Source organism: Pinus tabuliformis, chromosome 4_2, assembly GCF_031772625.1.
Source record: "Pinus tabuliformis cultivar Carrire ecotype Pingquan chromosome 4_2, CPIR1, whole genome shotgun sequence".
Taxonomy (NCBI): domain Eukaryota; kingdom Viridiplantae; phylum Streptophyta; class Pinopsida; order Pinales; family Pinaceae; genus Pinus; species Pinus tabuliformis.
Genome location: NC_142304.1, coordinates 354,793,779 through 354,865,867, shown reverse-complemented (window position 1 = coordinate 354,865,867; position 72,089 = coordinate 354,793,779). Strand labels below are relative to the sequence as shown.

At 36.3% G+C, this 72,089-nt stretch overlaps 2 protein-coding genes and 1 pseudogene across 2 annotated transcripts; 2 read left to right on the top strand and 1 right to left on the bottom strand.

Moving 5' to 3' along the window:
* Positions 1-25,785: 25,785 nt before the first annotated feature.
* On the top strand, positions 25,786-27,013 carry LOC149169379 (protein DMR6-LIKE OXYGENASE 2-like; annotated as a pseudogene).
* An 11,782-nt stretch (positions 27,014-38,795) lies between these two features.
* Positions 38,796-41,505, bottom strand: LOC149169378 (uncharacterized). The gene is made up of 5 exons (XM_089428694.1): positions 41,181-41,505; positions 40,892-40,984; positions 40,627-40,752; positions 39,268-39,399; positions 38,796-39,161 (listed from the first exon to the last, which is right to left on the bottom strand). The coding sequence occupies exons 1-5, from the start codon at positions 41,407-41,409 to the stop codon at positions 39,076-39,078; spliced, it is 666 nt and encodes a 221-aa protein (XP_089284820.1). The 5' UTR covers positions 41,410-41,505; the 3' UTR covers positions 38,796-39,075.
* A 24,432-nt stretch (positions 41,506-65,937) lies between these two features.
* Positions 65,938-69,924, top strand: LOC149169377 (uncharacterized). The gene is made up of 5 exons (XM_089425171.1): positions 65,938-67,203; positions 67,309-67,840; positions 67,965-68,020; positions 68,140-68,538; positions 68,686-69,924. The coding sequence occupies exons 1-5, from the start codon at positions 65,938-65,940 to the stop codon at positions 69,922-69,924; spliced, it is 3,492 nt and encodes a 1,163-aa protein (XP_089281297.1).
* The last annotated feature ends 2,165 nt before the right edge of the window (positions 69,925-72,089 follow it).

Sequence of the window (72,089 nt, the reverse complement as noted above, 5' to 3'; positions counted from 1 at the left end):
TTTTAATTGGAAAAGACCTATATTTTTAAAATTTCGATTTTTTTTTTTTTTTTTTTTTTTTTGAGCTTATTTTTGTCTTTTTAGTTTTTTTCTAAATGTTTTTAATATTAATTTTACTAGTTTTTAATTTTATTTTGTTTGTTAACTTTCTATTTTTGTTTAATCTAGTTTGTTTTTAATTTTTTAATATTTTTTTTGGCTAGTTTTTGTTAATGATTTTTTTAATCTTTCTATTTTTACTTAATTTTATATATATAAATTTTTTAATTTTTTTTTTCCAAATTCTTTTATAGTTTCTAAAACAATTTTTTTAAAACATTTTTTATTTATTTTTTGTCTCATATATATGTATTTTTACATTTTTTTTTTAAGTAATCATCATTTTAATCTTTATTTCACTAATTTTTAATTTTTTTTGTTAATTTTCCATTTTTTTTTAAATCCAGTTTGTTTTTAATTTTCATTTTTTTTTAGTTTTTTGTTAACGTTTTTTTAATTTTTCTATTTTTACCTACTTGATTTTATAGTTCTTTCTAATGTGTTTTTCTTTTCTTTTCACAAATATTTTTATGGTTTACATATTTGTTTTTTTTTAAATATGTTTGTTTTACTATTTATTTGTTTATAATTTGTAATTTTTTTCTAGTTTTTTAATTCTTATTTTTTATAGGTTAATTTTGTTTTTTTTTTTGTTTTTTACATTTTACATTTTTATGATTAATTTTTTTTTGATGTTTGATTTTTTTTGTTTTTTATTTTTATTTTTATTTTATGTTTTGTTTTTAGTATATATTTTTATTTATGTTTTGCTATTTTTATTTTTTTGTTTTGTGTTTTTTCATTGTTTTAATTTTAATTTTAATTTTTGAAATTTTAATGTTTTTCAGGGTCATGATAAAATATTTTATGCTATTATTTTGAAATGCTGAAATTTCACCCTTGAAAAAAAATTTGTTATCCCGAGATCAACACTTTTCGTTTTGAAGGTGTTTTTTTGCACAAAATTTAACATTGAGAAAAAAATATTGTTATTCGAACATCAACACTTCATTTTGAGGGTGTTTTTTGGACAATTTTTGCACAAAAAATTGGTTTTCACCACCATTTTTAAAACATGTTGAAAATTTACCCTGGAAAAAAAAAAGGTGTTATTCCAGCATCAACACTTTTCGTTTTTAGCACGGTTTTTGATGTTTTTTGGGGTTTTTTTGCCAGAGTTCCCGTTTTGAGTTTATAGTTCCCGTTTCAAAGTTTACATTGTTAATTATAAAAGAAACTCGATTTCCCATGTACATGGATGTCATATAGAAAATCATTGTTACTCTGCTCTTGTAACTCTGAATTATTTTTAATATTAAAATCACTACAGTGATGTTGTTACTTCTCTTCATCTAATTCGTTAAATAATATTGTGTTATTCTCGTGCCCCTGCTAGAGAGGAAGGGCCCTCCTCTTTAGGAGGGATTGCAGCGGTAGAAGCAGTTTACATTATTGTTTCTTTTATTGTCATATGGTTTCTATTGTTGCTGTATAAATTGTGAAATACATCCGCTTTTGTTCCAGATTATATTATGTTGTTACACTGATTTGATTAAACAGAATGATAGTGACCAGCTGGTGTAGTCATTAGTTTACTGTGTGGCGCACCCTTACTCTAGTAATTATGAAGTGTGATTTCAATTTTTTGGAGTGTTTTAATTTATACCTGAATGATTTATTTTTGCAATTGATTCATCGACATCTTTTACTATTCTTTCTATTTTTCCTTATTAGCTATAGTGTATCAGCACAGATAATGCGAACTCCTTTGAAACAACAAAACCTACCCTGATTTGACAATTAAATGTTGTAGTATCAACCAATTAGGCTTGATTAAAACAACTCTACATTTTGGTACCGTTGTCAGGGATGATAGTTGACTATACAGTCAACCAAGTTGTTTGTTTGCTGATAGAGTGTTCCTAGTCCAGAATCGATGGGTGGTAAGATGAGAGGTAAGAACCTGCACATCGCTCTAACACACCTGGGTGGGCTCACTATTGTGATCACTAGGGAACTTAGGGTGTGGAATTTTGGTGTTTTTTTAGCCTGTCTTCAACTCTTCAGTTGTTGGGCGGTAGGACGAGAAGTAAGAACCTGCACATCACTCTAACATACCTGAGCAGGCTCACCACTGTCGAAGACTAAGACACTTAGAGTGTGAATCAGTACACATAGGGTCCATGTGTGCAACTGTAGGAACTATAGAAATACCAAAAATACCCCCACTCTAATTAGTCACAAGAAAAACGGGTTGTAAAAAGGAAAGGAAGAGTTTAGATTTGGGAAGGAAAACATTTATGTAGGAACTAATCTCTAAGGTAGAAAAAGAATAATCAGTCTCTCAAAGGGATGCAAGGAGAACAAGGCCATAAAAAGCTGTTACTCCCATAAAAAGTACAAAAACCTCTGATTCCTCTATCTCGGGGTGATACCATTCTAAAGCTAGAAACTACACTTTCAAGATTAAGCATCGAATTCAAAACAATAAGGGGAAGCTAGTAGCCAGAACTTTAGGACCGAGGGACAAGGGTAAATTGAGGTGGGAGATCAAAAACCTGAGACAAGAGAGCACCTATTGGTTTATCAATATCTGAATTTGGCTAGTGTGGTGAAACAACTAGCCTTAGAGTTACCTGAACCATAAAATCCACTTGCAAGACAATCACAAGAGCAGTTTCAAGAATGTCTATTACAACAAGAGTTAGAAGGATTAGAAATGGGTGACAACAATGACAACAATGCTAAAACAGATGCTACTATCACCACCTTTGAGTTCCCAATCGAGGATATCAAAGGCAAAGCTACCATGAAAAATATTCACGTATCATCCTTACCATACTTTCAAGGGATGACAGTGGAAGACCCAAACACCTTCTTATTTGAATTTGATGTTTTATGTAGGAGTTATGACTATATATCAGATGCTCAGAAACTGAAATTATTTTCGGCTACATTAAAAGGAGCAATGTTGAGATGGTTCATGGGGTTAGGCTTCGCTTCTATTCAAACATGGAGCGATATGAAGGAGACATTCTTATCAAAGTACTTAGACTATTGTAGAACCAGGGACTTAAGGGAGGAAGTATTCAGACTGACACAGAAGGAGGATGAGAGCATGGAGGACTATGTAGAGAGGTTCCACTATAATTTGCAAAGGTCTAAAAACATTGATTTAGACCATGATATCTTTAATACCATATTTATTAGAGGAATGAGGGACGATTTCCTTGATACCCTGAAACCTATTGGGAAAAGGGGACATAATGCAGGAACCATTCGCTGAAATTGTAAAGCTTTGTCTAAGATGCCTTAGAGGATCGTCTAAGGGGAGAAGCACAATTCGAGATGCCTTTACTCGATTACAAAAATCTGCAGGCAGAGGAGTAACTAGAGAAGAGATCAGGAATTTGTTCAAAAATTTCAAGACTGATATCCTCAGTACTCTATCTGCCTAGATAATGACAACGTGATCAAGAAAAAACAAGCAATAGCTAATACGCCTCTCATTGTGTTCTTCCTGAATTTCTGAAAGAAAAATCCCTTTAGGGAATGTGAATTGAAAAACATCAGCTTGTGTAATATTTTCGAGCTAGAACAATTCATAGGTCAATATTTAGAGATTCCTAGACTAAAGGCAGTACTTAGAGAGTCAAGCGAAGAAGTGTAGTCCTCTTATTTCATCGCACCAAGGAGACCATGGTAGCCATGACCTCCAGGTATGCCCCAAGATTTTTATTCTTTCAATTCGTAGAACAATGCATATAATACTTAACAATATCCATGGAAATATCTTGCTCCTTCTTTAGCATAGTTTCCTTCACCCTGGAACCAATGGTCCCCATATCCCTCTATCTAATATCCTCGATCCCAACTATTCCCTTGGAACCAGATCTAAAGAGGAAATGCCCAGAATACAACTTTATCTGGATTACCAATGCAACAACAACTACAATCACCTCCTTTCCAAACTCCTACTCCTACACCGCATGTGCGACCCCAACTACCTATGCAACCTAAACCTAACCCAAACAATAAAGCAGCTCATGGCATAAAGGCTTTGACTACCTTCCAGACCTACCTTATTATCCCCGTGGGGTTTAATGAAATTCAATTGCGATTAGGTAAGGTAATTAAACAAAATCATTCCCCTGTCATTACTGAGGAAGAATGCGAAACTTCCAGAGGAGATACCATAGGTCCTGAGGTGGCTGTTGCACCTATAACAACCGACATAAAGCAAATTGTTATGTTTGTAATAGCCAACCCATGAAGGAATGTTACCCCTGTAACAACCAAATCAGATAAGGTTGATACACCTGTAACAACCGACTTGACTGCTATAACTCAGAATTCTCCATATCTTGAGAGATTAACTGAGCCTAGAATGGCCTCACAGCCCGAATTTGATTTTCTTAGGGAGTTGCAAAATTTTCATGTACAAATTCCTCTGTTGCAAGCTCTTAAAGAGGCTATTTATGCTAAAACAGTACGAGACTCGTGCATGAAGAAACCTGGGAGGAAGCCTAAAGGCCCTGCTACCATACATGTGATGGGGAAATTATCTGAATTTATGTCTACTCAGCCTCTTCTAACTAAGTATAATGATCCAGGAAACCCTACGGTTACAATATACATTAATGATCAGCCCATAATGAACACATTGATAAATCTTGGGGCTGTCATTAATGTGATGATAAAGGACCTCCTTGCCACCTTGGGGCGACATGGGCTTAGACATACTCCTACTGTACTTGAATTAGCAGACAATAATGTGTTAAACTTGAGGGGGTGTTGGAGGACATAGTAATTAAAATAGCTTCCTGGAGGTATCTGAATGACTTTTTTAGCTTACAGCCCAAATCCTACTTGGGGGACATCCTTTGATCTTAGGGAGACCTTGGCTGGCCACAACAGATGCATTTATAGGATGCAGATCTGGATCTATGGTGATTTCGAATGGCCAGGCTACAAAGAATCTTAATATTTACCCCCCAAAACCAAATGTGGATCTATATAAGCCTTGATGGGATGAGTTTGAGCCCGAACCGGATCTTTCCCTACCACTCCTCACTCTAGGGAAAGCCCAATACTGCAAGGATGAGATAGAAGATGACATCATTAATGGTTTCATTAGTAACTTTCTTTCTGTCACTTCCATTATAAAATTGAATGAGAAAGAGGAGGTGGAAGATATAGGTTTTAGACAAATGAGAACCACTCTGAATAATGACAATAGTCCAATTGAAATAGAACCAGGAAAGTTTTTTAACATTAACCCCAACTTGACTACTGAGAAAAACCAACTACTGTTACAACTGTTACAAATATAAAAAAAAGGACTTTTCATGGGACTATATGGATATGAAAGGGATCCAACCTAGCTTGTTCACTCACCATATTTGTTTGAAGGATGGCTGCAAACCAGTCAGACAACCACGACATGAACCCTACACAGAAGGAGGTAGTGAAGGAGGAATTACAAAAAATCCTGAGTGCTAACTTTATTTATCGGATATCCGACAATCAGTGGGTGTCTCTGCTTTTCATCATTCCTAAGAAGAATGATAAGTGGAGAGTTTGTGTGGATTACAAAGAACTCAATAAGGCCACTCAAAAGGACCATTTTTCTTTACTATCTATAGATCGATTCCTTGACACCCTTTCTGGAAAAGATTTTTTTTCATTTCTAGATGGGTTTAGTGGCTACAACTAGATACAAATTGCCCTAGAGGATCAAGATAACACAACCTTTACTTTCCCTTAGGTAACTTTCGCATACAGAGTACTCCCTTTTGGACTCTTCAATGCACCAACAACCTTTCAGAGGGAAATACTGGCAATTTTTTCTGATTTGTTGAATGAATGCCTTGAAATCTTCATGGATAATTTTACACCTTATGGAGATGCTTTTGAAACAACATTAGCTAATTTAGAAAAAGTGTTGGAATGTTGTGTACAGACTAATGTTTCTCTGAGCACTAAAAATTGTCACATGATGATGACTGAATGGATCATGCTAGGACACTACATTTCTACTCATGGGATCAAGGTAGACCCTGCTAAAATAGAGGTAATTCTAAGAATTCCAACTCCAAAGACACAAAAAGAGGTACGTAGTTTCTTGGGGCATGCAGGGTATTACAAGAGATTTATAGAATTTTTTTCAAAAATTGCATCGCCATTATTTTCTTTGCTCATGAAGGATGTTGTCTTTTTGTGGAAAAGAAAGTGTGAGCATGCCTTTTTGAATCTGAAATGTTGTGTATTAGCAGCTTCGGTTTTACGAGGACCTAATTGAGAATTTCCATCTCACTTAGCTATAGATGCATCTGATATTGTTGTAGGTGTTATTTTGGGCCAACTGGAGAACAGGAAACCTTATGTTATTTAATACATAAGCAAAAATCTAACTCTGGCTGAGCTCAATTACACAGTGACCGAGAAGGAATTCTTAGCGTTTGTGCACGCCATCAATAAATTATGAAACTATATCATTGGGTATCAAGTATTTGTACACACTGACCACTCTTCCATTTGTTTCTTAATGAATAGTCCAATTACCAATGGTAGAATTACATGCTGGTTATTGTTATTATAGGAATTTGATATCACAATTGTCGATAAACCTGGAAAAGATAATGTAGCAGTTGATTTCCTTTCTAGGTTGACTATTGATGACAATTGCATTCCTACTGAGGATTCTTTCCCTGATGAATATCTGTTTGATATTTCTACTTACCTTGATATGTAGATATAGCCAATTATCTTGATGTAAGGAAGTTTCCATAGTATTTGTCCTCAAAGGAGAAGAGAAAGATCATACAGCGAAGTGCTACTTATACCTGGATAGATGGGAATCTCTATCACATTGGACCAGATTTCTAGATCAGACATTGTGTTAAAGAAGATGAGGTCTTTGACATCCTTAAGGCCTATCACGAGGAAACTTGTGGAGGGAACTTCACAGACAAGCGGACAGGGTACAAAGTCCTTTCAACAGGGTATTATTGGCCAACAATATTTTAGGATGCCAAGAAGTTCGTGAAAGGATGTGATAGTTGCCAAAGAATGGGCCAACCATTGCAATTAGATGAGATGTTGTTACAGCCCCAAATCGTCTTAGAACCTTTTGAGAAATGGGACCTAGATTCTGTGGGAAAAATTAATCCTTCATCCAGACAGAAATCTTACATCTTGGTCTGCACTGACTATGTCACAAATTGGGTTGAGGAAAAGGCACTAACTAGAGCCTCGGAGCAGGTTATTTCAGACTTTCTGTTTGAAGACATCTTTGTTTGTTTTGGTATATCCAGGGAGATAGTCACAGATGGAGGGCCCCAATTTACATCCTATATGATCCAGAAGTTGGTTGAAAAATATAAAATCCATCATAGAATCACAACATCTTATCATCCACAAGAAAATGGCCTAGTGGAAAGTAGTAACAAAGTCATTAAGGGGATTATTACCAAGACCATGGCTATTCACCGAAGGAATTGGGCCAACAAACTTCCAAAAGTGTTGTGGGAATACAGGACTACATGGAGGAATACCACATGATTCTCACCATATGAACTTGTGTATGGTAAAAATCCCTTATTCACTATTGAGTTCGAAATCAAAACACTGAGAATAGCATTGCAGGTAAATTTGGATCTGGCTATAGCACAAAAGAAGAGATTGAACCAGCTCAATGAGTTGGAGGAGAAACAACTAGCTACTATCGAATAAACAAAGATTATCCAACATCAGAGAGATAAGTGGCATGATAGATTCTTCAAGAAGAAGAAGTTACAAGAAGGAGATTGGGCTCTCTTATACGACTCAATATTCAAAGACTTCAAGGGAAAGCTCTGCACCAGTTGGCTAGGCCCCTATGAGGTAGATGCAATATTTGACAATGGAACTGTAAATTTGGTTACCAATTGATAGTGCGAGGACACCATTTCTTTTAATGGGCACTGTATTCGATTATATCACAAACCTGATTCAAGGGATTAATTTGTCAACATTGTCACAAATTTGAATCTTCATATTACAGGAACAGGGGAAACACCCCCTGTGTTGCCAAAATTCAAATTTTTCAATACGTGTAACAACTAAAAACCAACCGTTGTTGGTGGCTGTTACACCTTCAAACTCTTAAAAAAAAAACATAATAAAACAATCTGGCTATGAAAACCATTTTCGGGCGTAGACAAACAATTTTTGTAGCAGTTGAAAACCACTTTGTGGTGGCTGTTACACACTCCGTAACAACATTTTTTATTTCAAGCATACTCTCTAATAATGTTGTTACAAAACCTTTTTCTTTGTTTTTATCCTTTTTGAAAATTAATAGTACATAATAGTTGTCTTCGCTGTTACATCTGTAACAGCTGAAGACTTCTAGAGATAATCCATGTAAATCATTTATTGCAACATACAACATGCATCATCGTCATTCGAAAAATAGTTGCCTTGACCTCCGTAGTTAAGTTTGCGCGCCTCGCCACCAACATATTGTCCCCATGTCACCCAGGTATGCCATACAAAGGTAATATCTTTATCTGCTTTTATTCAGTAATTACAGCAATTTAACACAATATCCCTTTTGACAGCCAAGGTCGGTTGTCACATTTAATCCCGGGGGCTATTATATCGTGACATGACCTTTGCATGAACTATGAATATTTAAAAGTAGCAATTAAATCATGGTGATGTGGTAATAATTGTCACTTAATGATCGATCATACCAAAAAAATGGGGAATTGTACCTCCGACTTGACCTCCCATAACGTAGCATTAATAAGGTAACATTACTGTGCATTACGAACCATCATTGAAAATCTCAATTTGAAATTCTCACTTGCGCCACCCTATCATTTACCCCATGCTGGAGCATTACATCCCTATTTAGAGTGCTCAGGGAAGTGGAAAAGAACAATTGCAGTCTGAAACAATTGAGTAGTGTTCTGATTTCCCCCGAACTTCTAAAGCAGGGAAAAAGGAAGGAGAACAACATTGAATTTGTGTAGTGATGGGTGGAGCAACAATTTGGCATGAACCAGGGTCAACAAAGGCTTTGGAGAATTGCCCCGAAGCATGTCAAATTTTTAAGGATGTAGGCTAGTTTGAGTTCTTCTAGAGGATGGAGGGATCAGATGGGGGAGTTGCCATGGAATTCGCGAATAATTTAGAGAGAAATTAGACGGAGGTTAGGGGATTCAATATAGAGGTTATAGAAGAGGTGATTGTCCTAGTGATGGAATTACTAGTAGAAGGAAAAATGTGGTTTAACAAGAAAGTTAATGACCCCTCCTTGAATGAGAATTTCCTCCACAAGGAGGAACAACTTGTGAAGAAAGGGAGGTGGATTGACAGGTTATCACTTCCCCAGCCATGGGATGATGTTTCCCTTTACCTCATCAAGTAAGTAACCTGTGAGGGAAGGGAAACAATCATATTGAATTAACACTTTCTGTTTCTAAACCACCTTTGGCATCAAAACTGTTAAATATTACCTAATTTTTGTTGGGAAACATCATGTATATGGCCGTGATCGTAAAAATAGCTACGCATCCAGAAACATGCATCACCAACCATGGCCTCATCAAGATTATTGTGTTGGACACCTTAAGTCGCTAGGGTAGGATTTGGGAGGAATACATGAGAAAGAAGGCAAAAACTACCCACGGGAAACAAACTGGGACATCTAAGGAAGATCTGACGGCAATGAAGGAGCAGCTCCAACCTTCGAAGGTAAGGGTTGGAAAGAGGCCAGTTGACAAGCCAATTGGTGATAGACGACCAACGCAGAGAACAACGGTTAGCGGGCACCTGGGGTCCCCATCCATGTCTATGAAGAACGAGGAGGCAGTAGAGTAGAAGGATGAGGAGCAAGCTCAGTCAAAGGAACCTTCCTCACCTGGTAAGAGAGAAACTCAATCCTTGCTATTAAAAATTGAAAATTTAGAAAAAGAGAATAGAGAGCTAAGGAAACAACTAGTAGAAGAGAAGGTAGAGGCAAGAGCGTTGTGATTAGAAACCTTGGCCAAGGCCATAGACAAGGCGGGGAAGGGAGATGTCCCAGGTGCTGTGTGCACGACCTGTGCTGAGAAGCTAGTGGGAGTGAGGTATAGAGTCTCTATAGATGACACCTACTCAAGGGAAACACAAACTGAATCCTGGTAATATAACACACAAAAACCCATTGAAGATGTTGCTATTACATAAGAACCAACAGTTGAGACACCGCAGTCCACAGAAAGTAATTTGGTAGCGAATACACAGGAGCCATTGGTTGACATTGCTGTTACTCAAGAAACAACAGTGGAAACAGAAGTCAGCCAAGGAAAGGAAGAAGAAGTTGATATCAATGAACCTATGATTAACACTGCTGTTACACAAGAACTAGCAGTGGAGACATAAGCCTACCAAGGGAAAAATGATACACAAAAACCTGTGGATGGCACTGTTGTTACATAAGAACCAGCAGTGGAAATGGAAGATGATTAGGAGGAGAAAGAAATTGTTACAAAAAAATCCATTGATGATGCTACTGTTAAACAAGAACCAGCAGCCGAAATGGAGTAGTTTAACCCTCAAGAAGCTGTTACACCCTTGATTGTTAGTGCATGTGGGAGAACACCGGATCCTAACGAAAGATGGTGTTATAAAAATATATTGTTGTTACCAGAGCTACATAAATGGAAGAAATAGGTGCTCTCTCTACGAGAGTGGGTGATCTCACTCAAGGCACATAAAAGGATGATGGATTCCCTCGGGGAAAAAATGGTTAAAGGAAGAATGGGAGAGAGAATGGGAAGCACGAAGACATAAGGAAGCCATGAAGAAAAGGGACGAATAATTGTAGCTTTTATAATGGCAAGTCTTGGATCTAACAATGAAAAGACAAAGCTTCGTGATATTTCCTTGAACCTACTAGCATGCAAGCAACCGTCCCCATCGTATCTAGTGTTCCTTTGGGAATGATATTATTTTTTTAAGTTAAAATCATTTTTGGAGAATATGTCTTATTTGGGTTCTTCTACCCAAACTTTTCTTGATATTTTTCGCACTTGCGATTTTGATGAAAAGAGCTTTCTTTGCAAGCTATTTTGTCATAACATCATGTGTGAGTATGTCAGCACAAAAATGGTAGCAATTGTCTTCTCCTATATGGGATATTTGCAATTGTGGGACTTTCTTTTTTTATGAGAAACCAAATCGAATGGAATCTGGCCATGAAATCAGCCTAAACTAATGAAGAAATGATAGCGTTATGGGTCAGAGTAGATCTAGGGATGGTTTATGAGATCAGGCATGGTTTTAATCTATTCATGAGCACAACAAAGATGAGTGAACAATCAACCATCTATAGGAAGAATATTGTGAGGATTTGCCTCAATTTGCATGCACAAATGAAAAGTCAAGAGCTAGCAGGATGCCTTAAACAAACCGAAGTCTGTAGCGCTGAGTTGCAAGAAAGGGATCCTTTTGAATATATGAATTTCGTGGTTGTTGTTACTCGGGTGCATGAATATGCTTAGATCGTGTAGACATTGGCGGCATTCTAGATCAGTCTCAGGTTTAAATTTCTTTGATTTGGTTACCAGTAGAAGAATATCAACCGAACTACCACCTATGTGATTATGAAGAAGAATCATGGCTGGGATAGTTGATGGCCACTCAGGGGTACAAAGCTCTGGGTGAAGACACTATTGGTGCTTAAATTTTTACAGACTTGCATCGGGGTATAGCAAGAGAAGCTAAGGTTTTGCATATGGGGACATGAAATTGCTTCAGTTGGGGGGAGATGTTGGGTGTGAATTTTTACCTGTTTTCTACACTTTCTTTCCCCAGTTTTGATCCTCTTATCCTCCATGCCCATGAAAATTCACATGATTATTCACGTCGAAGTGAAGACAGATGAAAAAACAGAGCAGTCAAAGTAAAGAGTAAAGAGTAAACAGTAAAAGTAAACATGGAGGCATTAAGGGTTAAACAGAGATGAAAACACTTTCATCAGCAACAGTGAAGTTTATCCAAAGTAAAAGTGAAAAACAATTAAAATAAATTTAAGGTTAAAAGATGAAATCAGAGCAGAAATGGTACATTCTTCAGAAATTTCCTATTTAAGTCATAGTTTTGCAAAAACTATTGTGGCCAATCCAAGAAGTATTTTGAGAAACGGGAGGAGGTTTTTGTTGCTAAAGAGCCAAGCTACAAAATCCTATCTCACTTTTTATAAATTTATTACCAAAAGGGAGATAACTGCATGTCTTGTAGCCTATTTTTCAGTTTGTGAAAAGTCCTATCTTTGATATCGTTTTGCAGAGAATATTGTGAAAAACGGGAGCTAACTTTTTGGAAACAGAGGTTTATCTCAAAATCATTCTTATCTACAATAACCTCTTTCACTTTTTACATATCTAGCTCGGATTGAGATATACAAGCATATTGTTGGACCCTAAGTTTGCAGAATTTCTGGGGCAAAATGCACAGAGGAAGGATGCAGTTAGTGACCTGGAAGCCTCATCATCACTTAAGAGTTGCTATCAAATTCGAATTTCTCTTATTTGTCAACATAAATACATAAAAATAGTGCCAAGTAGATTCATTAGTTTTGAGTGTCCTTTATTTAAGTTCTATTAATGTGAAACAATTTGAGATATTTGTAAAACCAATCTTGACATTTCTTCAAGATATTTCAGTTGAGAATTAGTATAAATAATTATTCATTTGAAGTATTTTGGGTGGATTAAAATACATTTTTGTAGAATTTTATATTGAGCCAAGGAGCTATTGTACTCAAGACTAGATTGGTTTTTCTAGATATGAAATAAAGCGAAGGACATTTCACTGGATTCTTATGCACAGTTGGAACGAATAAGTATTATTTCTTCATGTTTAAATATTGTTTTCTCTTCATGTTATAAATATTCATATGTGTCGAAGGCGATGGCGGTGACGGAAAGCTTCTAGGGTTTGAACACCTACAGCAATGGCAGGCTCTGCAACTCTGATACCTCCTATAATCCCTGGCAAGCTCAGAGTCTTCACTCTCACGAACTGAAAGTACACACTTCCATGGAACCCCAGTCAGGGGGGGGGTGATAAACCTCCCCCACAAATCAATAATGATAAGACTAAGAACACGGCAGAGAAGGAAACCACAGATCAGAATGGGGCTAATGATGGTCCGGAAAACCAGCGAGTAAAACAAGGAGAAAAGTCACCAGAAGCTCATTCTGCTACATGCAAACCAGTAGCCAAGGTTCGCCCAAGGGTTGAACTGCCAGGACATCGAATCGATGCGAGGATTCAGTTTATGAAAGATCATGCCTTAATAGGGAAGTTCATTGGTCTGTGGCCAACTGAAAAGGCGTTAAGAAGCTGGATAAACGCAAAATGGCAACCTAAGGGGCATATCACACTGCAGCTGGGGCCGAAAGGTTTTTTCACAGCTATCTTCAATTGCTTGGAAGACAGAAACAAGGTTCTGGATGGCGGACCTTACTTCTTCAATGCGGCCGGTTTGTTTCTCAAAGGATGGGTGGAGCGATTTAACCCAGATACGGTGGACCTCAGCTGCGCACCGGTGTGGATTCGCTTGTATTCACTCCCTGTGGAATATTGGGAGGAAGACTCCCTGAAAGAGATCGGGAACTCCCTGGGTGAGTTCATCAAAATGGCAGAGGAAACGAAAATATGCAAATATACTTCTTACGCTAGAATCTGCATATACATGAATCTCAATCAGGCTCTTCCAGATGCGGTAAGCATTTCTCACTTTGATATTGAATGGTTACAAACCATTGACTATGAACATGTGCCCTTTCGATGTCGAAGATGTCATGCCCTCGGGCATTTATTCAGAGACTGCCCTCTAACTCAGAAACCCTCCCCTGCATCGGATCCGGAAGCCCCTAAAGCAGATGGATTCATCAAGGTTTCGAACCGCCGAAGAGAACACAAAAAGCAGGCTCCTAAACCAAAAGTAGCACAAACCAACCAGCCAAGGCCATCCACAAGCAATAGTTTTGGCGCCCTTGCTGACAAGTCGGAAATTCCAGAGAATTTGCCGGAACCAGAACCCATGAATGAAGACCAATCAAAAGGAGGAAAACCCATAATGTCACCAGCAGGTACTCAAGGTAAGGAGGCATCGACCTCAGACAAACAGAAAGAAATTTTATGGGGTGCACAAGACATGCAACTGGAGAACTCAAATCCAGAAACTCGTTCACAAGAGGAACCAATGGAAGAACAAGAGTACTCTCCCTTTATGGAGGAAGAAACATAAATAATAGACATTGGAGATCTGGACCTTCCCGGTCTCGAAAAAGCCTGTACCACAAATAACTTTGACAACATTCCAGCAGGACAGCTCAAGAATCTGGAAGAAGTATTATCTCGGGCACAAAGGCATAAATCTTTGGGTATACAGACAGGTGGTCCATGGGATGGTCGATTCATTGCCAAAGATATAAAAAAGCGAGGAAGGAAAACCATTCTTCAGAGAACAATCAAGGTTGGGCAAATCTTAGTAGACTCCGGCAGGTATGCCAAGCTAACTAAGTATTACAGTCCTGAACACACTCTTTCTAAATGAAGCTAATCTCTTGGAATATAAGAGGGCTCAATGGCCCCAGGAAAACCCGAATCCTCAAAAACATGTTAAAGCAAGAAAACCCTCAGGTTCTATTCTTGCAAGAGACAAAGTGTGATTCCAATGCACTTGATAGACTTGCTGCTAAATTCTGGCCTGGAAGTCATAATATAGCAGTTGATGCAGATGGTGCCTCAGGAGGAATAGCCATTATATGGGACTCCAGAGCCATTGTGCTCAACAACTTTCATGCACACAGGAACTTTCTTCAAGCAACTTTTCATATTATAGGTACAAACCAACATGGACTTCTAACCAATGTTTATTTCCCACAGGAAACACATCGAAAAGAGGAGATCCTAAACTCCATCTCAGCTCTTAACCAAAATAGACCTCACCCATTATGGATTGCAGGAGGTGATTTCAACATGATCACAAGAATGGATGAAAGAAGAGGAGGCAGATGCAGAAGTTCACAAGAAGGATCTCTATTGAAGGATTTCATCCAGAACAATTGGCTCTTTGACCTCCCCTCTAATAATGGAGTTTTCACCTGGAACAACCGACAAGCTGGCAGCCAGCAAATCGCCTCTCGATTGGATAGGTTTCTTCTCTCTGACAATGCCATTCATATGGGGGGTGATTTTGCGGCCTCCATCCTACCCTTCATAGGTTCTGATCACTGGCCCATTTCTCTTCACTGGTCTCGACCGGGGAACAACATCCGCAGGCCTTTCCGCTTTGAAGTCTTCTGGCTGACTCATCCAGACTTTCATAAACTTATCAACACTGAATGGAAAAACTTCCATCCTCCGCCAGGCTCCAAAATGTTCCAATTCCAACAAAAACTCAAGCACCTAAAAGGTAAGATCAAGGAATGGAATCATACTTCATTTGGCAACATCTTTCAGGGGAAAGCCAACATAGAACTGGAAATGAAGCAGATACAACAGAAGATCATCACTCTCGGCAGATCAGAGGACCTGGTAGAACAGGAGAAATCCCTGGAAATGCAACTCACCGAAAAAGAAAAGCAGGAAGAAATGTTGTGGAGGCAAAAATCAAGAATCAAGTGGCTCAAAGATGGTGAAAAGAATACCAACTTCTTTCACAGCACCATAATTCAGCGCAAGATGCACAACAATATTATGCATATTCAAAATGAGCAAGGTGTCAGAATGGAAAAGCATGAAGAGATTGAGGCTGAACTCTTAAATCACTTCAAGCACGTGCACAAAGAACCAAATATAGACCGCTCTCAGGCCATTAAAAAAATTACAAGCACCATCCCCAAACTTATTTCAGAAGAGCATAATCAAATGCTCCTCAAGCCTGTTGATCTTCAAGAAGTGGAAACAACAGTTCGACAATTAAAAGCAGGCAAAGCACCAGGACCAGATGGATTCACCTCCAACTTTTTCCATAGCTTCTGGGATCTAATCAAGAATGAAGTATGGCAGGTGGTAGAAGAGTCTCGCTCTCTCCGATGGATGTTTCCAGGGATAAATGCTACATTCATAGCTTTGATACCCAAAGTAGAAAAGCCTTGCAGGCCGGACAAGTACAGGCCGATAGCCCTCTGTAACATTATTTACAAGATTATCTCCAAAATTATAGCCTCTAGACTCAAGCTTCTGCTTCCGCTTATTATCTCGCCTGAACAGTCCGGCTATGTTGAAGGCAGGCAAATCACGGACGAGATCATACTTACTCATGAAATAATTCATTCCTTGAAGATCTCCAAAAGGCCAGGTATGCTACTCAAACTTGATCTCTCCAAAGCTTTTGATAGCCTAAGTTGGAAGTACATTGAAAAGACTCTTCTAGCATTTGGTTTTGATGCTGCCTGGGTCCGATGGATTATGAGCCTCATCTCATCCACCTTCTTCTCTGTCCTAATCAATGGTATTCCTTCAGAGACTTTTCACCCTACCCGTGGTATCAGGCAAGGTGATCCCCTCTCCCCTTTCCTGTTTATCATTATGGCGGAAGGATTAGGGCGCAGTATAAAACATGCTCAGCAAGCTGCCCGTCTTAAAGGTCTCTCCTTTCACAACTCCCCTGTTTTTACCCATCAACAATTTGTTGACGATAATATGCTTTATGGGTATCCCTCAGTCCAAGAGGCCAGACATCTTAAATTCCTTCTATCATTTTTCTTAGAAGCCTCTGGAGCCTCTATAAATCACTCCAAATCTCAAATCTTCTTCTTTCATACTCCCTCAGTTATCCAATTAGCCATCTTATGTATTCTTTGTTTCTCCTTTGCAAAACTCCCCTCATCATATCTAGGAGCACCTCTCATAGCCTCTGGCTTAAAGCACTCTTCTTGGAGAACTATTTTAGATAATCTGGAAGCGCGACTCTCCTCTTGGACTCACAGATCTCTTAATATGGCTAGTCGTCTTGTTCTGATTAAAGCAGTTCTTCAAGCCATGCCCTTATACCTTTTTTCCATCCTTGCGGCTCCCAAGTGGGTCCTCAATGAACTCAAAACTCTACAAAGAGCGTTTCTCTGGGGTAGCAGCGGACTTCAATGCAAATGGGCTCTAGTCAAATGGGAAACTGCTTGCCTTCCAAAGAAAGGAGGTGGTATTGGATTAAGAGACCCCTCTCACAGTAATGTTGTCATGGGGGCTCGAATCTGGTGGAAATGGCTGTCGGGCCCTTCCACTCCTTAGGCCAACTTATGGTCGGCCAAATATGTGGGAAATTGTCCAAGGGAGGAACTCATCAGAATTTCAGAGACTAGTCATGGTTCAATCATATGGAACTCAGCAAAACAGCACAAGAACCTCATACAACAACATAGTTTCTAGGAAGTGAAGAATGGTGATCACGCCAGATTCTGGGATGATTCTTGGCAACAGATGACTAAACTCAGGGACCTTCTCCCACCGAATGCTCCCCTGGAACAGGATTTGCATTCCCAACACACGGTGAGGAACTTTTGGTGTGATACCTCTCAGCAAGAATACAGAGAATGGCTCAAAGCAGCTCAGTTCATGGCACAAGGGCCGAGGCAAGACCAGCAAACTTTGGATACAGAATTAACAAAATGGAAAATACAGCACTCTGAGGAGAAAGACATTCTCAGATGGGGATATGAAGAAAGAGGAATTTATTCCACTAGAGAAGCATATAATATACTTGTCAAAGATCAAATTCGGCTCGATCCGCTATGGAGCAAAATATGGGATCCTCTTATCTGGCCGAAAGTTTCTACCTTTCTTTGGCTCCTCTGTCATAAAAGAATTCTTACTTGGGAAAATCTGAGAAAAAGAAATTTCAATGGACCCTCCATATGCCTCAACTGCAAAAAAGAAGAGGAAACCATTGAACACCTCATGTACCACTGTCCGCTGGCCCACAAACTCTGGCAAAAAATAAACTTTCGTTGTCAAAAAGATGGAGGTGCTAATGGAGATATAATGGCCACTATCCGCAACTGGGACCCCCACCCCTTTCAAAGTAAAATCTTGAATGTTCTCTGGAAGCTCATCCCAGGCTTTGTAACATGGGCCATATGGAAGGAGAGAAATGGTAGAATCTTCAAAAACCAATCCAGACCATTGGAGGAGATATGGAAAGTCATCAATCAAAACATGGAAGAAACCTTAGCTCTAAAAACTTGGTACCAAGAGGACTTCCCAACTCTCCCTCAGGAACAAGCAATATGGAATAACTAGAATTTCAAAAGAAAGCAAGAACAGATGATCAAAGGAACAAAACCTTCAAGAGATCCCTCAACAGTGAAATGGTTACCTCCACCCAGGAACATATATAAACTCAATTTTGATGGTGCCTCAAAGGGTAACCCAGGCTTTTCTGGGTTTGGAGGAATCTTTAGAGATTATAAAGGAAATATTATATTAACCTTCTTGGGATCCCAGGGGTGGGACACCAATAACTCAGCTGAGTTAGAAGGGCTTTGGCAGGGGCTTCTTCTATCGCATGATAGGAATCTCTTCCTGCTCCTAATAGAGGGAGACTCACAAATTCTCATCCAAATGGTCTCCAAAATTCTACAGGGATCCCCCTCATCCAAGATCAGTAACAGTTGGAGATTGGCTCAACGGCTTCACCACATTGAGCGCTGGTTTTCTTCCCACAGAGCAATCTCTTTAAATCACATTCGAAGAGACGGGAACAAAGCTGCAGACCTCTTAGCTAATATGGGAGTGGACTGTGTGCAACGTCTACAGGTCGGTTTACCAACAAATTTAATCCCTGAATCTCAGCTTCTTGACTTCAACAACCTTGTGGAGAAGGAAATGCCTGCGATTGAAAATATTCTCCCGGATCCGGGTGGCAATACGCTGTATACAGCTTCCCATGAATGAATTTATTACCCAGTACTGCCAGTTGTAGAGCAACGTGGCCTCCCAGGATAATACCTCATGCGAGAAGCTACTGTGCATTAATACAACCTCGGGTGAAGGTTTGGCAATTAATGTCTGCATTGATCAACGCAATATATCTCTGGTTATAATCATGTCGATTCAGGGTTTATTCTCCACGCCTGGTGCATTGCATTACGGTGACAGAACTTGGTCTGCGGGAGCTGCGGTTGATGGTGTAGATCGGGCGCATTGCGGCAAGTTTGAACCATTCCATCCCAAGGGTAATCTCTTCCCAGTTATGAATTCGCATTCATTGTCTTTGTTGGATATTTCTGTTGCTGGGTATACGCTCTATCATTCTGTTGTCTCGGTCGATAGCTCTGGTGGGCAACCCTCTTGCTTCTCCCAATTCGGTCCTGCTGATCTCTCTGCCCATAACCCCTTTGATTTCTTCTTCCACTCTCTCATCATGGTGCGTTCCGGAAAGCGACATCACTCTGGGGAGCGTCGTGATACCAGTCTGCACCCTCCTGTTGCTCTGGCTGTGGAAACTGCACCCTCCCCTGTCCATGAAGCTGGTCCCTCGGTTGACTCTGGCAAGAAGCCTAAACCAAATAGTGTGTTTCAAACAATGCACTTCAAGTTCCAAAGAAATCTGCACAGACCCCTGATTACTACCCACATCACCCTCATTATATCAGAAGAGGAAAATCTGGTCCCCCCCTTAGCCTATATTGCCCCTGACCCGTCTCCATGCAATGAGAACTCCTTGGGCAATGACAGCATGGAAAATGGGGAAAAAGGAAAAGAGGATCAGGAAGTTTTTCTCAAAATTCCTCCTCTACACGAAGACCCAGAGCCTGAAGCTGAGAACAGGACTCACGAGGCAGCAGCGCACGTAATTGTCATCCCTGACAGTACTCCAAGCGGAAGTGAAAGTTTGAAGAAAGGCGATACTGCTCAGCCTGAGAAGAAGGACAATGAACCAACAGAGGAGAAGTAACGCATTGGGGGACTATCTACTTTTGCTTCTGCTCCGGTCTCAAGCTTATGGTCAGGTTTCTATGGAATCTTCCTACAGTTTTTTTTCCTTTGGCTCCCAGGCGGAATCTGATGACTTTTCATATACTGGGTTGGAAAATTTTTATGTCATTGTCTCGGCTCGGGCCTTCTTCATGGCTACGAACGTCTATCTATATGTTTAATGTCTGTTTTCTCGCACAATGTAACTAGTATCCCCAACTCTTGTCTGTAATGGGGCAGCTTGTTTCTGACGAGGGATGTTCTGCCTCGTCCATATGTAAAAATATTTTGTTTTCCAGTTAATAGAATTAGTATTTGCACAGAAAAAAAAAATATTCATATGTGTCTCTTACGAAATCTAAAATTAAACAATGAATGATATGATTAGAATTAGCTTAAATGCTCTCTATTTTAATTGTTTGCTTTTTGTACGTTTTCTAGTAAACTGTCTTGGTATGGGAATTCTTAATTGCTCCCTTACTTCCATAGTTTACCCCCCTTTGGTCCATAGTAAAGGATTCTTCATTGCCCTTTGCTACTCATCATCCTTATTTTCTTCATCTTAATATCGGTTAAGGATTATTCATTTCCCTTTGCCCTAGTTAGGACTACTTCATCCATTTGAACCTGCAGATTTTCTTTTAGCTGTGCTAGCTTGCCTTGTGAACTCTTACTTTAGTGATTGATCAGATCCAGTTAAGACACTCTTTGATTGACTCCATAGCCCAATGGTCTGAATACTTGTTTTGCCCATATGTTTTCTTAATTCCACCACCCAATCAAAACAAAACATCATGAGCACTAATAACTAGCCTGAAATCCCACCCAAAACAAAGTTAAATTATAAAGAGAGAGCCCTCTCTGGACTTAGGTTAGCTAGAACCTGAGTCTAAAAGATTAGGTTTGTGGTTACCTCGGAAATTTATTTCTTTAACCTTGAGAAAATTCTGAGTGATAATAGAAAGGACATATCATGTTTGTTAGGGAAGCTCATCAGCACTAGCAACTCTAATAGATTCATTAGTACTAGTATTGAAATACATCCAACTGAAGAGATAACATAAACTCTTTAACAGAGAAATCCCATTACATCCTATTAAGAGCTTAAATATTTTTTTTTCTTCTTCCCAAGGAAATAAATCTACCTCTTTCTCAGACCAAAGGCTAGAGTGAATACTCATTCATGAGTTCACAGGCATTGAAGCCAATAAACCAATATTCATAGGCACAAATCCATTAAACAATATTTATCAAGGAATTATAGCTCACCATGTCACTAGAAAAGATTTGAACTTGGGTGGTAAGTATAATAACAATTCCACCCAATCACCCAAGATAACCCCTATTGACAAGAGATTAGAGCTAAGTTACAACAATAAATAGAACAAATGTAAAATAGGTTAGTAGGAAAAACCTATTTGATTGGAGGAAAACATATTATCTAAAATAACAAATATGTGTAAGTATTTTGTATTAGTTGGAGATGATTCTACATTTCGACATCAAACATACTAGGTCATTATGCAAACTTGGGATCAATTTGTATTATATCCAACTTTTCCAATATAGGTATAAAGTTCCTAAATTCTTAAACTCAGTGAGAATTGAATGCACTTGGAGTTACAAATAGGACATTTTTAATAATGGAAAGAAACAAACTCCTACTAATAAAAATATTACTCAACAACCTCTAAATAAATAAAATATTATAGAGAGAGTCATGAATCAATTTATGAACAAGTTCAATAATCTATTTGAGATGGGTTTACTTATCTATTAGGGCAAACATGGAAATTTAGTTTCATAGGAAGCATATAGGGAGCTGCTATTAAGGCAAAGAAACAAAATTACTAAGTTTGAATATATGTCAGGCATGGTAAAAGGGAAAACAAATTTGGACAATTTATTTTATGACTTTTATCTCTTATCGAAAATTAAGAACTTATTTTCTACAATCCTACATATGATAGGTGTATAGAATTGGATATTCAATATAGGAATTGTAGACAACTATCCTAGAGGTTAATATTAGGATTTACTTACTTGATTTGTTCTATGATGATTCATCCAAATAGCTGGAGGATGAAAGCACCTAATACTTGATATGTGGTAGTCAAACAATTTATTCCTCTCACAACTTCTTTTTTTGTAATTTTTGTTGTACACAGTTTGCACTAGAAACTGATAGTTGTTAGGATTTATTTTGTATAAAAACTATTGAATGATCAAAACCAAGGGATCAATGTTTTTCATATCTATTGAGTAGTTGTAATATTTGACAACAAATATCTTATGAGTTAGTTAGATTCAATATTTTTGCTAGTGACAATACATGTAAACCTCTATAAAAAAATTCCATTGTTAATTAAAAGCTCTTTCTTCTATATACTTATCTCATTTTATGAACATATTTGACATGTGATTACTGGGTAATAATTCCCCATTCATATTTGTCTACATCAACATTAGTGAAAGTGATTTTATGAAGGATTCATTTTGTTTCAAACATACTTCCCTTTTTATCCCGTTTCTAGAGCAAAATTTATATGGTGAAATTGAGCGTGTTCTATGAATACTAAGTTATCATGCTTAGTACTTCTTCCAGAGCACAAGGTTTCAAATGTTAGTTTAATGTCTTTGATCTTGTGTATTTTTTATATTATATTCTTCCAATTTACCTTCCTACATAATTTTTTTCCGTCCAAATTAGATGACTACTTCAAGACTAATAATTTAAGATATTGTCCTTAAATCATTGAGAGAGCGATATAAATCTAGATCAAGCCAATGATTTGCATAGATTGATGCCTTGCCATAGTTATTTAGTTATGGACATATAAAGGAAAAACATCTATGACTACTTCAAGACTAATAATTTAAGATATTGTCCTTAAATCATTGAGAGAGCGATATAAATCCAGAGCAAGCCAATGATTTGAATAGATTGATGCCTTGCCATAGTTATTTAGTTATGGACATATAAAGGAAAAACATCTTTCTAAGTGATATTTTCTCTGATTCTAATGTTATACTACACATAAATTTAAATAAGTATGATTTCATTCTCATTTAAATGATTTAGACATAAATATATTTCTATGTCTCTTGGATTCAACTTTCAATGTATCATAGATTGTCATAGATTATTCATATTCCCTCTTAAATGAATATAACAAATTACCATAACCCTCACGAGAAATATTATTTAACATGGTGGGACTTTATGGACATTTCAACATGTAATCTACATCCATGGCCTTTTACTATTTTTTAAGAAATGACTTATTTACAATAATATCTTGTATCATTAATATCATTAATTTTTACTTTAAGTAAAGTTTATAAAATTATTTAAAAAGATTCTAAATATTTAGGGTTCAACTCATTTCTAGAAAGGACAAATATATTGGATAATATTGGCACAAATAAATGGATTCCCTATCTTGACAAAATTTCTATTTCTCAATTTTATAATAACTTCTAAAGTACTTCTATTCCATGAAAATTTTAATTTATAATAATTTCCAAAATACTTCTATTCTATAAAAAATTTATCAATTAAAAATATAAATGTTGACACGAGGTAAGGTAATTAGCCAATTGAAAAGTTAAAAATACCCTGTTGACACTAGGTAAAGTAATTAGCCAATTGAAAAGTTAAAAATATTAAAAAATACCCAATAAAAGAACTAAAAATTTAGAAATTAATCTTAATGCTTCATATTAATCAACTGGAATTTCTTAAAAAAAAAAACATTTAAAATTTAGTTTTTTATATTTTCATATATGAAAACTAGGATAACCAATCCAATTATCAAGATTAACACTCTTTTATTACAATTATTTTTTTATATTTTTAATAGGAAAATTAGAAACTCACTCGTAGAAAATAATAAAAAGGGGAAAAGGACAAGTGAGGTTATGGGTTTAATGTTTAACGACATTTTTATAATTGTGTCATTCATTTAGAAAATCTCATAGTGATGGAAAGTACTAAGAGAAACTTGCGTCCCCCTTAAGCTCAGTAGTGTTGTGAATATGCTCTATAAATATGTTATTTATATGATGAAATGTAATATTAAATCGCCACTTAATATTAATTGTGATATTGGTGTTAACCAATGCTCCTTCATTTTTCCTACTATTTTTGAAATCTAAATTGATAAAATTTGAGAAATGCTTAGAAAAAGAGTGATACATTAGTAGTATCATTTTATTTTTTTTAAGATATTAATAAATAATTTAAATTTTATAAGAATTATGTACATTATGAACTCATTATTAATATTAATAAAATTAAGTTTATAATTATTAAATATAAGAAAATAAGTATTTTTCAATTTTATATGGCAATAATATCTTTGGAGAGGTATTATTTTAGAAGTATTTAAGAATTAAATTTTAAATGTCATTTGTATTAGAGCAGGGTGTTTAGGAGAGAATTTGTATTGGTTGGAAAATTTATGATGTTCTTTGAAAAATATAGAAATGCTAAAGTATTGTACTAAAACAACAAATATTTATTTTTCAACATTTTATTTATTTCAATATCTATATATAAAATTTAGGTTTACAATTATGGCTAAGCGAAAATTGTCTTCTCACTATTGGTTCTAATATGAGTAGTAACTACCACACGCTGATTGGAGCTTGTTGAGCTTGGCTTAACTATTAAAATATAAAATAAGAAAATCAAATTAATAATATCAACAATATTAAAATATAACATATACAACATATCTATAGGCCCTTTCCAAAAAGCTAAAATTTCAATTTTACTATTTCAAACATACATTTTATTAAATTATGTTTTGATCCTACCTAGACTATCTCGCAAACATTAAACAAATTCAGCATAGAATTAATCTATTTTTAATCAAATATGAAATTTAAAAATAAATGCTAGAAAAATTAATAAAATTATTAATAAAAAAAAAGCTCAAATATTATATTGATTTTATAGATCCTAATTACTTTCATCATAAATATTTTTTCAATTATATTAGTTTAAAAAAAAACATGTTTAATTTTTGTGATTTTCATAATCTGATTAAAAATAACCAAACATATTTTGAAAAGCACCCATAAACAAAATTTGTAAAAAAAAAAAAAACCTTAAAAACAACCCTAATTTCTTTTAACATAATATATAGTTAATAATATGACTAATTTCCATATATCATTAACATAATCATTCTTCATAACCTCTTCCATTTAAGAAACCACAAATAAGTTTAGTATTTTAGTTTTCTCGTTAGAAATATAAAAACATTTAATATTTAATACAATTCATTTTTAAAAAATAATAATAATATTATTATTTAAATTATAATTTTTTTAATAATAATAATAATAATATTATTATTATTTAAATTATACACTTTTATTAAAAATATTTATTTCATTATAGTTATACATTTTTTATTAAAATATTTATTTTGTTACTTTATCCATTAGTTTATTTTATTATAGTTATAATTTTTTTATTAAAAATATTTATTTTATTACTTTATCCATTAGTATAATAATGGAAATATTTATCTTATTAGTCCCTGCCTGGGACTATTAGCGATCGCTCGATCGCTGACCAACTATTAGTTTATAGTTTGACCGTTTTTTTTTCACTGTTTTTGCAGGTTAACCTAAGTTTAATGCTCGGAATTTTATTCAACAAAATTTTAAGCAAAGTTTTGGTTTTGGAAAACAATTGGGGTCTTATTGCAGCCTTCACGTTGTCCGATGCAAAAATATTGGGGCAATATGATGTTATCCAAAGTACGGTGGATGCCGGGTTACTGGTTCCAGGGACGTGCCATCTGCCATGTTTGGTTGGCACCGCAAAGCCACCTGCCACCGCAGAAAACAGCAGATGTTCTGCATGCTTTTGCTGTTGAGGTTTTTCAGATATGCATAATACTTCATCGAATTTAGGTTTTCTGATATATTTTTGGTACCAGATTGTGAACCATGGCGTCCCAGAGGCAGTCATGAAAAGCATGATGGGAATTGCCAAGGAATTCTTCGAAATGCCTGTGGAAGACCGAGCATGCCTCTACTCAGAGGACCCAACGCAGAGTGTTCGGCTTTCACCAAGCTTCAATATTGGCAAAGAAAAAGTCCTTAATTGGAGAGATTATCTGGTGCATCCATGTCATCCTCTGGAAGAAGTGATAGGCTCTTGGCCTGAAAAGCCTGCAGCTTACAGGTAATCATTTACAAATTTTCATAAAACCCTTGGAAGAAGTGATAGGCTCTTGGCCTGAAAAGCCTGCATCTTACAGGTAATCATTTACAAATTTTCATATAAAGGGTTAGCTCAATAAAAACCGAAAATTTATTTTGTCTATTCCTTTGTTACAGAGAAATTGCAAGTAAATATGCTATAGAAGTGAGAGCACTGGTTCTAAGATTGTTGGCTTCCATTTCTGAAGCTCTAGGTCTCAGCTCTGATTACTTGAAAAAAATTTTGGAAAACACAGCCAAGCTATGACTGTGAATTACTATCCTCCATGCCCAAACCCAGATCTTACGCTTGGTTTAACAGGCCATTCAGACGCCGGTGGCATCACTGTTCTAATGCAAGGCGATGTTAATGGCTTGCAAGTACTCAAAAATGGAAAATGGGTTTCTGTAGAACCCATAGCTAACGCCTTTGTCATCAATTTGGGAGATCAACTGCAGGTAATTACCAAAAACACGTCTAATATAATTTTCCTTGACCATTGAATTATTAATGGCAATGATTTTTCAGGTAGTGAGCAACGGGAAATTCACGAGTGTAGAGCATCGAGCAGTAACGAACGCGTCCACTGCACGTATATCAATTACTACGTTTTATAGCCCTTCACAGGATGCCTTCATTGTCCCTGCAGCATCCCTGGTTGATGAACAACATCCGGATCTGTACAAAGGATATCAATATGGAGAATTCACGAGAGTTTTCTGGAGCCAGGGATTAAAAGGCAAGCATGTTTTGGACTATTTCAAAATTGACCATCCAACTGCTGAATGAACAATAGTGGTATCAAGCTTGCTCGTAGCTGACCCGTAACCACCAGCTAGTTTTCCGAGCAGAGGAGCAGAGGGTGTTGAGCAGCAGGAGCAGAGAGTGTCGAGCAGCAGGATCGCTTCTGCCTTTCATTTTATACCCCCGAATCGGGGAAGCCAGGTGTGATATTGAGTGATTTTACCAAGCAAAAATAGCAGTTTCACCATTCTTTTTTTCATTTCTAGGCTTATGTTGAATGGCTCTAGCCCTTCCCTACTGGCTCTATCCCCTCCTAGAATACAATTGCAAAATGAAATGGGGCGGTAGTGTTCAAACCCAGTTGTGTTCCCATCCTTTGGGATGTTGGCAATCAAAGTGGTATTGGAAGGAGCATGTATTTTACCTAATCTTCAGGAATCTTCCGCTATCGTAAGAAGGTCTTCGACAATAAGGTCCCAGAAACCCCGGTAGAACTCTACTGTCCAACCGTCAGGTCCTAGGGATTCCCCTGCTTGAAAGGAATGTAGGGTGTTGAGCAGCCCCTCCTTCGTGATTGGTATATGGATATGCGTCTAGGCAAGGTGATGGTCCTGCTCGCTATGAATCGTCCCAACGGAGCCCATTGAGTCCTTCCCTTACGAGCATATAGGCCACACCACTGTGCCGGCACGACGGTGCTGCTCAGTTCCATCTTCCCTGAATCTTGATGTTTCAAGGTATAGCTAGCCTTTGTTCTTCTTGCTATTGCAATGATTTCGAATTTATATTTCCATATGTTGGAGCTTTTGGCATTTTTATATCGCACGACTGCCACGCCAGGTGCCGAGCAGCAACATCCATTATAATTAACCCGATATACCTCGAAAGACATAACTCCAAAGCTAGCCGTTATAAACTCAGTAAAGTATTTAAATTAAAGAGAAAAAAAAAAATTGTTATTAATAAATATAAATCAAAATGCCACATTTAACAGCATGATATTAGATATTTTCGACAGATGGTAACCATGCTTGCATGTTTTCACACGTAATCGTTGTCCGCATGGGTATTGGCATGTTAGCCATATGGCAGTCTCACATCTGCTAAAAAAAACACGAAAACACCTTCACCTGCTGCTAAAAACACAAAACAATACAAAAACAATTCCTCATGCTAAGATATTAACTCTCTGCCTGGATCAACTCATTCTCCTCAGTGCAGCGCACCAGAATACATTCAGCTCATTTTCCTGAGCACACAAGAATACCTTAGGCTGAGCGCACCAGAATACCTTCAACATTCAGCTCATTCTCCGTAGCGTAGGCTTCACATGCGATTATGATCATAAACGGAAACAAATAAAGTATGTGTTTTGGAGACACGCATAAGATTGATGTTTTCCATATCTATATGCCTCTTTACAACCTGGAGATGCACGAAGTGTTCCATATCTGCATGTCTCTTCACAATCTAAAGAATTCTGCATGTCTCTTCACAATCTAAAGAATTTTGAAGGGTGCCATATCCCTATGCCTCTTCGCAATGTGGAGGATATTGAATTCTTCCATATCTGCATGCCTCTTGGCAATCTGGAGAAGCTTGAGGTCTGGCATATTTGTATGCCGCTTCACAATCTGGAGAAGCTTGAAGTTTGTCATATTTGTATGCCTCTTCACAACCTGGAGAAAATTGAAGTCTACCATATTTGGAAGCCCATACGAAGGTACTGCATATGAGAGCTGTGGAATAATATAATATAATTGAACATTTCTATGAGCAATGTTGTTATAAAATTATTTATTTCAAATTTCAAGAATATTCCTACATCCCTGCGTATCAAATTTTGGAAAATGCTTTAAAATCTGCAATTTAAAAAAAAATGCCATTCTCTGTTCTTTCTAAATTCTTTAAATTGATTTTTAGTCTTCACTAGAAAAACCCATCTAAACTCAGAATCTGATCATTTTGTGCACTTGTGCATATGATATAACATAGGTTTATAGGATGGTAATTCTAAATTTTGCGTTAGAGAAACCCATCTAAACTCAGAATGTGATCATTTTGTGCACTTGTGCATATGATATAACATAGGTTTATATGATGGTAATTCTAAAGTTTGCTTTGCGTTGATTTTGATAACATTTTGAAATCCAAATTCGGCTGCCACTGCCCCAAGCTATGGTATATAGCGATCGATATCGCTTCAAAAGCTATGGTATATAGCGATCGATATCGCTTCAATTAGCATTAGTTTTCAACAAAACAATAAGGTTAGCACAAAGTTTTTTTATTCATATTATAATAAATTATTATTAAATATATTTTTGGCAATCAAATATGAACAGCTCCGCTTATACATTTCAGAGTCTTATTGCGAGTATTTTTTTATTTTCTGACATAAACTTAGGATATAGACCCGGATATAGATAAAATTGGACTGGTGAGACTGATTAATGTTAGATTTAAGGTTAGCATTAAAGCATATAATTTTCCTAACATTTTATGTGAACTACTTTGGGTGTATAGTCCGTATGCTTTGCAACATTACGGAGTATTTCTGCCATCCTCCCCTATAGCGTATTGCTGCCATCTGCCACTTGCATCTATCTATGACTGTCAACATGTGGCGTCTGTCCATGACCGTTGCCATGTGGCTATTGGCAGGTTGGCCGATCTCACCAAGTGGCTGTTGGCATGTTGGCTGGTGTGAACTACTTTGGGTGTATAGTCCGTATGCTTTGCAACATTACGGAGTATTTCTGCCATCCTCCCCTATAGCGTATTGCTGCCATCTGCCACTTGCATCTATCTATGACTGTCAACATGTGGCGTCTGTCCATGACCGTTGCCATGTGGCTATTGGCAGGTTGGCCGATCTCACCAAGTGGCTGTTGGCATGTTGGCTGGTCAACAAATGGTGACAAGGCTATCATTGTTGGGCAAGGAGAAGCAGTTTCTCACACAAAAGCATTTTCTTTACCGAAAAGAGATCATCTGAGATCTCATCCATGCATTTTCCTTACCGAAGAGAGTTCATTTGAGATCTCATGCATTTTCCTTACCGAGGAGAGCTCATCCGAGATCTCATACATGGTATTGATGAAGATGAGGGAGATTCCACAAGCTTAACTTGGTGTCACAATTGTTCCTGCAGATTTCAATCTCCCAGAGGTAGAGGTAGGCTACCAAGGATGCTCGCATATTTGTTGTCACAATACAGAATGTTCCCGCAGATTTCAATGTCTGAGAGGCAGGCTACCAAGGATGATGGCATCATTGCTAGGTTGAATGTGATCCAATTAAAAAAACCTCGTGATACTTGGTTCAAGCTGCATTCTCCATACTAGAAGTGCTAGTTGAGTTGGCTCAGGCTGCATTCTGCATACTGGAAGTGCTAGTTGAGTTGGCTCGGGCTGCATTCTACATACTGGAAGTGCTAGTTGAGTTGGGTTGGGCTGCTTTTTGCAATCTGGAAGTGGGACAGACAGATTGTGCATTCTGCAAACTGGAAGTAGGGTAAACTGGAAGTGGACAAACAAATTGTTGGGCTGTATTTTGCAAGTTGGAAGCAGGATAGATTGTGAAAGCTGAAAGAGGAAAGCTACTCAAGGTGCAGGTATAATTGAATGGCCAAAAAGATTTAACTCAGTCCCATCGCTACCCCTTACTTCTGATTTAACGGAAACTATGGAAACTACTTGTGGAAATTCTATAATTGATTGACCAAAAAGACTTAAGTCAACCCCATCGCTGGCCCTTACTTCTGGATTAACGTAAACTACAGAAACTGCTTGTGGAAACGCTATAATTGATTGATAAAAAAGATTGAAGTCAGTCCCATCGCTGTCCCTTACTTCTGGGTTAATGGAAACTGCCTATGTATAGTTTCTAGGGAAATGACTTCGAGCTACAAGATATTGCAGTTGTATCCTATAGATTAGCTACTTAACGGTATAATTGATTGACCAAAAGGATTTAAGTCAGTGCCATTGCTGCCCTTTACCTCTGGGTTAACGGAAACTACGGAAACTGCTTGTGGAAACGCTATAATTGATTGACCAAAAGGATTTAAATCAGTCCCATCGTTGCCCCTTACTTCTCGGTTAATGGAAACTGTCTGTGTAATGTTTCTAGGGAAATCACTTCTAGCTACAGGATATTGTAGTTGTATCCTATAGATAGCATAGATTAGATTATTAAACAAGTGCACATATAGATAACATAGATTAGATTATCAAACGAGTGCACATATTATATCATTAAACAAGCGCATATCAGTTATCTGTTATCCTGCCTCTATCCTATAGTAGATTAGATTATTAAACAAGTGCACATATTAGATCATTAAACAAGCGCATATCAATTATCTGTTATCCTGTCTGAAATCAATAACTAGGTACTTGCTCAGTGGCTTCTGCTTCACAATATCTTGGTATTTCACCATCCACCACTCATGGTATTCAAGAATGATGAACACAACTTCCCCCTGACATGTTGTGAAGTTTTATAGAGACGCAATAAACCTTCGTTGAACTCATGGTAGACGTTTCTTGTGTAGCCTCAAGTTGAGAAGACCACTGCAGGCACTGTGTGTTGTACAGTTGTACTTGGCACAGATTTTGTGGCTCACATTCATGCACTTGGCCCAGATTTTGTGGCTCACTCTCATGATCTGTCCGGCTCAATATTTTGAGAGTGACTTCATCAATCGTGTTCATAACACTGCTCTCCCATTTGCATGTATATGGCTTGATTTTATCCTCATATACAAATTAGTTTCATCATCATACTTAACTGCCTGCGTATTCATTTATTGCAGTGATTACATGGTTGTTTATCCTTTGCGTTGATTTTGATAACATTTTGAAATCCAAATTCGGCTGCCAAGATTTCATTAATGTTAATAACATAGTCGTTGCCTCCGCTCGGTACTCTGTACTTGTAATTAGATGTTTTGGTTTTCAATTTACTTTGTACAATCGCCGCTAGCATATTGATATTGTAATGTTGTGGTTTCATTGGCAGCTTTAACCATAATGAAGCTAATTTTGTTGCCCGATGGTAACATTCTCAAAATTATAGACAGCAGAGCCATGCACCCGCTCGAGCTAATTTCATTCTTATTCTGTCACACTTAATTGAGTTTATAGAGGGGTTTTTGTGTTTGCAGAACGAATAAGTCATGCTCAGGATTTTCAATTTACTTTGTACAATCGCCGCTAGCATATTGATATTGTAATGTTGTGGTTTCATTGGCAGCTTTAACCATAATGAAGCTAATTTTGTTGCCTGATGGTAACATTCTCAAAATTATAGACAGCAGAGCCATGAACCCGCTCGAGCTAATTGCATTCTTATTCTGTCACACTTAATTGAGTTTATAGAGGGGGTTTTGTGTTTGCAGAACGAATAAGTCATGCTCAGGATTTTAGTCTCTTCTACACTGTCAGCGCCGCTTATGGATTTTATGGTCTTGAATATAATCAAGCTTGAAAATCCTCATCACTAATGCTGACGGCCATTGCCAGGGTTTGAAGACAAGGTCAAGTCTACGTGCAGAGGGGTAATCCTGACGGAACTTCATTATTGCCGACACTACCTTTTATCCCTCACTGCTTCGGGTCTGTGCAGCGGTTTGGGCTTGTTCGAATTCGGAGAGCAATTGTGGTTGGGCTTGCCGATGAAATCGAAGGTATGGCGACTTTAAAACATAAATCACGTTTGTTCTTTTAGACAATTCAATCTGTTTTAGCGTTCAAATGATCCTTTACATGTAAAAGTTGCGGATGCCTGCAGAATCTGTCATTAAAAGTCGTCATTAAAAGTCGTCTAGATAGATACATTATTGTTCATCATTTGTTCTAAGCATTTTGGTGCTCTTGGATTGCTTTTCCTTTCTCCAAACCTGCGTTTCCACATGCTTGTTTTCTGACTCTAGATTATATGCTTATTAAATTAACATGCTTGTTTTCTTGACTCTAGATTATATGTTTGCTGGCTGTGACAACCGTTCTTATATGCCATTCTTTTTACCGGGCATAAAATGGTTTGTACCCTTTTATCAAGTTAAGTCAGGAAATGAATTTGTATGTCAAGGTATAATATGCTTTGTACCCTTTTGTTCTGATGTCAGGAAATGAGCCTGGCACTTCAAAATTTTCGCATGCCAGGGTATCAAATGCTCCCTACTGTTTTATCCTAACATGAATGACTCTCTACACATCGAAAATCGAAAATTTTGAATGATCGTATGCACAGATGGAAATATACTATAATGCATTATTAAAAGAATTTATGGTCATACAGAGCTGGAAAGCTTATCATGGCTCATTGATATCAAACTTTATCAGGCTAAGAGATGTATATGATGAAAGGGATGTATATCCTGCATATGATGAAAGGGATGTACACATAGGCTACTCAAAGAATAATGAATATATGGTCTCCAATGAACTGTAGCAGCTATTTCTGGTCTCTTTACAGAATGGTTTCTTCTTTGGAGAGGAATAAGCCAAATATACATGTATCCAGCAGCTGTCGATTAAAATGTCCATGAAAAAGAATTCGTTCAACCACAATGGGATTGGACAATTATCATCAATTAAAGGGTTGCTTCAAGTAACCCTCTGCTGGCCATTCAAATGCAGAAGCCCTCTAGCAGACTCAACCATACAATAGAATACAATACCAGAGCATTTAGGACAGTATGCAGTCACTCCCCTAAAATAAAATAAAAAAATAGAACATGATACCAGAGCATTTAGGACAGTATGCAGTCACTCCCCTAAAATAAAAAGATAGAACATGACCCTATATGTTGGAAAGGATTTCATGCGAACCAATGCTTCTAGTGCATTTTTTTTTTTTTTTTTTTTTTTTTCTTTTCTAGGTTAAGACTAAACTAAGTACCCACGGGGAATTGAACCAGTGACCTATAGCAAGGAGTGCCTTAACAGCGCACCCATTCACCGTCAATCCAAAGCCCCGTGGGCAATGCTTCTAGTGCATTACCATCAAACCAGATAGCATATTGAAAGGGATTCATACAAAACCCTAAAACAACAGAAAAACGCAAAATCTGCCGAGCGATTGTCATCTGCTAAGTCCAAGATTATCAAACAAAATTATCAAACAAAATTTATCATAAATTAGATCTGCTATCTGTGGACAGCAACAAGGTTTGCTTTAATTAAGCATCTTATCACTTATTGGGCATTGGTCTATTTGACAGGTTTGTCATCTTGCTAAGTCCAAGATTATCAAACAAAATTTATCATAAATTAGATCTGCTATCTGTGGACAGCAACAAGGTTTGCTTTAAATGCTCTTAAGGCATCTTATCACTTATTGGGCATTGGTCTATTTGACAGGTTTGCTTCCATAGACAGCCGCAACCTCCATGCTTTCAAGGAATTGTCAAATTTGCTTCCATAGACAGCGGCTTTAAATGCTCTTAAGCATCTTATCACTTATTGGGCATTGGTCTATTTGACAGGTTTGCTTCCATAGACAGCCGCAACCTCCATGCTTTCAAGGAATTGTCAAATTTGCTTCCATAGACAGCGGCAACTTCCATGCAAACGATATTACCCTGCGTCACTATGGTCAGAAAATTCGTAAGGGATTCTTAAGGGTGGTAATTTGAGCAGCAACAAACACAAAATGCAGTTTGTTTCCTTGGGTTAATAAATGGGGTGGGTCATCCCCTTACGACAGGGACTACCCCAAAATGCAGTTTGTTTCCTTGGGTTAATAAATGGGGTGGGTCATCCCCTTACGACAGGGACTACCCGCTGCATGCAAACGATATTACCCTGCGTCACCCTGGTCAGAAAATTCGTAAGGGATTCTTAAGGGTGGTAATTTGAGCAGCAACAAACACAAAATGCAGTTTGTTTCCTTGGGTTAATAAATGGGGTGGGTCATCCGCTTACGACAGAGAATACCCGCTGCATGCAGCGCTTGTTAATTTATGAAGATACTATACTAATCATTAAAACAACCTATATATCTTTGTTCACATATTAATGGGATAGAGTAAGAAAAGTGAATAATTGAAATCCATAAACAGTCAATCGCTTTGGTCAAATGAGCGTTACTGGAGTGGTTGTGAAGAAAATTCACATGTTCTTATCTTTATTACTATAATAATGATATAGTCAATCGCTTTGCTCAAATGAGCGTTACTGGAGTGGTTGTGAAGAAAATTCACATGTTCTTATCTTTATTATTTAATAATGATATAGTAGAGAACTCTTTTAAGATATTTACTTACTATTTTATGAGAGATTCTATTTAAAGTATTGAGAGTTTTATTTGAAAAAGGAAAAGAGACTTTTAAAAAAATAGAATAAAAAAAATTATATTTAATTTTAATGTTATTTTTTTTATCAATTTATTGTTTTAATTTTGGATCTACTTCTAATTCTGGATCTACTAAGTAGGGAGAGATCAAATCTTTTATTTTTTAATGTAAAAAAGATTTGATGTTTTCTTATTAATAATTATTATTTATTATTCATTAAAAATTATGATTATTTATTTTAGCATTTTATTTTATTTTTATATTAATGTAGTTTGACTAAGTCAAAATATTTGCATAACAACACAAGCAATTGCATTCTATTTTTTTTATTGGGGTGAGAAAACTTTTCCACCCAATAAATAATTTATGATTGAAATTTTCATAGCCCTCTTCTTAATGGAAAGAAGACTCTATTCTAAAATAACAATAACATAAGATGTATTATACTTAATTTTAAGATTATTTTCCTATAAAATTAATTTTGAAATTTTCATAGCCCTCTTCTTAATGGAAAGAAGACTCTATTCTAAAATAACAATAACATAAGATGTATTATACTTAATTTTAAGATTATTTTCCTATAAAATTAATTTTAAAATCATATATATTCATTTTTGTATTAGAATTCTAAAAATCATATATATTCATTTTTGTATTACAATTCTAAACAGGACAATTAAACAAAATGATTGGGATAACCAAGGTGTCATAAAGGACCTTTCTTTCAAAAATAAAATTGATTTTTGTAATACCTTCTCATTAGTTCAAAATTGATTTATAATTAAAATAAATATTAATACTTTTATAAAAATTATTATTAGAGTAAATAAATTTATATATATATATATATATATATATATATATATATATATAAATTTTGATTTATATATATTTACATACATCTTGGGTTAGAATTTGAAATTAAGGTTAGAAGTAGATCAAAAATAAAATTGATTTTTGTAATACCATCTCATTAGTTCAAAATTGATTTATAATTAAAATAAATATTAATACTTTTATAAAAATTATTATTAGAGTAAATAAATTTATATATATATATATATATATATATATATATATATATATATATATAAATTTTGATTTATATATATTTACATACATCTTGGGTTAGAATTTGAAATTAAGGTTAGAAGTAGATCTTGCTAAAATGATAATTATCATATAGTTGTAAATGAAAAAGATAATTATTCTAGATTTGATGTCACATTTATATTTATATTTGTATTTATATATGGTAGATGTTGGGCCATCTTATCAAATATAATAGGATGTTGACTAATTCTATATATCTGTGATATATGTGGTAGATGTTGAATAATCTAATTAGTATGATAGGATGTTGACTAATCTAATTAACATTGTAAATATATAAAGAAGAAGATGAGTACATTTTTAAATATTATTTTTACATAGTTTTCTAATCAATCTTTTAACTTATTAATATAAATATAAAAATAATAAATAAAAAGAACCTTATTTTCCCTAAAGTGACTTTCCTTTAAACCCCTCACTAATTCTCTTGTCATAATAGCCCTAAAGTCACTTTCCATTAAACCCCTCAATAATTTTCTTGTGACAATAGCCCTCAATCCAAAATGAAGAAACTCATTACATTAATTATTAACAAATGAGTCATAGTCATTAAGAATTACTTTAAAATCATATATATTCATTTTTGTATTAGAATTCTAAAAATCATATATATTCACTTTTGTATTACAATTCTAAACGGGACAATTAAACAAAATGATTGGGATAACCAAGGTGTCATAAAGGACCTTTCTTTCAAAAATAAAATTGATTTTTGTAATACCTTCTCATTAGTTCAAAATTGATTTATAATTAAAATAAATATTAATACTTTTATAAAAATTATTATTAGAGTAAATAAATATATATATATATATATATAAAAAAATTTGATTTATATATATTTACATACATCTTGGGTTAGAATTTGAAATTAAGGTTAGAAGTAGATCTTGCTAAAATGATAATTATCATATAGTTGTAAATGAAAAAGATAATTATTCTAGATTTGATGTCACATTTATATTTATATTTGTATTTATATATGGTAGATGTTGGGCCATCTTATCAAATATAATAGGATCTCAAATATAATATGTGGTAGATGTTGAATAATCTTATTAGTATGATAGGATGTTGACTAATCTAATTAACATTGTAAATATATAAAGAAGAAGATGAGTACATTTTTAAATATTATTTTTACATAGTTTTCTAATCAATCTTTTAACTTATTAATATAAATATAAAAATAATAAATAAAAAGAACCTTATTTTCCCTAAAGTGACTTTCCTTTAAACCCCTCACTAATTCTCTTGTCATAATATCCCTAAAGTCACTTTCCTTTAAACCCCTCAATAATTTTCTTGTGACAATAGCCCTCAATCCAAAATGAAGAAACTCATTACATTAATTATTAACAAATGAGTCATAGTCATTAAGAATTACTTTAAAAAAGACTTATGTCATAATAGCCCTAAAGTCACTTTCCTTTAAACCCCTCAATAATTTTCTTGTGACAATAGCCCTCAATCCAAAATGAAGAAACTCATTACATTAATTATTAACAAATGAGTCATAGTCATTAAGAATTACTTTAAAAAAGACTTAGTGTTATAGATGATTTTATTGAGTCACATGCAAGATTTGGACGGTTTACTGTTAATAAAAAATATGATTTTATTGAGTAGTATAATTTAATTGTTTATCATGATTACAAATAATAAGAGAAAAAATATTTTTTTTTATATAAAATTTTACAAAAATATTTTAAAACTAATAAGATTATGAATTTACAATGTAAAATAAAATTATAATAAAAATAGTTAAAATTTTCAAATTATTTACAAAAAATTAAATAAATTTAAAATCTAATTTTAATAAAAAATATAACATAATAAATCTACAATAATATTTAATTACAAATTACAATCCTTAAAACAAAAACAAAATTAAACATTAATATGCATTAACGAAAGATCCAACCACATCAACATGCCACATTCTTGTAAAATTAAATGTAATTTAATATATTTTAATTATAACAATATTTATAAAAATTATGCACATGCTACATTCTTGTAAAATTAAATGTAATTTAATATATTTTAATTATAACAATATTTAGCATTTATGATTGAAAATTATGCACAATAATACAGCTATCATAGGGATTGCCACAACACCCAAGGGTACATTATGAAGGTTGTGTGGAAGCGTGCACTGTCAGAATCTATATTGGCTTTCATAATATTACTTTTTTATTAAAAAAACTAATTATGTTAGTTCAATTATATATGAACAATTTGAGCATGTAAGCCCTGCATTGAAAATAAATATTTTACCATCACATTGAAAACCTGTATTTAAAAACAACTCCATGAATCTCTGTGTATCAACTTTTAGGTAAAATTAATTAAATGCAAATTTCTATCAATTAAAGTACATAAATCATCAATATAAAATCTAAGTTTATATAAAAGGTACCACTTAATTTTAATATTAATAATATCATCGAATAATCCATAAGGGTCTCAACTTCTAAAGTGTTGAAATCTATACAAGTAATCACAAACAAACAACCAACCTCACAGACTAGTATGATTTCAAACCTCTAACCCCACAACATAGGCCTACTGCATAATTCTAAACTTCAACCCGAAAATGGAAAACGCTGCATACTTAATATACTAATACGATTTCAAACTTCAACCGGAAAGCGGTGCGTAGTTGGACGGAATGTTCATATTTTCAGCCGATGAAGAAGACGATGGCCAAGATGATGAAGAGCTTTGCAGTCAATGGACGTGCATAATCCCTGGCCAATCTCGCACACCCTGCAGGCCAAGAATATAGAAAAAACCGGCAGTGAAAAGCCGACCTAAAGAGAAAATTTTACGTGAAGAAAACAAATGAATTGAATTTGCAGTAAATAAGAGTTACCTGAAGTTGTAGAGGAAGAAGCTAGACGTGAGTCCACTTCGAAGTTGGTGCCGCTTGCCGCAGCTTTTACTGTTTTCGATGAAGTTCCAGCGATTGTAATACCCGCTGCTGCACAGTCTGCTCCTAATTCGCCTGCGAGTTATATGTATAGTTATTTTTTGCCGATTGAAATAAAGTTGAATTCTCATGTTTTTCCAAATTTAGACTAAAATACCGGATAAACATTTAGACTAAAATACTGATTAACAGCCAAATTATATCAAGGAAGGAGTATTGTTCAGCTTAGTTGTTAGTAGCTAAACAAAAACATTTGTTTTTGAAAATATTAAATACTTCAAACATAAGTGAATCAATGATGGGTTGGTTTATTAATTTTTTTATCTTGTCCACTGAATGTGATACCATTGAATTGAATGTGATGGATAAGATGAAAACATAGTAATTATTGACCTGTAATATGGTGCTTAATATTTATTTTCTAATTTAATCTTATATAATTTAATAATGAAATGGTATTTTTAGATTCAGATGCTTCAGTTTAGGTTAAATATCATTTAAGTTTAGTCAAATTATAATGATCAGCAGCTATTATTTATCTTAGCAACTAACCCAAAATGCCTCTTATAATTTAATCTCCCATATAATCTAATAATAGTATTTAGACATATGAAAGAGTTTTCATAGTAATATTGACCCATTGTGATAAAGCTAGAAACTTAAACACCTCCACTACCAAGAACTTTTCAATGGTTTCTAAATCATAAATTATCTAATAGGTCTTGCTGTGCCAATTTCTAACACTGAGCTAGTAGTCTTAATAGTATTAACCCACTTTAAACCAAAACTTTACCTAGGTGATAATAACAGTAACCCACTTTAAACCAAGATCTTACTCAGAAATGATAATAGCAATAGCCCACCTTAGACTAAAACCTTACCTAGAAATGATAATAGCACTAACCGGCTTTAAACTAAAACCTTGCGCATATAATTTGAATTTGTTACTCATTCCTCTGAATTTGAATATTTAAAAAAAAATGTTTCGACACTGTCAAATGCCGTAAAGTTTGGTGAAACTATAATCAACCAGGTTAACCACTTGCATGAGAAAAGCTTGAATGCAAACTAGTGCATTCATAATTATTGTAAGAAGAGCTATTTCCAAGCTTGAAAGTAAACTTAACCACTTACACGAGAAACGCTGGAATGTAGACTAGTGCAGTCATAATTATCATAGTGAAAGTTATTCCCCCCAGCTTGAAAGTAAACTAGTGCAGTCATAATTATCATAGTGAAAGTTATTCTCCAATAACCTTGAAAACAAAAAACTGAACTGAGGTCAGGGGAAGAGAAACTTACATTCTGCAACACAATAACCTTTCTTCGAATTCATGAGATTTTGGTAGCCTTGGTGGCAGAGGCAAGTATGACTGCCATGAGGCTTCTTCACACACGTTCCCGCTCCACATACATCCCACTCACATGCTGCAAGCAATCAATACCAAAGTGACTATAGATATCGCAATATTGGAATGCAGCTTTAGGCCTTAAAGGCCAAAAATAAAAATTTACAATCTGAATTAGCATACACGTCCAGCTAGATGGTTATGGTGATGTTACTTACGGTTGAACTGATCAGGATCGCTTAAGTTACTGCGGGATACTTGCGAAGTTGCTGAAGGATATAAGACTTCACTACAGCCATAATTTAATGTGCCTGTACAGACAAAGAACTTGTAGAATCTTAGAATCTTATTAGAATCACTGAAAATTGTAAAATAGTAATTATTTATTTAGAAATATGTTATGAAATATTATGAGATTTAATGTTAAATTTCCTAAAGTGATATGAATTTTTTATTATTTAAAAACCTAAAACATTAACCTCGCAAACAAAATTAGATTAAGCTTACATTCTGGTACGGTGCATGGAAGATATGCTTCTGAAACTGCTTTCCTCCATCCATGTTTGCACTCGCACCTCCAGTAGGGATAAACTGAGGAGTCTTTGCATACTCCATTTCCGCAGTCATAGAAATCACAGACATAGTTACCATGCACTGATGTTATTATTCCGCAGCACAGAATAGTGGAAATTATGGCAATCGTGCCAAAGCCCAGGGCTTTGGGAGAAACCTCCATTTTCCAGCACTTCAGTTGGGCTAACTCTCTCAAAGGGAATGATAACCAGAGACAAGCTGCAAGGTTTTGAATCCTGAGAACTATCGATATTGTCACCAGACATGCAGGACTTATAGAAGTTAGTGTAGAAGAGTAGTTGGCACATCTATTTCACTATGTTGATCATTTGGAATATTTTATAGGAGCCAAACATCTGTTGCTATGACTTTGTAAGGTTCTAGAAACATCACCCGGAATTTTATTCTAGGGGAAAGGGTTCCAGAAAGAATTTTCATTTCTCGTTTAGGGTTCTGGACCCGTGAGACCATGGTGACATTTTTGGTTTTTTGTGGGTGACTCACATTATAAAAGTTGCAGAGAATGGAAATTTGGACGTACCGTGGCTGAAAGTCTGCTACAGGATAGAAACAAGTCATCGGAGTCGTTAATGAAGCGACTGGTGAAAGTGATTAGGATTGAAGTGGTTAAAAATTAATGATAAAATAATGAACAATGTTCATGAAATCGTTGAAAATAATCAATTTTAATACACCACGCGGGGCTGTAACGATAATTGTGTGAAGTCGGCTGAAAGTAGAGAGAATTTGAAGTGAACGAAGTTTAGTTCAGGGCGAAAAGAATTTGACAAAGAAGCGATGAAGGACAACCAGCCGTATCAATAATGGATTCTGGACAATGAAAGTGGTCAAGAGATATACACTTTCAAAGACACATGATTGAGCAATAATAAAATATTGTGAAAAGTCGTGTGCAGGCATTTTATTAATATTAAATATAATTAGACTGACAATCACTACACTGTTACAAGGCATGGTTTATTTTTAAAGTTTTGAAAAAGTGTATCATTATTATGTCTCATAGAGAAATTAGAAGTATATAGATAATTGTGTAATTTTATGCAAAACTAATAAATTCAAATACTAGGTTTAAAAAGTACTTTTAACTAACCCTACTTGCATGTGAAGAATAGTGTGCAAGTATAGTGCTGTGCGAGTAGGGAGACGTATCGGATTTGGACACTATCATTGCTACCGGATGTGATTACGTTCATGAGTGCTCACTTGGGGAGGGTCACGGGAGCTTATTACAAAAATGTTGTGATTAGGGAAAAGCATTCACATGTTATTAGAGAGGGGGGTCTGGAGCATCAAAGGGAGGAGGAGAATTACTTGGAGCATCAAAGGGAGGAGGAGAATTACTTGAAAATATGATTTGATTTTAGGATAGTAATGAAAATTTTAAGAGTGTTTGGGTAAAGCAGTGATCAACTCCAAATATGAGGTTATATAGACAATATATGAAAGATCATGCTTTTATTTGCAAGTTTATTGGCATATGGCATACAAAGAAAGATTTAGTAAGATAGATGTGCAACAAATGGCAACCAAAAGGTCAAATTGATTTGATAATGGGGGCCAAAGGTTTCTTTAGAGTCATATTTACATGCTTTGAAGATAGGGCTAGAGTGTTCGAAAATGACCCCTTCTTTTATAAAATGTAGGTTTATTTATGCGGTTCTAAGAGGAATGTTATAACCCTGAAAATGAGTAATTCTTAGCGGCCTCAATATTGGTGAGGCTTTTTTCTCTACACAAAGAATTTCGAGATCCAAAGATACTTGAAGGAACAAAAAACTTATAGGATCTTTTGTCAATATCTCGGATGTGATCTAATGTGGGAGGTACACCTCATATGCCAGAATATGAGTCTACATGAATATCTCTCAGCCACTTCGAGAGTATTTTGAAATTTCCTAACAAGATGAGATTTGGAGTCAACCTTTGGATTATGCTCATGTTCATTTCTAGTGTCAAAGATTCTATGAATATGGCCATTTGTTCAGAGACTTCCTAATCTTCTAGGAGGAAATGCAAAAGGAATCTCAAACAATTACTCCAAAGGATTTTCAAAGAGCCACAACCAGAAGCAGAAACCCTAGAAATCAATCTTCTCAAATGGAAGCAACATGAATTCTGATTGGAAATAAGAATTTAATGCTTACCAACCAAGATGCTAACATAGAGCTTCATGAAGATCTCATGAATCTAAACTCAAATTTAGAGGACAACAAGACAATACCTCACTTGAAATGAAGGCCCTAGAAACCACACTGGAAGTCCCATACTAGGAGTAGGTACTCATACCATATGTGGTAAGAATGGATGCAGAGGAAGACATTGAAATCTTGAATAGAGATGAGAAAATTATGTTACACATTCTTCAATAACGAAAAATTAAAGATCCAAGCATGATCTCAAAAGGTCAAAATGTCCAATATCATTAGGTATATTTAAGAGAGAAGGACCAACTATAGGAATCCAATGGGGAGGTGTGATCATCAAGCAGGGGTTTTGGGATACTTACAAAAAGCAGGAAAGGCAAAGCTCAATCTCATAAGGAATTCAAAAAAATGGAAGAAGGAAAGATAAAGCATCGATTGAGATAGTTGGGAATACCTAGTTAATATAAGACAAGTGACTTTGTTATCGGAGGTGTTTTCCTCCCCCAAACATGTCGCAAAATGAATATTATCTATTGGAACATCAAAAATCTCAACAACAAAGGTAAACAAATATCTATTTGAGAGTGAATTAAAAAGGAAAGCCCAACTATATTTATGATAGAAGAAAGAAAATTTTCAAGTGTGAGTGTCAAAGAAATCTCATATTAATGTTGGAGGATTTGTGAAGCCATAGCATTAGATGCCAAAGGCAATTTGTGGGTATAGTTATTCTCTAGAACCCTCAAGAGGTGCCATTGCATGATTTGATAACACTCCCTTGTATTCCTTTAGGCCACTTTTAGTAGGAGGAGCTAGGGAATCAGGCTCCTTAACTGTGGTATATGGTCATCATATCCCTATGGAAAAACTAGCCTTCCTCGAAAACATAAAAAAATAAGATCCCTCCTTAATGATGAAATATAGGTTGCAGGAAGAGACTTCAACCTTATTAAATCTCTATAAGAGAGGGGGGGATCAGAAGATTAGAATGAGAGGTGCAACAAATCACCACTCTTCTAAATCAACTTCATGTGGCACACCTAAACCCTATCAACGAGGTTTATATTTGGAACAAATGCAAAGGAGGGAAAAATCAAGTGGCCAAAATACTGAACTCATTTATAGTGCCAAAATCTCTATTAGTAAGGGTTTCCTTTGCTAAATCTATCATTCTACCAAGTATTGGCTCAGGCTATTAGCCAATTTGCTTGGATCTAGACCTTAAATTGGTTCTCTATAATCAACCTCTAGATTTGAAAGTTTTTGGCTTTCAAGGCTAAGTTTTTTGCCCAAATCCAAAGGATGGTGGGAGGAAATACAAGTAAAAATATGAAATAACATGCATACATTTTGATTGAAGCTTAAAGAATTTACATTCAAACTCAAAGAATGGAATAAAAAATAATTCAGCCATATCCTCAAAGAGAAACAGGTTCTGGAATCTCATATGCAATATGTGCAACAAGAGATTATTCTAGATGGATGCACGCATGCTCGGTTAATGGATGACAGATAGTTTATCAACCAAATGGAGCAACAAAGGAAGTAGGAGGGAACCCTCTGGAAACAAAATTCTTATTTGCAATGGCTGAAAGAAGGAGAATGGAATTCGAAATTATTCCATAAATCAATGGTGAAGCATCAACATAAAAACTTGATATTTTTCGTCTACTCTGAGGATGGGTAACATTGGATGCAACATGTAGATTTGGAGCAATAAATTGTCTCCTACTATATGAGAAGTCTCATTTGTAGGATTGGAGGAAGCGATGATGGCAATGAGAAAGAATAAAGCTTTAGGAGTATACAACTTCACAATGTACTTCTTTCAAGCTTGTTGATCTTTCTTAGGCCCAAAGATTCATGCTCTGGGTGAAGAATATCGCCACTCACAAATGATATGCCTTGATCTTAATGCTACTCTTATTACATTAATCCAAAAAATAGACTCGACAATGGCATTGGCTTTAGACAATTTAGTCTTTTTAATGTTGTTTATAATATTATATTGACCACAATTGTCAATTTTTTAAAACCTCTACTTAATAGTATCATTTCACTAGAGCAAAATGATTTTGTCCAATGATACCAAATTTTGGATGGGATAGCGGTAGTTCATGAGGTTATCCATTCCCTACAAAGATCTAGGTTGGAAGGAATGTTTATAAAAACTGAACTTTCAAAATACTATAACCATTAATTTGGGGTTATCTTCTCCAAACCCTCCAAACATTTGGGTTTTTGAACTAGCAGATCCCCTAGATCAAATCATTAATATATATCTCCTTCTTTTCCATTCGATTGAATGACTCCCAACAATGACATTTAGTCCTTCTAGAGGTCTTCTATAGGTGGATCCCCTCTCCTCCTTTCTATTTATTCTTGCAACGAAGGGACTAGGATGATACCTCAAAGTAGTAAGGCATCATGGTAACATCTGAGGACATCACCTATATGGAAATGATCTACTTATCACTCATCAATAGTTAGTTGATGATATTATGCTCTTCAGAATTCCAACTACGGGGGAGACTACGGATTTGAAAACCATTCTCAATGACTTCATGGAGGCTTCAAATACGGTGATGAATGCCGAAAATTTGAATATATATTTCTTTAATACTGATGTTATTGCCCAAAGACATATGGCTCCTATTTTGGATTTCCAAATAGGTAAAATCCCTGCAAAGTACCTAGGAGCCCCATTCATGTAGAACTCCTTGCGAACAACCTACTGGCAGGGCATACTTCAGAAGCTCTCCAACAAACTTGATAGTTCAGCATACTCCACACTCAACTTGGCATGTTGTCTAGTCCTTATCAATTCCATCCTTCGATCTCTCCCAACATACCAACTATTAGTCTTAGCAGCCTCCAAAGAAATATTTAAGAGCATCATTGTCCTGTATAAATATTAAATTTCTCTAGAGAGGAGCTAAGAAGGAAATAAAATGGCCTTTGGTCACTTGGGAAAAAATTTGTACCCCCAATCTGGATAGGGGTTTTGGCCTAAGAGACCCAAAGATGCTTCACAAGGAAGTGGGTGCTAAGTTCTAGTGGAGGTGACTTTAGGGAAGTAATGAACTATGGAAACAAATTTGGAATAGGATTAATATCAAACTTCTTCTTAGTTGAATAAGTTGAGAGATAAAAAATATCCATTAGAACCATTTATATGGAATGTGGAACAAACAAACCAAAACCTTATTCAAAATAATGCTTTCTAGGAGATGAAGAATGGCCACAAAAGACTCTTACGGAATGATGTGTTGAAATATGGAAACAAGAATATTCCAATTTAATTTGTCCTTGAATTAAATTGTGAATTTAGTCTTAAAAGCTACTTGGAAATAAATAATTAATTTACTTAAATTAATTAGTTGGAGAAATTCAAGTTAGAATTCTTTCTGAGGTCATGCAACAGTTATCCCTTAAATTAAGGAAATAAGATTGAGTTATATTTGAGTTGTAATTAGTTAATTCAGTTTACTGAGTTAAGTCTAGTTCAATTAGTTCCAAAATGTTTGAGGAACTAATAGTGAGTTAACAGTCAGTTGATGCATTAATGCACTCAACTAGTGCTACTCCAATTAACTGAAGATTCCCTCATCACGAACTCATGCATGTCTATTCTGAGAAAGACCCAGTTGAGATTAATGTTCAAGGATAGTGTACTATTAGTTGCATGTGTTTTCTCATGGAGAAAAATCATGCATGCAGTAAAGGATTCATCCTTGAGGATTGCGCAGTTTTTAAGGCTAATCATCCACAAGGAACAACAAAAGGAAATAGGAGCTTGGAGGGCAGAGAGGAAGGCTGGAGAGAAGCCAAGATTGTCTGTGACCATCTGTGATGATTGTACTGAGAGCTAGCTAGCTGTGAGAACTAAGGCTTTGTATAATTCCTATGTATTTCCACCATGTATGATAATACAAGAGTGTGGTGTTTTTAGCTAAGGCTTTCCCCAAAGTATTTTCATGTGTATTGTTCCATTGATTCTTCTTCTTCTACTTATATTGTTTAGCTCGATCTTTAAGCTTCCGCAAATTGATAGTAGAAGTAGGTTATAGTATTTTGCTTTGATTTATATTGCATTATTGGGTTAACCTATCACATATTTTCTACATGGTATCGGAGGTGTGAATATTATGCTGAGAAGAGAATTCGAAGTTTGAAGTTCGGGGTTGCAGGTGCAAATTGAATTCATATCATACTTCAAGGTTGGCCAATGCCATTCTATGGCTTGAGACTCGAGTATGCCTTGGAAGCTAGCTCGAATTACATAGCATGGAAAGATAGAATGGAGGTTGTATTAGAAGACAATGGCTTGAAGGAATTCATTGATCAAGAAATCCCAAAGCCAGCTTCAACTAATGAACAGGAGTTGGCTGAGTGGAAGAAGTGTGTGGCAAAAGTGAGACAGATCATCCTTGAGGGAGTTCGAGAGCATATTGTCTCTAGTCTCCATGGGAAGGATACTCCATTTTCAATGTGGAAGATATTGAAGGACCTCTACCAGAACAATAGCGACAAGAGGAAATTGGCGCTCAAGGATAAGCTTCAAAGAATCAAGATGGAGAAGGGCAATACTATTTCCACATATATGATGAAGAAAATATGGCCTTAGCACCTAAGGCAAGGAAAGGGAAGGGGAAGGTTTCCCATTTCAAATCAAATTATTCTCATGGAGGGAAGAAGGGTGACATGTCTAAATTAAGATGCTTAAATTGTCACAAGATGGGACATTATGCGATTAATTGCCCATCGAAGAAGTCTAAGAAGGGATCCTCGGAAGGATCGAAAAGTGAGGCATTAGCCTCTCAGTTCGAAATGGACTTTACCCTCATTGCATGCATTGTGTCATTAATGATGGGTTATGTATAGTATCTTGACAGTGGAGCCTCATTCCACATGACCGGTAATAAAAATTTATTCAATGCCTTGGAGGAGAAATACCTCAAGATGCACATAGAGATAAGTGACAACGAAAGGTATAGTGTTTCATGAGTGGGCACGGTTGCTTTTCAGAGGGAGCATGGAGCTCCTCTCACCTTGAAAGATGTGATGTATGTGCCTGCACTGAAGAAGAACTTGGTATTGGTCGTGATGTTGGAGGGAAAAGGCTACAATGTTGTCTTCAGTAAAGGAAAGACGTTCCTAAGACACATAGCCATAGGTCAAACCAAGAGGATAGGGATTGAGGTGAAGAATCTCTATAAAGTAGAGGTACATGATTGTGCAACATTGAGTATGAAAGTAGAATTGGTGCAAAGCCAAGAGATTGGCGACTTGTGGCACAGGCGGTTGGGCCATTTGCATCATGGGGCTTTGAAGATAATGCAGCAGATATCTACAGGACTTCCCAAAGGTAAACTTGAGCAAGTTGACACGTGCAAAGGTTGTACCTTGGGAAAGTACACCAAGTCTTCCTTTCATGATCGAGATAGTCGAGCAGAGGCTATCTTAGAGTGAGTTCATAATGATTTGTGTGGACCATTCTCGACAACATCCATAGCGAAGAAAAGGTATTTTGTGATTTTCATTGATGACTGTTCTCGTAAATGCTGGATTTATTTCGTGCAGAAGAAGGACCAAACTTTCAGAGAGTTTTGTGAGTTCAAAGCTTTGGTCGAGAAAGAGTCAGGGAAGAAGATCAAGGCCTTGAGAAGCGACAATGGTGGAGAATATGTCTCTCAAGAGTTTAAGGATTTCTATGTAGCGGAAGGAATTAAACGAGAGTTGATGGCACCCCATAACCCAAGATAAAATGGGGTGGCCGAGAGGAAGAACAGAACTATTGTAGGGGCAGCACGGGAAATGTTGCATGACCAAGGCCTACCACTTCACTTGTGGGCTGAGGCATGCAACATAGCAGTCTATTTACAAAATAGAAGCCTGCATCGCATACTTGGGATGAAGACACCAGAGGAAGCTTTCTCTGGTAAGAGACCACATGTGGATCACTTCAGGATCTTTGGCTCATCGGTATATCTCCATGTGACAAAGGATGCACGGAAGAAGCTTGAGCCAAAAATAGAGTTGGGGATATTTGTGGGGTACATTGATACACCTCACAACTATCGGGTGTACTTGCCTACCAGTCAAAGGACAGTGGTTCACAGAGATCTCAAGTTTGATGAGCAAAAGGCCATGCGAGTTTCCCTTGAGAGGGAGCTCCAACTACAGGCTATGGAGGAACTATTGGTTCCTAAGGAGGAGGAGCCTCAAACTGATGTGGAGTAGCCACATGCAAAGGTTCCAGGAGTGGAAACATCCACTCAAGTAGAGTCTTCCAGAGATGGACGGAAGTGCACGAGAGAAGTTGACATATTGTTGGAGGATGTAAGAGAGAATGTGGGAGCACCATATTCTCAACGCAGACAGAGGAGGTCACCTGAGAGGTACACTGGATACATGGCCCTTGCTAGGGAATGTGTTGAGACTGAGCCATCTTCCTTTGAGGAAGCAGTGCAACAGCCAATTTGGGTTGATGCTATGGTGGAGGAGTATGACTCCAAGTTTGTAACAGTGTTTGGGACGTGGTTTTGAGACTAGAGAACAAGTCAGTTGTGATTTCCCGTTGGCTTTACAAGGTAAAGAAAGTTGTTGATGGTAGTGTGGAGAAGCATAAGGAAAGATTTGTTGCCCTGGCTTTTCATAGGTCGAGGGGATTGACTACGATGAGAATTTTTCTCCTGTCGCAAGGTATCATCATCTTAGAGACTATGTAGTGAGGAGGATCATGCTGCTGCAGTTTTCGACAGAGGAGTAAGATGCTAACAATTTGACAAAGAATTGTCAAAGTGTAAATTTGAGTTCCATGGAGATAGAATCGAGGTGGCATATAATCCCTTTCTTGTTGAGAGGGAGCGTTGAAATACGGCAACAAGAATATTCCAATTTAATTTGTACTTGAATTAAATTGTGAATTAAACTCGAATTTAGTCTTAACAACTACTTGGAAATAATTAATTAATTTATTTTAAATTAATTAGTTGGAGAAATTCAAGTTAGAAGTCTTTCTGAAGTCATGGAAGAGTTATCCCTTAAATTAAGGAGATAAGATTGAGTTATATTTAAGTTGTAATTAGTTAACTCAATTTATTGAGTTAAGTTCAGTTAAATTAGTTCCAAACTGTTTGAGGAACTAACAGTGAGTTAACAGTCAGTTGATGCATTAATGGACTCAACTAGTGCTACTCCAGTTAACTGAAGATTCCCTAATCATAAAATCATGCATGTCTATTCTGAGAAAGACCCAGTTGAGATTCATGTTCAAGGACAATGTACTATCAGTTGCATGTGTTTTATCATGGAGAAAAATCATGCATGTAGTCAAGGATTCATCCTTGAGGATTGCACAGTTTTGAAGGCTAATCATCCAAAAGGAACAACAGAAGGAAATAAGAGCTTGGAGGGCAGAGAGGAAGGCTAGAGAGAAGCCAAGATTGCTTGTGAGCATCTGTGAGGATTGTACTGAGAGTTGGCTAGCTGTGAGAGCTAAGGCTTTGTATAATTCCTATGTATTTCCACCATGTATGATAATACAAGAGTGTGGGGTTTTTAGTTGAGGCTTTCCCCAAAGTATTTTCATGTGTATTGTGCCATTGATTCTTCTTCTTCTGGTTATATTTTTCAACTCGATCTTTAAGATTTCACAAATTGATAGTAAAAGTAGGTTATAGTATTCTGCTTTGATTTATATTGCATTATTCGGTTAACCTATCATAAATTTTCTACATGATGCTTGGAAATAATTGGCTCACTTGGGGGACCATGAGAATTTCGAGAGTTGGAGGCCTCTACATCATGCATTGTTGTGCAGGACTTTTGGAAACCTTCCACCCATTCCAATATATGGAAAATTTGGAAGACAGTGGAGGATTGAACTGAGCACCCATCTATGACAACCTGTCTTATTCTTGCTCGGGAGTTGAAAAGCCATAAAATATCCATTGATCAAGGCCATGGAAAGCCTTGTTGGGGATAATGGACAAAAGGAATGCTTACAGTTATAGAGGCTTACTCATTGATGGTTGGTCACAACGAGCTTTAAAGGGAACCCCTATGATGAAAATTTTGGATGCACAACCATTGGCCTAAATTTTCTCAATTTTTGTGGCTATATGGGAAAAGGAAACCATATCATGGGATCAAATTCAAAAGAAGGGATTCCAGGGTCCTTTGATTTCTCCCCATGCTGGAACTAGGAAGAGAACATGGAGCACCTCGTAAATGTCTTCGCCTTTTCTTACCATTTATGGTCTTATATATTACACCTCTTTCGATATTCAGAACACAACTATAATAGTTTGGTGGAAACTACGGAGCAATGGTGACCAAGCATATTCGATAATACAGTCTTGAATCACACATGGATTCTAACTCCAGGCTTTGATATATGGTTCACTTGGAAAGAAATAAGAAAGAGGATATTTAAACCAAAAGAAAATGAAGATTGGAAGGTCAGAGAAAATTATCAAACAAAACATCACGGAGACCATCCTCTCAAAAGATTGGACTCAAGAGGAATGGAAAGCTAATCAACATGAATTAGGGATCTTGAACAAACTAGATATCTCGCCATTAATTCTCCCTAAAATCCCCTCCAAGGCTCCTAGACTTTGTAACGAATCTCCCATAATCTTTACCCATCCCCAAATGGGTTTTTTGAAGTTAAATTTTGATGGTTCCTCTAAAGGAAATATTGGACAAGCAAGATATCGGTGGATATTATGTGATTAGGAAATATGACGGTTAAATCTGTCGACTATAAATTGTGGCATCACTAGTAATAATGTGGTGCAATTCCTTGACTTGTAGATGGGTCTAATCTTGGCCAAGAATGAAGGTTACTAAAATTTCCAATTGGTGGTGATTATCAGCTGGCGATAACAAAGTCAAGAAAATAATAAAGGAGTCACCAATATAAATTTGTTTTAAGAGTTGGAAACTGGAGAACCTTGTCTCTCATATTCAAATCCTTGCCCAATTTATCACTTCTATCATTGCCTCACCCTCTTGATGATATGGTAACAAGGTTTTTGACTTCTTGGCTAATGTGAGATGCTAGGATTAGAACGTCTACCTAACAATGGTATGGCCTAATGAGGCATATTCCAATTGGAAGGAACCACTTCAAATCATCTTAGATTAAGACAAATTGTAGGAAACCTCCAGTACAAGCAAGAACCAATGCTCAAGATTTAGCCTCATTTACCTCATTTGATTCTTGATGTTATGTTTAGCCACTTGGAATTTGTATTTTACTTCATGTAGTTCAGTTTATATTAATCGTCATGAACTTCATAGTGATTGTTGCTAACATTTTGAAATATCCAAACTATTATCCATGGTCAATATTTCTGATTTCCCTTGAGTCTGATATCTAATGTTGTATGAAGGAATTTTGAGACAATACAATTACAAGTTTACAAAAAAAAGAGGAAAGTTCTTTTAGGTTTTCAATGAGAATAATGTAATAATTATTATTATTAGTTGTCACTCTTATTATAGTTATATTTGTTTTGTTTTGAGAGTTGCTTTACAACTTCGTATGTTAGAATGTGTGAGAAATAATGTAATATTGTTAGAATCATTAAATAATAATAATAGTAATAGTAAAACTACTCTATCATAAAGGAGACGTTCTAATGAAGTGATAATGATAATAATAATAATAATAATAATAATAATAATAATAATAAATGTTGGCTTATTTAAAAATTAATAAAAATTAAAATAATAAGTCCATCTAAATTAATTCATTGTAATGCATTTTTTATTATATTTTTTGTTTTTTTGTCAAGTTATATGTGGTCCTCCATGCTTGTCACACCTCTCCATATACTATTTAATAGCATGAAACAAAAACAATACAAATACCCATAGTAAAAATAATGACTTGATGACTTGATTATCAGCATAACAACAATGTATTAAAACTCACCATGGATTTGTTTAATGTCATCATTTAATACCAAATATATATAGATTATGTACATACATTAATTTTTTTGTGCACTTTAATTTTTTTAATTAAAGTCTTAATGTTGTGCGTCATGCCCTTTCAGAAACATTCATTGCCCTGGGAAACCAAGCCCACCTAGCATTTGGATTGGCAACCTAAGTTGCATGTTGCCTTGGGAGGAGAGAAAAACGCATCTGTGAGCTTTCTAAGTCATTTGGTTGCATTCTTGTTCTCTGTCTCCAGTGCCAGAAATGGCTTGCTCTACAGAACACAGGGGTTTCGTTCCTTCGTCGTGTGACCTCCCCACATGTAGTTGATTCTGCTATCTTCTTGCTGCAATTTTTTCCATTGTTAGAGGCACTCACTGACCCTCCTAACAATCTCTCAGCTTGTCAATGTTCCCTAGAGTTCAGATATGTCTAGAGTCATGTCCAAGGTTTGGAGTAACTCCGCAAAGTTACCTCTCGCATTTCCCTTTGCTTTCCCTCTTTCAATAGGGTCCATGAAAGTAGATAAGAATGTTGAGGTCTATTTACTGTGAGGCAATAGCTTACAGGTAATGGTTATAGTGCTTTTGGTGTAGTTAACCATTTCTACAGTTTTTCATCATAATTGCTTTCTGTACTAAAGAATTTCTCAATGTTATTTTCGATGTAGGTTCATCTTGCTCGACCGGTCGAGGGTTTGACGGAGCTTCAACAATCTTTGTCAGTACCAGGTTATATCACCAAGGGTTTCGAGGTTCTCATTTTGATTTATTTCTTAGCTTGGTTTTTTCTCTATGGAATATTTAAGGCCACGAACTCTTGTTTTATGAGTGATTACAGACTCGAGTAAAGTAAGAAAGGGGTATGGTTTTATATTGTTAAATTTCGATTTAATCTTAAATCCCTTTGTATTTCATACCCTCGGCCCGAAACGTGTTATGGTTTCTGGGTTTTAGGAATTTACTTAACGAGTTCAAGGAATGCTCAAAATTTTGGACTCGATTTACCTTCTTGATGGATTGTGTGTAATTATTCGACATATTGAGAGTTTAATACTGTAAGCTAGAGTTTACAAACTTTATTTTTGTTCAGTTCAATTTTCCTTGAAATATGTTAATTTGCATGGAGTTCTTCTACGCTATCTCAATATTCTAGTTCGATTATTCCTAAACAAATAGAATAAACTCAGAATCTGACTCTAGCTCAATGGGAAGAGTAGTTATTTATTCTAATTATTTTTGTTTGTTAATTAAGTTGAGGAATACCCTGGTATAGCTGAATCATGCCTCGTTTATAGATTTTCAAAATTGGGTTCCATTTATAGATTAATTCTATGTTCCAAAATGGTATATCAATTAGTTTTTCTTGCATATGTTTGACTATGTAAACCCGGTTCCTATTTTAACAGTATGGCTACCCTTCCTATAATAATAATATGATTTCTTTTCTTGCATTCAGCAATATGAGTTCTTTATTTCTTTCTCTGTGCTTAACAACATGGATTATGGTTCTTTTAACTATACTACACAATGCATTTGTTGTTACTCATCACACTTTTATTCATTCAATTATAAAATCACTTTATGGGTTATCTTGTCAATATTTATCCATTCATAGTAAATGTAATAACCTAGAATGGACTTATCAGATCACAGTAATTGTAATATCGTAGAATGAATTTAACAATTCACAGTAAATATAACAATTCACAGTAATATCAAAATTCACAGTAGCTATACATGCAACACTTAAATATAAAGGGACAAATCTAGTGACTACCTTTCTTATTCAAATAAACATTTGTAGTCCCATCAGTTTGTTATAATTACTTATTTGTTCTTTTTTGAGCCTGTAATCACCAAAACGAACAATTCTCCACCCAATCGCGAGGTCAGTCATCTCACTACACCTCTCCCCAAAGCCAGCTATCCCTAGGCTGTTTCGGAATGAGTGTTTTATAGTTTCCACTAAGTTATCTAGTCATTACCAGACTCAACAATAGATCCACAATCTGAGCCACAGCTCCAAAATAGACTCCATTGGCCAACCAGCTATTGATTCGTTTCCACTTCTGTACTTTTCTTTCCTCTCCCTCACCTCAGGTGCATCATACCATTTTGGCCCTTTATTTTGAGGTTTTTGTTTCTAGAAGGGATCTAAGTAGATAACTACTCATAATTGTCCAACTGCCTGAGGTATGCTTACTCTAGCATTACTCTTCAATAATAGTTAACAAAATAAAAAATCATGTTCTATTATAAATAAAATCAACACATATTTCTTTTTACGAATATTATCCTCATCTTTAGCCATGCTTACTGATAACTTCCGAACCAAATTATTTAACTACAACAACTTAGTATGTCACATCCGGAATTACCAAGGGTCATCACATCTTCTCCCCCTCAATTGGAACACCGTTTTTGATATTCACTGTCCTCGGAACATGTCTCAGTAAGCTTCTTGCATGACTTTTTCATCCTCCCAGGTAGCCTCTTACAGGCTAAAGTGTTGCCATTGCACCTTAACCTATGGGATAACTCGTCTCCGCAATACTATTTCTCTCCGATCGAGAATACATAGGGGTTCAAACATGAACTCCCTATCCGGTTTGATCTGCATTCAATACATTTACATCAGGTTGATAATGGTAACACTAGCAAACATCTAAAAAGAGGAAACTTAAATTCATTTAATTACTCTACCTGAACAACTTTCCATTGAATTATATGGCTAGGATCATGCATATATTTTTTCAGTAAGGAGACATGAAATATGTTATGAACATGAATATGCCTAGGTAAAGCTAGATGATACGTCATTAAATGAATTTGTGCATTGATTTGGAAAGGTATGCAAAAACGTGGGGCCAATTTAGAACAACCACCCCATCTTAGAATGATTCTTTTGGGTTTCACCCTTAAATAAACATGATCTCCCACCTGAAATTATTGATAGGATCTTTTCTGGTCAGCATAACTCTTCTGTCGATCTTGCACGGTCTTCAAATTAGACTGTACTATTTTCACTATAGTTTCCATATATTTTAACATATCTGGTCCCAACATAAATTTATCCTCCAAGCTATTCAAATTAACTATAATTTGACACTTTATTACATGCAGTACTTCAAATGGACTCATTTTCAACAATGCATGATAAGCATTATTGTATGCAAACTCCACGAGATGTATGTATTCCTCCCATTTTGTGGGTTGTTGCATTACATACATTCTAAGCATATCCTCTAGCACATGATTTACACGCTCAATCTGTCCATCTGTTTGTAGATGGTAAGTAGTACTGAACTATACCTGAGTGCCTAAGACAATGAATAATGCGTTTGAAAATGTGGAGGTAAACTTTACATCCTGGTCTAAGATAACCATCTTAGGAATCCCATGCAACTTGAAAAGTTATCTCATAAAAATGTCACGTATTTGCACAACATTATAAGTTGACTGGACTGGAATAAAATGAGCATCCTTGCACAGTTTATCTATTACCATCATTGTGGAGTCATTCTGCCTCTTTGATTTTGGAATTCCATTGATAAAGTCTAAAGTCACAATTTCCCATTTCCACTCAGGAATGAGTAAAGGGTGAAGCAAACCAGCTGGATGTTGATGCTTAGCTTTCACCTGTTGACATTCTAAGCATTGTGCTAGGTATCAAGCTGTTTTTGTTTTCATACCCGGCCAAAAATAATCTTTCCTTATTGTTGTAATTAATTTTTGGTAACTTGGGTTTGCAACGTATGGTTTTATGTGATATTCATCAAAAATAATTAATTTTACAGTTTGTTGATTTGGTATATAAATGCAGTTTTTATACAACAACATGTCCTCACTGTTGACGTCATATCCTAGCTTTATTTCAGAACTGTTGTCCTATTTGGCTTGCTTCCATAAAAACTAATATTCCAGGTCCTTCAAGGCAACCTCTTTGATTTGTCTTGAAAAATCAAATTTAATTTTACTAGAAGAAATTTCATAGATGCAGTTTAATCTTCGACTTAAGGCATGAGCAACCCAGTTCTCTTTACTTTTCAAGTGTTTAATTTCGAAATAGAATTCACTTAGGAATGCGGCCCACTGTCCCTGTCAAGCATTTAAGTTTGGTTGATGGAAAAAGTTTGTAAGACTACTATGATCTGTCATAATAATAAACTTTTTCCCCAATAGATAGTGTCACCACATTTTCAACACAGGGACTATTGCGATAAGTTCCAGATCATAAGCTGAATAGCATTGTTCATGGTATTTTAATTTCCATGACTCATATGCCACTACACGGCCTTCTTGCATGAGAACACCCCCGATTCCAATTTGGCAAGCATTAGTACACACCAGAAATTCCTTGTTCGGGTCCGCAATCTAGAGGAATGGTGCGTTATTTAATAGATGTCTTAACTGGTCGAAACTTTGTTGGCATTCCTCAGTCCAATTAAAAAAATTTCCCTTCCTATGCAATGAGGTCAAGGGGTAGGCTACCTTCAAAAATCCTTTTATAAAATGACAATAGTATCCAACCAACCCTATAAATGATTGTATGTCTATTATATTTTTTGGGGTGGGCCATTCCATGACAGATTTTTTTTTTTTTGGGTCCACCACTATGTCCTCTTATGTGATAATGTGTCCTAGGTACTGTATCTCTTCTTTGAAAAAATCACATTTACTGAATTTTTCATACAATTGTTGTTCCCTTAGGACCTGTAACACAATCCGCAAATGTTGGTGATGTTCTTCTAAATTTTTCGAGTAAATAAATATATCATTAATAAATATTAATACAAATTTATCAATATATGGATGGAATATTCCATTCATTAGACTCATGAATGTCGTAGGGGCATTGGTCAGTCCAAAGGGTATGACTACAAATTCATACTGCCCATATCGGGTATTGAATGTAGTCTTTCTTATATCTTCTTTTTTTATTCAGATTTGATGATGCCCTGATCTAAGATCAATCTTCGAAAATATATTAGTGCCCTTGACTTGATCAAATAGGTATTCAATTCTAGGTAATGGATATTTATTCTTAATGGTTAATTTATTTAATTGATAATAATCAATGCGTAGTGTCAGGGTGCCATCCTTTTTTCTAACAAATAACACCGAAGCTCCCTAGGGTGACACACTGGGAAGTATGTAATTTTTATCCAACAACTCTTGGAGCTGTACCTTCAATTCTGTAAGTTCAAGTAAACTCATCCTATAGGGAGCCTTTAAAACTGGGGCTACTCGGGGTATTAATTCTATGGTGAAATCAATACCTATTTTAGGTGGCATCCCCAATATTCCCTTAGGAAACATGTCTACAAACTCTTGAATGATCAACAAATTCTTCAACTCAAGGGTTAAGTTATCAGTTTTAGCGTAACCCACTTGTACTACATAAATACGACAATATTTTCTCAAACACTTCCCTACCTTGGAAGCAATGATGGGTCTTAATTGTACTAGACTCTTAATACCCTGTAGTTCTCTTCTAACACCTTCATCATCCAAATAGTTGACAATCTTTTCCTTACAATTTACTAAAGACCAATGAGTTTCCAGCCAACCCATTCCTATTAAAATGTCATACGAACCTAAAGGTAAAATATTTAAATTCACCTTAATGATTTGATTTGGCATTTCAATGGAACAATCCTCCACTTTAACTCCCACTCACTGCTTAGCACTTGTGGTGAGTTGAACTAACTAGGGATTTTTAAATTTCTTGGTTTGTAACTGACATAGTTCTATTACTCTAGGACTTATGTAACTCAGACTGGTGCTAGGATCTATCAAAATTGAAACAACATGTTTAAACATTTACCTTCTATTTCAATCTTTCTGGGTTGTTAATCTCATTTCCGGTCTTCCAAGGCTGCATTAATCTTAGGTATTTCCCTTGCTATATCGCCCATTGTTGATGCCTCCTGGAGGTTCTCGATTGGTTCCATCCTCCCATGATATGGACAATTTTTAATATAATGTGGTTCTCCACAACCCCAACATCGTAGAGGTGGCCTTTGGCCTTGCTCACCTTCAACTTTGCTAGATGGATTCACTGGCCTGATTTCATTTATGAATCGGGTTTTCTATTGATCTCTCTCCATGTGTTTCCCTTGATTTCCTTTGAAGGTATTTTTGGGGTTACCTGTTCAATCACTTCTATTATTTTGTGCGGTCCTCCACCCCTTATTTGTTGTCCAACTTTTATTAATGTCCTTTTTTTGCATTTGCTGGTAACAGATTCGGGCCTTTCACAAAATATCATCCATAGTTTTCGAGTATTCAAATTCAAGTCATTCCTTCATGTGTGTTAACAAATCACTGACAACCCACTACCTTAGCTTTTTCTTCTCGTAAATATCGTACATACCACAACAAAGTGGTAAACTTGGCCACATTTTCATCCATGGTCAACTGTCCCAATCACTATTTGTGAAACTCTTTAGCTTTATTGTCATAAAATCCTAATGTTAGGCATTTATTCCAAAAATATTTCTGAAACGCATCCTAGGTAATTGATTGCTCATCCACAAAATGCACTACCTTTATTTACTCCCACCAGAGGGTAGTCTCTCCCTATAATTGATAAATAGCTAACCGGGCCTTTAAATTTTTGTCATAATCATAAATCTGAAAGTACTTCATTATGTTTATTAACCAGGGCTCAGTAGCTTCCTCAGTCTCACCATCATAGCTTGGGGGTTGAATATTTTTAAATTATCCTTGTAACTCAACCTCCATCTCTTTTTTTTACGCTCATCACTATTAAAGGTCTCCTTGATCTCTTTATCTTGTGTTCTCTGACCACCTATAGATTCTTGTGTTTGGCTCCCTTCTGGCATGGAGTCCTCTTTTCTTCAGTGAGACTCACCCCGGTTACCATTATCAAAACTTGGTTTTGAATTTCAATGATTTTGCTTCTCTGCCATGTTTTTGATAATACACTTATGTTCCCGTACAAGTCGTTCATTTTCTATTTGAAGATTCACCATTTCTACTTGACATTGTTGGATTGTTTCCATCATCACAATGACTTTGTTACGTGATTCACTTTCCAGCTGAATTCATAACTAATAATTAGTTCCTTCTACCGATATCATGTAGCATTCTTTACTAGGCCTCGCTAAGGGTGTAGTGGTGAGTCCACCTCTCCTTCTCATGATACTTCTCCCTCTTTGTGAACACACACAAGGCAGAGTTTTGTAACATCTAATCAGACCCGCAGTGTCAAACCTTTTCTCTGATACCACCTGTCACACCTCTCCATATACTATTTAAGAACATGAAACAAAAAAAATACAAATACCCATAGTAAAAGTAAAGACTTTATGTCTAGATTATCAACATAACAATAATGTATTAAAACTCACCATGGATTTGTTTAATCTCATAATTTAATACAAAATATATATAGATTTTGTAGGTAAATTAACTTTTGCTTGAACTTTAATGTTTTTAATTAAAGTCTTAATGTCGTGCAACATGCCTTATGAGAAACCTTAATTGCCTTGGGGAAACCCAGCCCACCTTGTAGTTGGACCAACACCCTGAGGTACATGCCGCCTTGGGAGGAGGGAAAAACACATTTGTGAGCTTCCTCGGTAATTTGGTTGCATTCATGTTCTCTGTCTCCAGTGCCAGAAATGGTTTTCTCCGCAGAACACAAGGGTTTCGTTCCATCACTCTTCGACCTCCCCACATGTAGTTGATGCTCCTTTCTTCTTGCTGCAATTTCTGCCATTGCTAGAGGTAGTGAGTGACCCTTCTAACAATCGCCTGGCTTGTCAGTCTTCCCTGGCTTTAAAATATGTCTACAGTCATGTCCAAGGTTTGGAACAACTCTGGAAATTCACCTCCCGCGTTTCTCATGGCTTTCGCTCTTTCAACAGGGTCCATGCAAGAAGATAAGAATGTTGAGTTCTATTTACTGTGAGGCAACAATTTACAGGTAATACTAATAGTTCTTTTGGTGAAGTTAACTATTTCTATAGTTAGTTGTCATAATTTATTTCTGTAATAAAACATTTCCCATTGTTATTTTCGGTGCAGGTACATCTTGCTGGACCGGTCGAGGGTTTGACGACGCTTTAGCAATTTTTGTGAGTAGTGGGTTATACTGCCAAGGGTTTTGAGGTTTCGGTTTCGATTTATTTCTTAGCTTGGTTTTTGCGTTTTGGAATATTTAAGGTCATGACCTCTCAGTCTACGAGTGATTACAGACTCGAGTAAAGTAAGAAAGGGGTGTGATTCTAGACTGTTAAATTTTGATTTAAGTTTAATCCCTTAGTATTTCGTACCCTCGGCCCGAAACTTGTTATGTTTTCTGGTTTTTAGGAAATTAGTTAACCAATTCAAGGAATGCTTGAAATTTTTAACTGGGTTTACCTTCTTGAAGGGTTATACGTAATTATTCAACATATTGAGGGTTTACTGCTATAATTTGGAGTTTACAAACTTTATTTTTGTTTAGTTCAACTGTTCTTGAAATATGTTAATTTGCAAGAACTTATGTCTCAATATTCCAATTCAATTATTCCCAAACACATAGAATAAACTCGAAATCTGACTCTAGCTCAATAGGAAGAGTAGTTATTTCTTCTAATTATTTTCATTCGTTAATTAAGCTGAGGAATACCCCAGTATAGTTGAATCGAGCCTCCTTTATAGATGTTCAAAATTGGGTTCCATTTACAAGTTAAGTCAATGTTCTAAAATGGTATAGAAATTAGTTTTTCTTGCACTTGTTTGACTATGCAAACCTAGTTCCTATTTTAACAATATGGCTACCCTTCCTATAATAATAGTATGATTTATTTTCTTGCAGACAACAATATGAGTTCTTTCTTTCCTTCTCTATGCTTAAGAACATGGATTATGATTATTTTAACTATACTGAATAATGCATTTGTTGTTACTGATTACACTTTTATTCATTCAAGTATAAAATCATGGTATTTGTTATATTGTCAATATTTATTTGATCACAGTAATGTAATAAACTATAATGGATTTATTAGTTCATGGTAATTGTAATAACTTAGAATGGATTTATTAGTTCACATTAATATCACAATTCATGGTAGTTATACATGCAATGCTTAAATATAAAGGGGAAAATCGAGGCACTAGCTTTCTTATTGAAATTCACATTTGCAGTCCCATCAGTTTGTTATAATTACTTATCTCTTCTTTTGTGAGTCTATAATCACCCGAACGAACAATGCTCCTCCCAACAGCGAGGTCAGTCGTCTCACTACACCTCTCCCCGGGAGCTAGCTATCCCCAGGTAGTTTTGGAATCAGTATTTTACAATTTCTACTAAGCTATTTGGTCACTACCAGACTTAGTAATAGATCCACAGTCTAAGCCACAACTCCCAAATAGACTCCACTGGCCAACCAGCTATTGAGTCATTTCCACTTATGTAGTTTTCTTTCCTTTGCCTCGCCTCAGGTTCATCATACTCTTTTGGCCCTTTCTTTTAAGCTTTTTGTTTCCAGAAGGGATCTGAGTAGACAACTACTCATAACTATCCAACTGCCTCGGGTATGCTTACTCTAGTCTTCAACCATAGTTAACAAAAGAAATAATCATGTTATATTATAAATAAGATCAACACATGTTTCTTTTTACGAATATTATCCTTGTCTTTAGCCATACTGGCTGATAACTTTCGAACCAAATTATTCAACTACAATAACTTAGTAAATTATTTAACTACGCTTGACCTATGGCTTGAGAAACAATGAGCCAAGGGCATCTAATATTTCAAAGTCACCTGGGGATCATACATGGCCTAGGTCACACTAGCCCTAAGTTGACTAGATTTTTTAACATGTCTCCTCCCCCTAGCACAGGCACAACCACCCCCATGAGATTTGATCGTGGGTCACCTTGCTAAAGAGACCCATCCTCAACCAATTGTGCTAATGAGACTTAACTATATTATTAAAATTATAGACAATTTCTTATATATATATATATATATATATATATATATATATATATATATATATATATATATATATATATATATATATATATACCATTTGATAGTTCAAGGCTTTGTGTTTAAATTTAGCTAATAGCCTTATAAAGACTTAATACTTGTAATAATACTTTACATTATTATTTTTAAATATATGTACACATAATTTGTATGTATATCTATATTAAAATATTATAAAACAAAAACGAATTGTTAGATATATATATATATATATAGTTTTACGAGTAAGTTGATATAAGTTGATATTATTTTTTATATCTCTAAGATGCTAATATAACTGTAAAGAAATTAAGAGATGGTGGTTCTGGACTGGAGGATGGCGACCGGGCGAGCTAGGTCACGGGAAGGCTTTGGTTAGGGTTTCGACAGTCTGCAGTAACTGCTCGATGCCCTCCGTTACGCGCTCGCCTTACCCAGTCACCGGCTCACACTAACCGCGGAGAACCTGCCGTTTACTCGCTGGTAGCTTTCACGGGGAGCAGAGCACTGAACCGCGACATCCGGCGATCTACTGTGACGGATTTTGAACAGCTTGCACGGTCCGTTACTGAACTGCAAACTGTCGTTTTCCCCGGTTTTCTCTCTGTTCCGAGGTGTTCGCAGATCCGAGAAGCAGCTGGCAATGGAGGACATTGAGGCCGTCGATTATTCCGCTGACCCATTGGAAGGGGTCTCCATCTGGCGCACCCCTTTTGACACTTCCGGAGGTATGTACAGCACGGGTTTCTCCGATCAATTTGCTCCGATTCCGTTTGGTGACCAGCATCCGCCAAACCCTGTGGTCCTCCCGGACGATCCACCGACTTGGCCTGCTCTTTCCACCCCCCTCATTCTCCGGCAACCCTAGGGTTTGTCTCAGGTTGCATTAACCCTAACCCTGGTTCCATTCCCCCAGCAGCGGGCTCCTTACCCCTCCCTCAACAAAACCCCTCTTTCCCATGCCCCTCCGCCGGCATCCCGGGTTCCTTCGGTCATACTTCTGGCTGCTTCACTTCCGTACCTCCGCTCTCAGGCCACCCCTCTGTTTCTGGCATTTGCGGACCCTCCTCTTCACCCCGATTCCCGGCACCGCTGCAAGCTAACACCCCTCCCTCTGGTCGCCCCCAAAGCAATCCCCCTCCACGGGGCCCTAAACGGAAATACAAGTGCTTCAAATCAAAAGAGGACGACGTCTTTCTCAGATTGGAAGAGGACATTCGCTGGGGTGAGGCCATGGATTTTGCTGATCGTGTTTTGGTCGGGCACATCAGGGGCCGAAGTTACTCGACAGCACGCTTGAAGACATGGGCAGCCGAATTTTTGGGCCACCACTTGGTGGATATCCCCTTTGTGCAGACCTTCGTGCGGGGCTGGTTCGCACTGAGATTCGCTCGTGCTGATCATACCAACTGGGTTCTGTCCTCCTACTGGCACTTTGACCATGCCCCGGTGCTACTGAAGAGATGGTCTCCTTTATTTGACCCTGAGACAGAGCAGATAGGCATCAGACTGGTATGGATTAGGCTTCCAGGGCTTCCTCTCCAGTATTGGTCAGAAGACATATTCAAGAGGATAGGCAATGCCATCGGTACATACATGGGCTACAATAAATCCTATCAGCAGACGGGTATGATGGCCTATGCCAGGATACTCATCAACCTGGACACAAGAGGAGGACTGCTGGAATATATTACCATTCAGTGGAGGGATACAAAGTGCAAGCAGATCATATATTATGAAGGCGTCCCATATCGCTGCCGCAGGTGCCATAAAGTGGGCCACTTATATAGAGATTTCCCACTCCTCAAGAGAACGATGACGAATGACAAGGAAGAAGCAGTCTCTCAGCCCCAGGACAATCCCCCTGAGATGCAACCTACCCAGCCCAACGGGGATCAGGATCGCACTCAGAATGTGGAGGAACCTCAGAGCAACACTGAGACAACAGACATTGCTATGGATCCCTCTGATCCACTTCCTGCATCGCCAGCACCTGTGCAGCCATCGACTGATCAAGCAGGCTTGGAGCATACGGGTAAGTTTTCTATCCCTTCTCCGTCATCTCCTCCTTCATGCATGTCATTGGGCATCTCATCTCATAATTATATTGGCTCTGCATCTATCCCTGCTAATTTATCCTCTGCATCACCTCCCCTGAGTTTCCACACACACACTTCTCTCATCTGCTCCCTACCATTCCCTTCACCAGTGGCCCCTCCATCGCGAATCACTTCGACTCTGGATACCTTATCCTTTCTGTCGTCTCAGTCCTCCCCCCGTTACTCCCTCTGACCCCGCCCGAAGGACAGAGGACCGGATTGTGTTGGCCTCGACCTAGCTAGCATGCCCATGTCCCTCAAGAACTCTCGTGGTAGACCCTCTCGCATTACCAAGGCAAGGCACACTGCTGATGAAGAAGTTGCCCTCGGGCGACAGCAGACTGTTTTCAGGGCCCTTAGAGCGAAGGATGGCCCATCCCCCTTCCCCTCATGAAGTTTCTCTCCTTCAATTGCTGGGGGTTTTCTAGTTTAGCCAAAAAACTAGCGCTTAAGAGATTAATCTTATCATCTCAGATGGATTTTATATTTCTACAAGAAACTCTCTGTCAAGCCGAACCCCTCATCCATACTCTCTCTGCCTGGCTACCTTCCTGGACCTTCCATGCACTGGATGCATCCAGACGATCGGGGGGCTTGGCCATTGGGGTCAATAACAGAGTTGCAGAGGTCAAGAACATATTTGGAGGAAGAGGTTTCATTGGACTTGACATTAGTACACATTCTGCTGTAAGAGACATTAGAATTATCAATGTCTATGGGCCTTGTGCTGACCGTGCCAACTATTGGCGGTCCTTACTTGAATCCGAACTCTTCCAAGCAGACAACATTATTCTTGGAGGGGATCTCAACTTCTCACTCAGATTTAGTGAGTCATGGGGGCACTTTTCCCAGGTCGATACACTAACAGATACTATGTCCAGCCTACTAGAGGATCATCACTGGGTGGATATACCGTCTGCTAGACTTCAATATACATGGTCAAATAACAGAAGTGGAGATCAAAGCCTTGCAAGGAGACTCGATAGATTTCTTATCAAGGAATCTTTGTTTAATAACCTCCCCAGAGTTCGTCAATGGGTTGGATCGGGAGGCATCTCAGATCATCGGCCTATTTTCTTAGAAGCTGAAGACTATTCCCACAAAATCAAGAGCCCTTTCAAATTTAATGCCTCTTGGCTTCAAGATCCCTCTTACATCCAATTGGTCCATAATTACTGGCAATCCAATGTCATCAGAGAAGGAGAGGACATCTCAGTGGGTTTTGTCAGGAAACTTACAGAACTCAAACAGATCACCAAGAACTGGGCACATCAAAAGCGCATTCAAGATAATCAGACATTAAAAGAGGCTGAAAGGGTCATTGCCGAATTTGAAGAATCGTCAAATGGGACTTTCCTCTCCCCTGAAAGCAAGGAGAATTACACCTCTCTTATTACAAAACGCTCCCAAATACTGAGAGAAAGGGAAGAAAGCTGGAGACTTAGAAGCAGAGCTATTTGGCTCACCGAAGGGGATGCTAATACTAAATTTTATCACAAGTTTGCAAATGGCCGGAAAGTTATCAATACTATCTGGGAGTTAAAGAACGATCAAGGGAATCCTGTTACCTCACAGCGGAACCTGGCCAGGCTGGCCACTGAGCACTTTAGAGGCATTTATAAAGCTCCTGTAGAAGCTAATATCTTGGAAATCATGAGAGTGGTCGAGCTCTTCCCTAGATACATTGAACAGGAAGAAGCTGAGGAACTACAGAAGGAAGTGACCATGGCAGAATTGGAGGCTACACTGAAATGGTTCAAAAAATATAAAAGCCCTGGACCTGATGGATGGACCATTGAATTTTACCTCGCGTTCTTTGAACTCCTGGGTAATGACCTTCTGGAGATAGTAGAAGACAGCAGAAGAAGAGGCAGAATATCCTCTGCCATTAAATCCACCTTCATTGCTCTCATCCCCAAATCAAATGCCCCGAGCACCTTTGATGACTTCCGTCCCATATCCCTCTGCAACTGCCTCTACAAGATTATAGCCAAGACCATTGCTAATCGCCTCAAGCCTATTCTATCGCATCACATATCCGCCGAGCAATTTGCTTTCCTTCACCACAGACAGATCCACGAGGCCATTGTCACTGCCCAAGAACTCATGCACACCCTGCAGATCAAAAAACAAAAAGGAATGATCCTTAAAGTGGATTTGTCCAAGGCTTTTGACAGAACTAACTGGTTATACTTAAGGTTGCTGCTCACTCATCTGGGGTTCCCCTATGACTTCATCAAATGGACTATGAGCTGCATCACTGATGTATCCTACAGTGTATTACTTAATGGGGAAGCTACCTCGTTCTTCACTTCAGAGAGAGGACTCAGACAGGGTTGTCCGCTCTCTCCTCTGCTGTTTTTACTCATTATGGAAGGTTTGAGTAGAGTTATCTCAACTGCTCGTGACAGACATCACTTATCTGGCATTAAACTTGCGGATAATTTCTACCTCACCCATCTATTATTTGTTGATGATATCCTGATTTTTTTGAATGGCAGTATTAGGGATTTCACTACCCTCCATAACTCCATTCTTCTCTTTCAGAAAGCTACAGGTATGAAGATTAATGATGATAAATCCACCATCACTACTATTTGTTGCTCTATACATGAAACAGCTTATGCTATTCAGTGATTCCCTTTTATCAACTTGACCCTGTCGGATGGTATAAAGTATCTTGGTTTCAGACTGAAACCTAATGGCTACAGAATTGTTGACTCGTTATGGCTCATAGATAAGGTGGAAAAGAGACTCCAAGTATGGTATCACCGATACCTCTCCCGTGCTGGCAGACTGATTCTCATTAAAGCAGTGATTGAAGCCACGCCAGTCTACTGGATGGCTCTCACCTGGATACCTAAGGGCATACTGAACAGGTTACAACATATTTGCAGCAGATTTCTATGGAAGGGATATCAGCCAGGTAGACTATTTGCTTGGGTTAAATGGGACACCATCGCTAAACCCAAGCGTTGGGGTGGATGGGGTATCAAAAGGCTCGACCTTTTCTCTAGGGCACTGGCTGCCAAACTTGGGTGGCAGCTCCTTACCACTGATGGACTTTGGACTCGGGTAGCATATACAAAATATATCAAACCCCTGAATGTGTTGGATTGGATTTGCACTCATCATGGAAAAAATCATCACATATCCATCATTTGGAAAACTGTCATTGGTACCTTACCTCTATTATGAGAAGGATTAACTTGGTGCATTAAGGCAAGCAATGCAGTCCGCATAGGTCAGGACCCATGGGTAGGATGTGGAAACACTCATAGACTATCAGCCGGACTCATCGGGCATCTTAACGACAGAGGTATCATCAATATCATGCATAGCGGCGACCAAGCAAACTCCTCCTTCCTCCATCAGGCCTGGATCAGCGCGCAAGCATTAGATATTCCGGCTCAGTGGCATAATGAATGGACAGAGTACACGGACGCGCTCAAACAAGCTCATATCAGGTTCACTGAAGGACCTCATGAAATCATATGGGCCTTTGCTAAACATGGAGCATATGTCCCGAAGCTTGGCTATCTAAAACTCATGGAGCCACACAAACCTCAGAATATCCACCCCTCATGGAAAGCATTATGGAAGCTCAAGTCAGCCCCTCGCACTCGATTGCTTATGTGGAACATTCTGTTTGATAAAGTACCAACGGGCACTAATCTTATGAAGAGATCCTTTCACGGACCGTTCCGTTGCCATCTTTGTCATGAGGAGGAAGAAAGCACTGTACACCTATTCTTGAACTGTAGCATTACATTACAGTTTTGGCATGCCCTCATCACTCACCTCCCGCATTTGAAAAATTGGCATGGCAATAACATAATGGATGCATGGGAGAACTGGAATCATAACCACTCGGGGAAATCCATCAATATCCCGCTGCTTGCTTGCTGGGCAGTTTGGATTGCCCGGAATCAGGCTATCTTTAATCTTAGAGCCCCTCATTGGCCCACAATCCTTCACCATACTATTGCTGATTATAACATGATACCAGATGATGAAACCTCAGGCCCTGTTCGCATCATTAGACAGGTGGATATTGACAAATCGAAACCATGGGCTTTTTTTGATGGCTCGGCACAAGAAGTGGGATGTGGAGGAGGAGCAATTCTTTATCTCAACGAATCACAATGCTATAAAATTCAAATTAATTTAGGCAGAGGCACAAATAACTATGTTGAACTGTGCACTGCCAAGCACATCATATACTTTGCCATCCAAAAACAATGCAGACATCTCCAGCTGTTTGGAGACTCTAAAATAGTATGCAATTGGCTGACTGATGCATCTCATTGTCATGCATTTACGTTGAGACACATATTAGATGAGGCAAAGAGAATGACTACTTCCTTTGAATCATTTGTTTGTCGTCACATCTACAGGGAACAAAACACCATCGCTGATCAACTCTCCAAAGAGGTAGCACACAGACAAGGAGATAACTAGCTGATACAGGAGGAAATCGAGGGTCCTACTATCAGCATTATCACAGACCCTTTGATGATCATATGGATGATGGGCTATAAAATCCCATTACAGACTTTTTCTTGTTTTTTGTTGTCAATAGCCTGTATATATTTCACTATGTCTAGTTCAGTACAGCACTATACTTTTGATTTAACAGCATATATATGGCTCTCTGCGTAGAGCAATGGCTTCATTTTTGAACATTGCTAGTGTATAGTTTTGGACTGCTCCCTGCGTGGAGACAACTTGCTTTATTTTTTATTATCTAATTTAGCAGACTATGAACTTGACAGGCACAACTGCCTCTATATGAATGCTTCGGCATATACAAAATGTAATTTCTTAACTCTAATAGAAATTACGACTTTTTCCCAGGGGAAAAGTTGATATTATTTTTTTATAAATATTTCGGGAAATTTAAATCTCAAATTTTACAATTTACATTTTATAAGATAGCCATTAAGATGTTTCTATAAACTAAACCTATTAAACCCCTCTAAGCTTTTAGAAGCATAGTATATGAGGTTTTCAAAATTAATATAATTAATTAATTTAATTTTAATTAGATTTATTAAATTAAATTAATCAAAATTAATTAGTTAATTTATTTTAATTAATTTAATTAAATAAATCAATTAATTAAATTAATTTTAATTAATTAAATTAATTAAATTAAATTAATTATAAATAATTAAGTTAATTATAATTAAAATTAATTATAATTAGTCAATTAATTAAACTAAATATTAATTAAAAATAATAATAATAAAAATAATAATAATTATTAATTAATTAAGTGATTGATTTACTTATCAATTAGACAATTAGGGTTAAATAAAATTAAGCATTGAAAAAAAAAAGAAAAAACAAAAAAAACAAAGAAATTATGAATAAAATTAATTAAAATTAAATTAATTAACTAATCAATTAAATTGAAATTAATTTATATACTTAGGATTAATTAACTAAAATAAAAATAAAAACAATAAGAATTTTAAATTTATTAATTAATTAAGCTAATTTATGAATTTAGATATCAATTAAAATATTTTTAAATTCTTAGGTTAAATAAAAATAAGAAAAAAAAAAAAAAAAAAAAAAAAAAAAAACAATAAAACTAACCTAATCTCTATTATACATGTAATTAATTAAGTAATAAATAAAAATAAAATTAACTTTAAAATAAAATAAAATAAAACTAAAAATAATAAACTTACAATTAATCAGTTAAGGAAATCAATTGGGATAATTAAAGCAAAAATAATCTAAATTAAAATAATTAACGAGAAGATTCATAGAAGGGTCGGCTTCTTTATAAATCAAGATGTAGGTTTGTTTATTTATACTATGGTCAAAGATTCTTCTCTCAAGGAACTATCATTCATATTCTATCTTAGTCCTCATGATGGACCCTCTTTGGGTTTTGAAAAGTCGAGAGAATAAACACCCTCTTTGGGGTTTGAAATGTTGAGAGAATAAACACCCTCTTTGGGGTTTGAAACGTCGAGAGAATAAACACAATACTGTGGATAATACCAATCATGCTACTCCAAAAAAAAACTACCACAGCAGCTTGAAATCTAACATAAACTTATTAAATTTATATTTAATATAAATATTATTACAAAGAATTATCATAAATTTATCTCAATTTCAATTCTAAAATTGTTTAAAAAATAGAATTTTACCAAAGTTAAAAAATAAAATTCTACACATATTAAGAGGATATTTGTTTTTTAAATTTTACATTCTTAATAAATCCAAAACTAAAATGGATTTTTACTCATCTATTTTATCACACAAAATGTAAATAAAAATTATAAATTTTGCATTTGAAAATTTACAACATTTCCACGTATAAATTTAGACAACTATATATGCAAGGGTTGATTATAAGTAAAATATGCGTATTTCCCTTTTTTATTTGGTGATATTGTTATACAATTTTACATATCATATTTAGTGATATGTAGTATTTTTTTATAATAAAAAAAATTAGTATTAAATAGTTATTTTTATAATATAAATTAATTTAATTTAAATAAAAAAATTTAGTATTAAATAATTAATTTTTATAATATAAATTTTATAGATTAAGATGCATTTATTTTTATTATTGTTAAATTGAATTTTATTAATTCTAA

What these genes read in the sequence shown, in the direction of transcription:
- LOC149169377 (XM_089425171.1), top strand. Translation starts at nt 65,938, where the DNA reads ATGGATTTTATATTTCTACAAGAAACTCTCTGTCAAGCCGAACCCCTC. An exon ending in TGACCATGGCAGAATTGGAG is followed by an intron (nt 67,204 to 67,308) that starts GCTACACTGAAA and finishes GACCTTCTGGAG; the next exon opens with ATAGTAGAAGACAGCAGAAG. An exon ending in GTTTTTACTCATTATGGAAG is followed by an intron (nt 67,841 to 67,964) that starts GTTTGAGTAGAG and finishes TTTGAATGGCAG; the next exon opens with TATTAGGGATTTCACTACCC.
- LOC149169378 (XM_089428694.1), bottom strand. Translation starts at nt 41,409, where the DNA reads ATGGAGGTTTCTCCCAAAGCCCTGGGCTTTGGCACGATTGCCATAATT. An exon ending in AGGTTATTGTGTTGCAGAAT is followed by an intron (nt 39,400 to 40,626) that starts GTAAGTTTCTCT and finishes TATAACTCGCAG; the next exon opens with GCGAATTAGGAGCAGACTGT. An exon ending in TTCTTCCTCTACAACTTCAG is followed by an intron (nt 39,162 to 39,267) that starts GTAACTCTTATT and finishes CTTGGCCTGCAG; the next exon opens with GGTGTGCGAGATTGGCCAGG.